The sequence below is a fragment of the Ranitomeya variabilis genome, chromosome 1 (genome assembly GCF_051348905.1).
Source record: "Ranitomeya variabilis isolate aRanVar5 chromosome 1, aRanVar5.hap1, whole genome shotgun sequence".
In the NCBI taxonomy this organism is placed as follows: domain Eukaryota; kingdom Metazoa; phylum Chordata; class Amphibia; order Anura; family Dendrobatidae; genus Ranitomeya; species Ranitomeya variabilis.
In genome coordinates, this window is record NC_135232.1 from 1,004,741,835 (window position 1) to 1,004,813,923 (window position 72,089).

General features: G+C 46.1%; 2 protein-coding genes across 2 annotated transcripts; one reads left to right on the plus strand and one right to left on the minus strand.

The window, feature by feature from the left end:
- The first annotated feature begins 5,341 nt into the window (after positions 1–5,341).
- Positions 5,342–32,620, plus strand: SAP30 (Sin3A associated protein 30). The gene is made up of 4 exons (XM_077279511.1): positions 5,342–5,683; positions 20,068–20,193; positions 28,026–28,124; positions 29,915–32,620. The coding sequence occupies exons 1-4, from the start codon at positions 5,447–5,449 to the stop codon at positions 30,035–30,037; spliced, it is 585 nt and encodes a 194-aa protein (XP_077135626.1). The 5' UTR covers positions 5,342–5,446; the 3' UTR covers positions 30,038–32,620.
- A 9,773-nt stretch (positions 32,621–42,393) lies between these two features.
- Positions 42,394–44,707, minus strand: LOC143792974 (uncharacterized). Its single transcript, XM_077279508.1, has 3 exons — positions 44,538–44,707; positions 44,285–44,444; positions 42,394–44,173 (listed from the first exon to the last, which is right to left on the minus strand). Exons 1-3 carry the CDS (start codon positions 44,650–44,652, stop codon positions 43,165–43,167), a joined length of 1,284 nt encoding a protein of 427 aa, XP_077135623.1. The 5' UTR covers positions 44,653–44,707; the 3' UTR covers positions 42,394–43,164.
- Between the last annotated feature and the right edge of the window lie 27,382 nt (positions 44,708–72,089).

Sequence of the window (72,089 nt, forward strand, 5' to 3'; positions counted from 1 at the left end):
TACCTCAGACCTACGGCAGGGCAGTTAGCTTTAGGCGGACTGTCTCACGCATCACCCAGGAAGGCAAAGGGGGGTACCAACAGGAGAGGGGCGCAGATAGAGTCCCGGAAGATCTCCGAGCCTCCCCGTCATACGGGTGCGTTCCTACCATAGTATCTGGAGGGACGAGGAAGATCATTGCGAATTAAGTTGTTGTGAGGGAACACGAGAAACAGACACAACAGTTGTGGGGTACTTTCCGTAAGCACAGCAGGGAAGGACTGCAACACATAGCGCTAGAAGGAAGGCACCGATTTCCACCTGCAAGGAGAGCTCTGGAAGTGCCATTGGACCGGCCGGACTTGCGCAGCCTGGTGAGCCGTATTCTGGACTGAGGACCCAGAGAGCTTCAGTAAAGAGGTAAAGAGTCTGCAACCTGGTGTCCTCGTTATTTACCGCGACCTGCACCCCACAACTGCACCGCTACACCGTTACTATACCACTTATTGCACCGGACGTCCCCCACTGACAGACAGGGCCACGGACCGGGTCTAGCCACCGTGACAACCCCAGGACTGAGACCTAGAGGCCCGGCTCCGGGTACCCCTCGGCCCTGCGGCGGTGTGGGGGCGCTCCACGTGCTGATAAGGAAAAATTGAGGACTCTTTCCAACAGGCAATTGCGTAAGGTTAAAAGAGCAGCTGTAAAAATGCCTTGTCATAGCAGCAGACAAGTTTTTGAAGCTGCTGGTGCCTCCAACGTCCCCAGAAAAACAAGATGCAGGGTCCTTCAGAGGTTTGCAGCCGTGCGTAAGCCATCCTGTCGACCACCTCTATCCACTGCAACAAGCAGAAACGGCTCCAGTGGGCCAAACGATACATGAAGACTGACTTCCAAACTGTTTTGTTCACCAATGAGTGCCGTGCAACGCTCGATGGTCCAGATGGATGGAGTGGAGGATGGCTGGTTGATGGACACCCCATGAAAACACGGCTAAGATGCCAACAAGGAGGAGGTGGAGTAATGTTTTGGGCTGGAATCATGGGGAGAGAGATTGTCGGCCCTTTTATGATCCCCGAAGGGGTAAAGATGAACTCCATAATGTATGTGGAGTTTCTAAAACAACACTTCCTGCCATGGTTCAAGAGGAAGAACTGTGCTTTCCGCAGCAAGATCATTTTCATGCATGATAATGCACCGTCTCATGCTGCAAAAAACACATCTGCATCTCTGGCTGCTATGGGCATAAAAGAGGACAAACTTATGGTTTGGCCACCATCTTCCCCTGACCTCAACCCCATTGAGAACCTCTGGAGCATCATCAAAAGGAGTGTCTATGATGGCGGGAGGCAGTTCACATCTAAGCAACAGCTCTGGGAGGGTATTCTGTCCACATGCAAAACAATTGAAGCAGAAACCATCCAAAAACTGACAAATTCAATGGACGAGAGAGTTCAGAAGCTTCTTTTGAACAAGGGGTCCTATGTGCAAATGTAACATCACCTAGAATAAAGTTTTCACTTGAAAACTGTTTGATTTCATTTTGTAATAAGCTGATAATGCTTATAACTTCACAACTGACCATTTTTTTGTTCAAAATAAAAAAAAAAGGTTGAAAACTCTGCTGTGCATAATAATTTGGAACATGTATTTTGAGTGTTTATTTTTTTTTAAAAGATACTGTATTCATAGGCAGTTTTTTCCAAAACATTGCAATTATACTAGAATAGTAGATGACTGGAAAATAACAATGACTGCAATTCAGATAGATAGAGAAAATGAGGAAATATTATTTGCATAATAATTTGGAACACAGTGTATACTGCATGGGCTGTGTTATATAGTATGTGGGCTGTGTTATATACTGTTTGGGCTGTTATATACTGCGTGGCCTGTATTAACGTATAGGCTATTCTACAATATGTCGGGGCCTGTGCTATATACTGTTTGGGCTGTGTTATATACTGCGTGGCCTGTATTAACGCATTGGCTATTCTACAATATGTATGTATGTATGTATGTATATAGCAGCCACATAGTATATAGCACAGGCCACGTAGTATTTGTCTGCTATATACTACATGGCTCCTATATACTACGTGGCATGTGCTATATACTATGTGGCTGCCATATACATACATACATATTCTAGAATACCCGATGCGTTCGAATCGGGCCACCATCTAGTCTGTAGATAAATTCCCAACAGGTTATAATTTCCGATATGCAGGGCCGTATTTGCCACTAGGCACTTGAGGGCATGTGCCTAGGGCGGGGCGACGCGGGGGGGGGCGGCACCTGAGCAGGTATTTTTTTTTTTTTTTTTTTTAATAGAGTCCGGTCCGGCCGGGGTCACCACCACCCCCCCCCCCCTCCGCCCGCCCGCCGCTGCCTCCTTGCCCCCTTGAAGACATCATGATACAATCATACTCACCTCACCTGCTCCAGCGATGCCTGGTCTGCTCTCAGTGACTGCACGCCCTTGCCTGGTCCTGTGTGAGCGGTCACATGGTACCGCTGATTAAGGTTCATGAATATGCATGCATATTCATGAACTTAATGAGCGGTACCACGTGACCGCGGCGCTCATACAGGACGAGGGTGCTGCGCCGCCGCTGGGAGTCGGGACAGAGGTGGAGCCGGCCGGGATTCCGTTCTTCTGCGCGGTGTGAGGTATGATGATAACAGCCGTCAGCCAGGGAGGACGGGGGGAGCCGGGGAGGATGAAGCAGGACCGTGGATGGGGGGCGGCGGGGCAGCCGATGAGCCACGCATTGGGGGGGCGGGGGGGGGGGATGGGAGATGACGAGTCTGAGCCGCCCGCACCCATGCATACAGAGGGAGGGGGAGATGAGCCACGCATGGGGGGGGGGGATGGGAGATGAGCCAGCCACCCATGCATACAGGGAGGGAGGGGGAGATGAGCCACGCATACAGCCAGGGAGGGGGAGAAGAGCCACGCATACAGGGGGGGATGGGAGATGACCCTGAGCCACCCATGCATACAGGGAGGGGGAGATGAGCCATGCATACAGGGGGGGATGGGAGATGAGCCAGAGCCACCCATGCATACAGGGAGGGAGGGGGAGATGAGCCACGCATACAGGGGGGATGGGAGATGAGCCTGAGCCACCCATGCATACAGGGAGGGGGAGATGAGCCACGCATACAGGGGGGATGGGAGATGAGCCAGAGCCACCCATGCATACAGGGAGGGAGGGGGAGATGAGCCACGCATACAGGGGGGGATGGGATATGAGCCTGAGCCACCCATGCATACAGGGAGGGGGAGATGAGCCACGCATACAGGATGGGAGGGGGGGTGGGCCATTATACAGTATGCATGTAGCATCATATGTGGCCCTTATAAAGTATGGAGCATCATGTGTGGCCATTATAAAGTATGGAGCATCATGTGGGGCCATTATACAGTATTGAACATCATGTGGGGTCATTATACAGTATGGAGCATCATGTGTGGTCATTATACAGTATGGAGCACTGTGTGGCCATTATACAGTATGGCGCATCATGTGTGGCCATTATACAGTATGGAGCATCATGTGTGGCTATTATACAGTATTGAGCATCATGTACAGTCATTATACAGTATGGAGCGCTGTGTGGTCATTATACAGTATGGAGCATCATGTGTGGCTATTATACAGTATTGAGCATCATGTACAGTCATTATACAGTATGGAGCGCTGTGTGGTCATTATACAGTATGGAGCATCATGTGTGGCCATTATAAAGTATGGAGCATCGTGTGTGGCCATTATACAGTATTGAGCATCATGTGTGGCAATTATACAGTATTGAGCATCATGTGGGGTCATTATACAGTATGGAGCATCATGTGCAGTCATTATACAGTATGGAGCATCATGTGGGGCCATTATACAGTATTGAACATCATGAGGGGTCATTATACAGTATGGAGCATTGTGTGGCCATATTTTTGTTTGGTTATAATTATTGTATATGAAACAGTGTGATCAACAGTGCTAAATGGGTGTGGTTGGGACTTGGATATAGGTGTGACTAGTTGTGAAATGGGTGTGGTCAGAGGCGTGGCCTAAAATTTGCCGCGGCGCACGTAGTTGGGAGGTATGGTACCGCATTTGCCAGATCACAGCAAGTGCCGCAAATTCCATAGGGAATGAATGAAGCCAAACGCAGTGTTGCCGTAAGTGATCCGTTACGCGGCAGATGCAAAAAAACTGCCCAATCTGCTGCAAAAGGCTATTTTCACAACAGCGATTCTTGTCAAAGTCACTGCCGATAGTGTCATACTCACCAATGGGGGAGGCAGCGCTAAAAGTGCCTAGGGCAGCAGAAACTCTAAATACGGCCCTGCCAATATGGGGTCACTTGATGGGGGCTTCTGCTTTTCCGGAACTTATTAGCGCTGTATAAGGAGTCCGCAAACTATTCCATGAATATTTGTTCTCCAAAAGTAAAATAGCACTCCGTCCCTCCCGAGTCGCATTGTGTGAGCAAACAGTACTGTACAGCCAGTGTCGGACTGGCGTGCCAAGGGCCCACCAGTAACATTGACTTTGAGGGGACACTTTTCACCTACATGCAAATATTACCTTAGCCTTGCTAGCAAATTTACCTAGACCTGTATATAATAATAAACTGGATAGTTTGGTAAATGAATGATGAGATGTGGCTTTTTTCTGTACCTCCTGAATTATGCCAAGTCCTGCCTATACAGTGGGGTTGGGGGCCATGTCTGCACGGGGGCCCACCGGGGGATTCCCGGTCCCCTATGGGCCAGGCAGAGCCTGTGTACAGCGACATATAAATGTAATTATTCTTTCTTCACTGCACAATGGTATAAAGGTCTGTGACCCACCTGTGGCATGACTATGATCACTGCACCCCTAGGTGACTCCACTGAGAGGCGTAGTTTGGGTAATGGGGTCACTTATGGGGGTTCTGCTACCTCAGGGGCTCTGCCAATGAGACATGGCTCCTGCAAACCAGAACAGTAAAGTCTGCCAGTTTTCTGGCCGCAGACAGGAGCTATGACGAGTGGCTGACCCTGTGTTACCACATAGCGGACAAGTGAGCCCTGGTGTGACAGCTTCTGCCATAAATTAGCATGGCACCATGTTGTGAAAAGAACAGGAATGAAAGCAATGAGAGCATTGTGTGACTAGAGCCCTGTGTGGTCCCGCATGTCTGAGGCCATGGGCCGCCTGTGGCAGTGAGGTGGCCGCCCGGTGGAGGGCTGGGTCCGGTGCGGACGGCTCCCGCACTCACCGAGCACACAGCCGCAGGACAGCCGGGCACAAGTTTGTTATTCAGTGCGAGCAATGTTGCAGTTTGTAAGGGGCGGGGCCTGCACGGCCAGGGGGCGGGGCCTGTGTAACCTTGCGCTGAATGTAATGCACCGGAGCGCAGCACTGTACACATGCCAGGTACGCGGTGACTGGGCTCTGCCGCACTGCACACCATGAACGGCTTCCCCTCCGAGGACTTACACCGGGATAGTGGCGGGGAGGTAACCTCCCCTGCAGCTGCCGCAACCCCCCCGGTCCCGTCCGTGGCGCTGGGTCCCCTGAACGGGCAGCTGTGCTGTCTGCGGGACGAGGGCGAGAGGTGCACCCGGCCCGCGGGCAATGCCAGCTTCAGCAAGAGGATCCAGAAGAGCATTTCCCAAAAGAAAGTCAAGATCGACCTGGACAAGACAGTAAGTGCTGCTGGTTGTTTACATGTGGTACCGGCTGCCCATTGTGTGCCCGCATGGGGGCGCTGCACGGAGAGCCGGTGCTGTGCGGGAGTATAGTCCGGAGTTTGGGATTAGTGCAGCGCTCGTCTCCTGCCTGCAATGGAGACGTGGGGCCGGGAGTGGGGAGGAACAACAACAATCACTGCGCTGCAGGACTGACGGGAGCACCCACAGTACCGGGGCACCCACAGTGCGGGAGTGAGGGGAGTACCCACAGTACAGAGGCACCCACAGAGCGGGAGTGAGGGGAGTACCCACAGTACAGAGGCACCCACAGAGCGGGAGTGAGGGGAGTACCCACAGTACAGAGGCACCCACAGAGCGGGAGTGAGGGGAGTACCCACAGTACAGAGGCACCCACAGAGCGGGAGTGAGGGGAGCACCCACAGTACAGAGGCACCCACAGTACCGGGGCACCCACAGTGCGGGAGTGAGGGGAGTACCCACAGTACCGGGGCACCCACAGTGCGGGATTGATGGGAGCACCCACAGTGCAGGAGTATGGGGAGTACCCACAGTACCGGGGCACCCACAGTGCGGGAGTGAGGGGAGCACCCACAGTACAGAGGCACCCACAGAGCGGGAGTGAGGGGAGCACCCACAGTGCAGGAGTATGGGGAGTACCCACAGTACCGGGGCACCCACAGTGCGGGAGTGAGGGGAGCACCCACAGTACAGAGGCACCCACAGAGCGGGAGTGAGGGGAGCACCCACAGTACAGAGGCACCCACAGTGTGTGAGTGAGGGGACCACCCACAGTGTGTGAGTGAGGGGACCACCCACAGTGTGTGAGTGAGGGGAGCACCCACAGTACAGGGGCACCCACAGTGCGGGAGTGAGGGGAGCACCCACAGTACAGAGGCACCCACAGAGCGGGAGTGAGGGGAGTACCCACAGTACAGAGGCACCCACAGAGCGGGATTGAGGGGAGCACCCACAGTACCGGGGCACCCACAGTGCGGGATTGAGGGGAGCACCCACAGTACAGAGGCACCCACAGAGCGGGAGTGAGGGGAGCACCCACAGTGCAGGAGTATGGGGAGTACCCACAGTACAGAGGCACCCACAGAGCGGGAGTGAGGGGAGTACCCACAGTGCAGGAGTATGGGAGTACCCACAGTACAGGAGTACGAACAGTGCGGGAGTGAGGGGTGCACCCACAGTACAAGAGTACCCACAGTTCTGGAGTGACGGGAGCACCCACAGTGCAGGTGTGACAGGAGTTAGAGTTGCCCATTATCCAGAAATTCCAGGACAGACTGTAAAAATAGGGCACTTTTTCCCAATGCCTGTAAGTTTTTGGAAGCTAGAAAAGATTTTGTTGACTGTAATTATCCTCGTACAATTCGCAGTGCAGGCAGCTCATGTTTATATAAGAACTAGATGGAGGCCCGATGCTATCGAGGTAATGTCACAATGGGGGCAGGCTTTGCAGCGTTGAGAATCTCTCCCCCCATGTGCTCACCCACCTATCCACCATCTTTCCCTATGTGCTGACTTCTCCCGTCTGTGCTCTCTTCTTTGACCTGTCTACCCCATGTGCTATCCCCACTGTCTGCTGTCTATCTCCTTCCAGTGCTGTGTTCTCCCCTCAAAGACAATTCTGACATTACAGCAGGAGATCGCAGAGGATACATTTTGTGAGGTAAAATATAAAATTTTTTAAAAACAGTGAAATATTTCACCTCACAAAATGAGTCCCCTGCTGTAATGTCAGTATTGTCTTGTGCTTCCTCCCCTGCCCAGGAGATGTGGTATGCTCTGTACACAGTCAATTTTTAAAATGAACTTTCGTTCGTGGGAAAACCCCTTTAATGTGACCGGCTTCCTCTGCCTGTAGACTCGTCACGCATCTGCTGCCGGGATCAGCCGAATGATTCACTGCGCCTGGGCGGAATTCGCACAGGTGCAGTAAATCAGACGACCACCATCTTTGTGCAAACAGACAGCGGCGGTCACATTAAAACTGCGCATGCGCTCCTCCTGTACAAAGATGGCGGCAGTCAGTGAATCATTTGGCTGATCCCGGTGGCGTGTGTGTGTGTGAATGTGAGTGTGGTGCGACGGTGTTCTGCTGGTGGTACAGCGCAATAGGTTGGTACCAGCATCAGTTTCCATATTGAGACACACATCACTTGGGTGTCCCAATATGGTGGTCGGAGAACTTCCTCCGCTTGGAATTCTGGGATATGGTGACATCTGGACAGAACAGAACAGGAAATGAAAACATTAGGGTATGTGCACACGTTGCGGATTTTGCAGTGCAGTTTTTGTGTGGATTTCACCTGCGTTTTTACACCTGCAGATTCCAATTATGGAGCAGGTGTAAAACGCTGCGGATTCCTCACAAAGAATTGACATGCTGCAGAAAACAAGCCGCTGCGTTTCTGCGTGGAATTTTCCGCAGCATGTGCACTGCGGATTTGGTTTTCCATAAGTTTACATGGTACTGTACACCGCATGGAAAACTGCTGCAGATCCGCAGGGCCAAACCTGCAAAGTGTGCACAGACCCTTACAAGGCAATTATATAAGCAATCTCCTATAGACACATATCACATAATCTTTAATGATTCATTATTGCTGAGCAATGTGTCTATTTTTTCTGGACTTGTCAAAAAAATTCACGGACAGCCAACATTTTTTATAATCAAGTTGTCAACCTTTATGGGAGTATTCATGCTCAGTACATGTCTACACTAGGAAACACAAAGTGCATGTATGAGAACATGTCCACTGCTTGTATCCGTATGTGGGAACACAATGCATGTACTCACCTGTATACATACTGCACGTGTATACTGTACATACACATGACATATACTGTGCTCGTACTGCACGTGTATACTGTACATACACATGACATATACCGTGCTCGTGCTGCACATGTATACTGTACATACACATGACATATACTGTGCTCGTGCTGCACATGTATACTGTACATACACATGACATATACTGTGCTCGTGCTGCACGTGTATACTGTACATACACATGACATATACTGTGCTCGTGCTGCACGTGTATACTGTACATACACATGACATATACTGTGCTCGTGCTGCACGTGTATACTGTACAAACACCTGACATATACCGTGCTCGTGCTGCATGTGTATACTGTACATACACCTGACATATACCGTGCTCGTGCTGCACGTGTATACTGTACATACACATGACATATACTGTGCTCGTGCTGCACGTGTATACTGTACATACACATGACATATACTGTGCTCGTGCTGCACGTGTATACTGTACATACACATGACATATACCGTGCTCGTGCTGCACGTGTATACTGTACATACACCTGACATATACCGTGCTCGTGCTGCACGTGTATACTGTACATACACATGACATATACCGTGCTCGTGCTGCACGTGTATACTGTACATACACATGACATATACTGTGCTCGTGCTGCACGTGTATACTGTACATACACATGACATATACTGTGCTCGTGCTGCACGTGTATACTGTACATACACATGACATATACTGTGCTCGTGCTGCACGTGTATACTGTACATACACATGACATACTGTGCTCGTGCTGCACGTGTATACTGTACATACACATGACATACTGTGCTCGTGCTGCACGTGTATACTGTACATACACCTGACATATACCGTGCTCGTGCTGCACGTGTATACTGTACATACACCTGACATATACTGTGCTCATGCTGCACGTGTATACTGTACATACACATGACATATACTGTGCTCGTGCTGCACGTGTATACTGTACATGCAGCACGAGCACAGTATGTCATGTGTATGTGTATACTGTACATACACATGACATATACTGTGCTCGTGCTACACGTGTATACTGTACATACACATGACATATACTGTGCTCGTGCTGCACGTGTATACTGTACATACACCTGACATATACCGTGCTCGTGCTGCACGTGTATACTGTACATACACCTGACATATACCGTGCTCGTGCTGCACGTGTATACTGTACATACACCTGACATATACCGTGCTCGTGCTGCACGTGTATACTGTACATACACCTGACATATACCGTGCTCGTGCTGCACGTGTATACTGTACATACACATGACATATACTGTGCTCGTGCTGCACGTGTATACTGTACATACACACGACATATACTGTGCTCGTGCTGCACGTGTATACTGTACATACACCTGATATATATATATATATATATATATATATATATATATATATATATATATATACTGTGCTCATACTACACATGTATACTGTCTGCACATGACATATACACTGTACTCATGCTGCACGTGTATACCGTACATGCACACACATATATTCTAAGCTCATACTACACATGTATACTGGTGTAGCCTCCGTATACACTACATACAGTATATTGTTCTCATGCTAGGTGTATACTGGTATCACCTGAGTGTGTGTGTATACACATACATATCATGTATATAGTCTTCCATACACATTACATACATATACTGGGCTCATGCTAGGTATATACTGGTGTAGCCCCTGTATACACTATATAGCCATACTAGGGTGTGGACACACACACTTCTGCAGACACCATTGCTGTACATTGCATGTGGTTCGTTTCGGTCACTGCCGCCGTCCGTGAGCCCTGGTGCCATCTCGCCCAGCGGCGGGTGCTGGGTGCTGCCCCGTGTGTGGCCGGTGCCGTTCCATGGCTCTGTGGACCAGGTGGCGGCAGCTGTCTCTGCTCACTAGCATCACACACGTGTTGTGTCCGGGGGATGGCGCAGGCGGCCCGGCGTGCAGCCGAGCTCTGACCCCGAGGTGTGACGTGCGGCCCCCCATCATCGCACAGGTGACCGGACGCTATTGTTCCCTGTGAGCAGCCAGCGCAGCGGTTCCTGCGCACAGGAGACTGCGGCACAAGCAGTGTGTGCTGGGGCTCAGCAGGGCAGACATGCACGGCCGTGTGTCGCATTATTCCCACACTCCTGGGAGTTGTAGTCCTTGTCAGTGTGGCAGAAGTTAGTTTTTTGTGCTGTTGTAAGATCATGGCCGCTGTGACCGCTGAAGGACTTGGTGCTAGTATTATGGCGTGTGCAGAATGAAGTTGTTGTCCAGCTGCACTGCTCCCAGGGGGCTGCCACTAGCCCAGCTTGTTCCCAGACTGCGCCCACAACAGTCTCACGGCCGCTGATTTGTGGCATCCTGTGGGCTCTATGTGGATACGCTCTGAATTCCCTGGTGGTTGTGCGGGATGCTCCTCTGCCCGCTGCAGTACATGCCACATAAATACCCAGCCTTGTAATAAAAGCCCCACATACGATGCCGTCTGATGTGTATGGGGTACAGGTCACTAGGCCAGTCCTCTGGGAAGATCCGCCGCCGTCAGGTGATTGTAGCAGGTGCTAAGGGCCACAGTGCCCCTCCGATGCCCGGCTGCCCGCCCTCCCCTACATAGGTGTGCTCATCCTGCAATCACTCCTGTGTGCTCCATGAGAAAGCCATCGGCCGACGTGTCTGGTGGCGACGTATCTCTGGGGACAATGAGAGCGGCAGCCTGAAATCGGAGCTGTCGCTGTGATATTGCCCAGACACGACTGTCGGCCGGGCCTGTCCATCACCCAGATGTCCGTATTGCCCGTAGTTACAGGTCCTTCTCAAAAAATTAGCATATAGTGTTAAATTTCATTATTTACCATAATGTAATGATTACAATTAAACTTTCATATATTATAGATTCATTATCCACCAACTGAAATTTGTTAGGTCTTTTATTGTTTTAATACTGATGATTTGGGCATACAACTCCTGATAACCCAAAAAACCTGTCTCAATAAATTAGCATATCAAGAAAAGGTTCTCTAAACGACCTATTACCCTAATCTTATGAATCAACTAATTAACTCTAAACACATGCAAAAGATACCTGAGGCTTTTAAAAACTCCCTGCATGGTTCATTACTCAAAACCCCCATCATGGGTAAGACTAGCGACCTGACAGATGTCAAGAAGGCCATCATTGACACCCTCAAGCAAGAGGGTAAGACCCAGAAAGAAATTTCTCAACAAATAGGCTGTTCCCAGAGTGCTGTATCAAGGCACCTCAATGGTAAGTCTGTTGGAAGGAAACAATGTGGCAGAAAACGCTGTACAACGAGAAGAGGTGACCGGACCCTGAGGAAGATTGTGGAGAAGGACCGATTCCAGACCTTGGGGAACCTGAGGAAGCAGTGGACTGAGTCTGGTGTGGAAACATCCAGAGCCACCGTGCACAGGCGTGTGCAGGAAATGGGCTACAGGTGCCGCATTCCCCAGGTAAAGCCACTTTTGAACCATAAACAGCGGCAGAAGCGCCTGACCTGGGCTACAGAGAAGCAGCACTGGACTGTTGCTAAGTGGTCCCAAGTACTTTTTTCTGATGAAAGCAAATTTTGCATGTCATTCGGAAATCAAGGTGCCAGAGTCTGGAGGAAGACTGGGGAGAAGGAAATGCCAAAATGCCTGAAGTCCAGTGTCAAGTACCCACAGTCAGTGATGGTGTGGGGTGCCATGTCAGCTGCTGGTGTTGGTCCACTGTGTTTCATCAAGGGCAGGGTCAATGCAGCTAGCTATCAGGAGATTTTGGAGCACTTCATGCTTCCATCGGCTGAAATGCTTTATGGAGATGAAGATTTCATTTTTCAGCACGACCTGGCACCTGCTCACAGTGCCAAAACCACTGGTAAATGGTTTACTGACCATGGTATTACTGTGCTCAATTGGCCTGCCAACTCTCCTGACCTGAACCCCATAGAGAATCTGTGGGATATTGTGAAGAGAAAGTTGAGAGACGCAAGACCCAACACTCTGGATGAGCTTAAGGCCGCTATTGAAGCATCCTGGGCCTCCATAACATCTCAGCAGTGTCACAGGCTGATTGCCTCCATGCCACGCCGCATTGAAGCAGTCATTTCTGCCAAAGGATTCCCGACCAAGTATTGAGTGCATAACTGAACATTATTATTTGATGGTTTTTTTGTTTGTTATTAAAAAACACTTTTATTTGATTGGCCAGGTGAAATATGCTAATTTATTGAGACAGGTTTTTTGGGTTATCAGGAGTTGTAGGCCAAAATCATCAGTATTAAAACAATAAAAGACCTGACAAATTTCAGTTGGTGGATAATGAATCTATAGTATATGAAAGTTTAATTGTAATCATTACATTATGGTAAATAATGAAATTTAACACTATATGCTAATTTTTTGAGAAGGACCTGTATATGGCTGTGTTTTTTCTGATAGAAATATTCATTACGGTCAAATAGAAAGAAACAAATGTCACTTGTATTATGCCAGCCATGTGCCATCTGAGTGCTGTCCGTGCTTTACTGGGTACGATAACCGTGGATTTTTTTTTTTTTTTTTAAATCAGATTCCATGCTGATGATGGACACGTAGACAAAAAATACTTAAAATTAGATCCCGCACTCTGATTAAAAATGATCTGTTTTTTTTTCTCATATAAGAAAAGATAATGGAAAGAGGCTGGGGGTGGACGTACTATTGGTGCAGGCACCCAGGGGCCCGATAGGTGAGGGGCCACTTCCTCCAAAGCAGCACATTGGCCTGTAATGGGCCTGGCTGGGATTCCTAGAAATCTCATATACTCGAGGTTTGTTTTTTTTACTCAGCGTAAACTGACCCATGCTTGAAATCTGCGTCAATATCTCGTGATTACACCGAGTTTTATGTGCAGATTTCCTCCTTAGGATTACATTAGATGCAGAAAATCTGCAGGTAAAAAACCCACGTGTCTTTTTAGTGCGTTTCAGCATGTACTATATCAAAAATGCACATGGCTGTATCAGTAGTTTTGTGAAAGCCAAATACCCGGAAGTATCAAAAGCAAAGCAGCTTTATTTAAAACATGACATAACAAAAAGAGACAAAAACTGTAGCCTAAAAGACGCAGTGACCCTAATTTACCTACGGTAATAGGTGCAGAAAGTCTTCATCATCAGTTACTAACCGTAGGAACGTGTCTTCACACAATGTATATGCAATATGTTTTTGGCCGTGATTCTCCGAAAAGGTGGTAACATGGGAGGATTTTTACCAAACTTTTTAAAATAGCAGCAAAAAACCGCTTTGCATCATGTGAACTGTGTTGACACCTTATTTTTGTAGTCAGACTGTTACGTTTCTTTGGATCTCCTAAGTGTCAGTGTATGGAGGCTTCCAGACTGTTTTGCGGGGATGGGGGGGGGTTCTCTACTTCCAGTAAGGGCCTTCCTCCCCCATGTCAGCAGGACAGTGACAATCGCACTTGCCTAAATGCTAATAATACACATTATATTCACAAGGCCGTCTTATCCCGAGGCCATTGGGGCCCCTTACAAGTTGTAGGAGCTACGCCGCTGGTGCCACCAGAATGGCCTTAATTTGTCCTTAATTAATACTGATCCCTTTGTAGTCTTTTTCCTAAATGATTTTGATTGCACGGCTTTGCATTTACTTCCCCCGTGTTGCTCTGTAGACAAGCATAATAATTGCTTTGTTTGGGAGCTGTATGGTAACAATACACTCCCCTTACACATACTTGTACCCGGTGTGTTGTGTGATCGCAGGGCTGGCTTATACAATAGTATTTGGGACACCCACCCATTGAATTCAGGGTTTTCATTCAGTCCCATTGTCACAGATGCATAAAATCCAGCCCCTAACATGCGACTGCCTCTACTGACATTTGTATAAGAATGGCTCCTGGAGAGCTCCCTGAATTTCAATGTGCTACTGTAGAAGGAGGCCCCCCTTGTAACAAGTCAGTCCATGGAACCTTCCTACCTCCTAAATATTCTACTTTCAACTAGCCCGGCCCCTCTTCTCCAGCATCAGCATCTGACCGCACTAATCCTCTCCTCAATGAATGGTCGAAAATTCCCCCACTCCAAATTCCTGCAGAAATCCTTCCCTGAAGGCTGGAAGTGTTATAGCTGCAACTCGGTGACCAATTCTATGATAAACCTTTTTTATCAGGTTATCAGAGCATGGCCAGATTTATTTTTGAGTCCTACTAAGGGTTCACGATTTACAGTGTAATCATGATTGGTAAAACACTGCAATTAACGGGGTTATCCAATCTAGACGGGCTCTGCCCAGGAGTATGCATAACGCATATGGGCCCTGCCCGGGAGTATGCATAACGCATATGGGCCCTGCCTGGGGGTATGCATAACACATATGGGCCCTGCCCGGGAGTATGCATAACACATATGGGCCCTGCCCGGGAGTATGCATAACACATATGGGCCCTGCCCGGGAGTATGCATAACACATATGGGCCCTGCCTGGGAGTATGCATAACACATATGGGCCCTGCCTGGGAGTATGCATAACGCATATGGGCCCTGCCCGGGAGTATGCATAACGCATATGGGCCCTGCCTGGGGGTATGCATAACACATATGGGCTCTACCCGGGAGTATGCATAACACATATGGGCCCTGCCCGGGAGTATGCATAACACATATGGGCCCTGCCCGGGAGTATACATAGCACATGTGGGCCCTGCCCGGGAGTATGCATAATGCATATGGGCCCTGCCCGGGAGTATGCATAACACATATGGGCCCTGCCCGGGAGTATGCATAACACACATGGGCCCTGCCCAGGAGTATGCATAACGCATATGGGCCCTGCCCGGGAGTATGCATATCACATACGAGCTTCCTTAGATTTCAGGATATAAAAACCATATGCATAAAATAAACCACTTTGTAAGAAAAGGTGGAAGAGGTGGGATAAGCCCATAATACGTATTGCTGGTGCCTATGTAACCATAAGACAGCAGCGCAGGTACAAATAAACCTTACTCCTAGTAGGCTGGTGACATAGGAGTGGAGGCAGAATGTGTCCGGGACGTGCACCTAATTCCTCATTCAGAATTTATGGATTTTTCTTGTGTGCAGAGAAAATGACTGTTGTTCACCGCTGTTTGGTCAGTGTGTCGGTTTTTACCATCAGTTTTTCCAGCATGCAAAAAAAAAAAACTGTTGGAGGCATCTCAAGTTCTTATCAAAAAATAAAAATACGGGCAGCACACAGATAGTGTTCAGGTGTTGTCCAATCTTTTTTAACTTTTTCTTACAAATCTAAAGACTTACATTGGCGAGTTTGATCTGTGATTTGAATCAAAATCTGACACATCTCCGTGATTTGGTCTGGACCACTCTACAAAAATAGAGTATAACACTGTGGTCTGAATGAGGCCTAAGAGAAGGAAAAAGCCTCATTCTAAAAAATAATGCAATAACCAAAAGGAATAGGATTGGGTATAAAGCAAAATGCCAAGTAAGCAGGGGGTCTGTCTGCCCACCTCACTGACGCGCGTTTTCACAACCTGCTTCGTCAGGTGGCTATACTTTTATTTTCCGTACCTGTTTTTGTGCTCCATTCTTTTTCATGACTTAGATGAAGGAAGGATTTGATCCAGCCTGGCCGTCCAGGTAAAATAAGTGTTTGTTGGAACATGATAGAAAACAGAATTAAAGAAACCTTGAGCATGAGAGCATGATTTGGTAATGTGCCTTTTAATTTATTTTTTTCTTTTGGGAACGCAGTTCTGAAAATCCTAACTTTAAATATAGCTAAAAACCGAGCACACGTAGGTTGCACCTCCTTGTTAGTATCTATACATTATAGCTTGCCGTACATTAAAGGGCCACTGTACAGCAAATAGCTGTAGGACCTGCGATGACGTCACTGCCATGTTATTAGGGCAATCACATGGCAGTGACGTCATCGCAGGTCCTACAGCTATTTGCTGTGCAGCGATCCATCCTGGTGTTCTGTGGATGTCTTTTGTTCTCTGGTATCAGCTATTACACGGAATATTCTGTATAGGTGGAACCTTTGGAATCCCCGCCCCGCACTGTGCATAATGCATAACACAGTGCGGGGCTGGGATTCCAAAGGTGGCTGGCCGCAATGCCCGCGCAGGCGCAGTGTGCAAGCCTGGCTGGGACATCAGACGGCCAGAGCTTACTGCGTCTGCGCAGGACACCAGTACACAGCGCAGGCGCCGGTTTTGAAACGATAACAGCGCTGAGGGTGCGGCGCCGAAAGTGCAGGAAGATGTGAGTGACGGCAGAGGAGCTGGTCAAGCTGGGGAGTGAGGACCCGCCTACCTGGCTAGAGACAAGAATTGTGGCTAAGTATCAAAACGCTTTATTTGGGGTATACTTGAACCTAAAACTAAAAGAGCCACCTTGTTAGAATGCAGCATTACTGCTGCACAAGGTGGCTCTTTTAGTTTATAACGGCTGGAGGGGGGTGACAGTGGCCCTTTAATGCTAGCAGGATGGCGATTTATGGTGTATAAAATATGAGCAAAAACGTTCTACTTTTGACCTGATGACAGGTAGTCTTTAAAGGGATATTTCGGTAAAAGCAAGTTATGGACTCTTTGCAGGATAGGTGATAACTTTGTAATCTCTTGGGGTCTGGCTGCGGGGACCCGCTCTGATCAGCAGAATGGGATACTTTTATCCCCATTAGAATGGAGCAGCCGTGCACATGCCTGATCATCGCTCCATTCATTTCTTACGAGGGGAAAAGAGAATGAATGGAGCGGTGGTCGGGCATTCCAATTGCCTATTATTTTTGTAACTGGTATATTTGGTCCTTCTTGTGGATGTAAACTCCCCTGATTGCTGGGGGTCAGACCTCTAGTCCCCGCACCAGTCAGCACATTATGATAACTTATTTTCACCAGACAACCCCTTTAAACTGTATATTGTGCAATAATCTATGTTCAGCCCTAGGCGGGGAGGCTCTAGATGCAGATGGATATCAATCTCTTTATCTGAAAACTCAGTATTTTCTATAATGATATCTACTCCCTATAAATATATACTAAGAACTGCAGGCAGGAAAACGTAACCTATTTTAATCGAACTAAACAATAGTATTAATTAGTGGACGTATATAATACACTATGTAAACATTTGACACCCGTCCATATTACACATAGCGTCGCTGCATTTCATACATCTACAGGTAACTAAATTGCTTTGACAACAGTGATGATACATGTGACAGATCCTGGCTTCTGCTTGCAGGAGGACACTGTATCAGCAGGGACTGTTCCGAAAACAAAGGTAGTTTGTAGTTTGTAGTCTTCCTCCGTAGAATGAGAAATGCTCAGGGAAGCTCATGCAGTTGCCTGTTGTGAGTGGGATTGTATGGCTCTGCCTGTGGGAAAGACCAGAAGTGTAGATAAGGGCCTTCTCTCACTGTTGTAGATGTAGCAGTGGTCAGAATGCTGAGCTCTGTATAACTGTGCCCACCCCAATGATTGGCAGCTTCCTGTGTACATTGTGCATTGTCAGCGAGCTGCCAATTATTAGAGGGGGTGGGGCCAGTTAACACAGATTAGCTTGACTGGCCTGCAATGATGATCTCCTGCTGATAAAATACTGATTGTAGTGAAATTACAGCAAGCTGCTGAGCAATTGAAATATCCCTGGAATCAGGGACTCTGCCCCTATGTTTTGCTGATCTCGGATTAAATTGCAAATATTTGACAACAGATTCCCTTTAGTGGACAACCCCTATTTTATCAGTTCAGGATCACAATTAAAATAAAAATAAGAGAGACTCACATTGTCACAGAGATGTTGGCGCCTCTGTTCCCAGAGGGTGACGTTGTGTCACATGTCCGCTACAGCCAATGAGTGGCAGCTGTAACCCAACAATGTCACGTTAACCTCTGGGAACAGCGGTGCCAACATCACTGGAGTGGTTCGTCTGTGGGAGACAAGTATCCATTGTTTTTACTTTCATTGGGGACTTGAATTAATTGCTGTTGCCGACCACTTTAAAGGGAGCCTGTCATGTTGAAAATGGTGTGTGATCTGCAGGCGGGATGGCAGAGAACTGGAGGAGCCGATCAGATTGATGTGAATTTTTGTAGGAAAAGTTTCAGTGAACCTAGCATTTTAGTCACTGAAATCCCCGGTGTTTGTATGTGTAAGTCCAGTGGGCGGTTCTAGTCACGATTGACAGCCATTTCTCCATGCACAATCACTGAATAGGACTGCCCACTGGACGCTCGTGTGTGTGTGTGTGTGTGTGTGTGTGTGCACGCGTGTATATACAGTGGGAAAAATAAGTATTTGGTACGTCCAATTCTGCAAGTTTTCCCACCTACAAAGAATGGAGACGTCTGTAATTTTTATCATAGGTACACTTCGACTGTGAGAGACAGAATCTAAAAATAAAATCCAGAAAATCACATTGTATGCTTTTTACATAATTCATTTGCATTTTATTGCATGAAATAAGTATTTAATACAATAGGAAAAACAGAACTTAAAGGAACCTGTCGCCTCGTTTCTAGCTATTAAACTGGTCCCAGTGTGCTGGTAGTGATGCAGTGTGCATCCCGAACATGTTTTTGTCAAAGAAAATCTTCAAGTATTAGGTTTAAAAACACTTTATATCATTCGAGGATTTCCTCACAGACCTTTTCTTTCAGTCATGGGGCGGTGACTATCTTTTCAGTCACGGATCAGTTAGTGCAGGGTCGTCAAACTTCCTGAGTCCAGAAGTCCTTTCACATGGACATCGTTCAGTCACGTGGCATTCGTGAGGCCCCTCGCCAGGATGATTAACAGCGCTGCAGTCAAGGTAGTCTAACTAAGAGTAGTGCCGGCCTACATTGCAGTCCATTGTCTCAGAGTTCAAGGGATAAATGGCTGAGATATGACCCGGGACACAACCGCTCCAAAAGACAATGGTATGAGATGTACTCATTGAAGCCAACTCTGACTCCTCCTGAGCCTTTGTGTGCACCTCAGACATAGACTTGGACCCCTTCGTTGGGTCTCCCGGAAATGTGACCTCAGGCTCGCTTGGTTGCGTAGGGCATTATCCATAGCCAAGTATCTTTCCACAAGGCCCACAAAGTGCTCTGCATTATCTCTTTGGGAAACCCAGCTTCGTACTGATTTCGGTAGTGAATGGCTAAATCGTCCACTACAACTCTTTCCTCCGTCTGTACTGGAGAGCAGGTCTCAGTCTGTGGCCATTTTTACACCAGGTATAACAAGTCGAACATCTGGGACCGCGGATTTGTCCCTTTTAATAGTGTCGGATGTGTGACCGGCTCCATAGATTATAATGGCTGCATGTTCCATAAGTGTAAACCATGCCTAGAACACGTTTGTGAAAAATGGACATCTGAACGAGGCCTAAATGTGAACCTAGCATAGGTTAAAAAAGACCTTCTAACCAGGGCATGTGTGATGTATTTTTATGTATTCTGTGGATTTTCCTCTTGTTCTACTGTTTATTGTTCCTGTTTTCTTTTCTTAGGCAAGACACCTTTATATCTGTGACTTCCACAAGAACCTAATTCAGAGTGTGAGAAACAGACGGAAAAGAAAAGGTAGCGATGACGACGATGCAGATTCTCCGGTTCACGACGCTGATACCCCAGAGGTAAATGTTCTGATAGACGTGTTTTTATTAAGGTACCAGTTGCAGTTACACTTTATTAGCTTTCACTCTGTCCATTGTTCCTTAAGAGTTTCAGTTGAATGCATAGTGTCACTTCTCTTTAGATGTGTGTAGAGCAAGATTTAATGACACTGCCCCATGGCCTTCATTTCTTCATATGTGAAGGATGGCCTTTATGTGTCTTTACTTTAAAACTCTGGGACTAAGATGAAAATGTCTTTCTTGTAAAGAAAGACTTAGGAAGATGGTGTTTGATGTGTGACTTCTGAGGCACTGCCTGTACAATGGAGTCCGGAGAAGACCTTTTATGTGTGAATGTACATGACGTTAGTGCTAAGTCGGCAGCCGGTTTCAGTTTTACTAATAATACAGCTGAGAAACAAAACCATCATCTCTAATTGATAGAAATCGAATTGATTCTCAATATTGTGATTGGATAGAATGGATATTTGATCACTTCACTCATCGACAGATGATGGCAGTCTCTAAGGAGGCTTTTTCATTTTCTGTATTCATAGTAGTGTTTCATGGCAGCGTTATCCACCCCTGTATCTGTCCAGAACTCATCTTGGGGTAAAAAATTGTTTCAGAATAGGAGAAAAGCCTTTGTTTATTTGGTCAGGTTCATGTTCAGAAGAAACCAGAACAAGGAGTATTCATCTCAGTTTTGTTTTTTACTTGTTGCTTGCTAAAGTCTATGTAACCAGGTGCATCCAGCTTATGAAAAAATGAGGGACAGCCAACATTTTTACCGACATATTGGAATACCATAATAAATCATTACGATTCTAATGGACTGCAGCTCATAATCCTGATATCTTCATTCACTGCGACCTGTGAAATTATGATAATTTCAGTCATAACAATCTGTACAAGTTTCGCATACACTTCACTGAATATTTTTTAGGGATAGGGAAAAAGTGTTTTTTTATGGACTACTCAGGAATTATTGGGTGGTTGACAGCCCTTCCTTAAAGGATGTCAAAAATTAAATTTCTACTAAGGGCACGTGTTACACATTGATTCTATGGTGAGTTTTGTATCTCAGTATGGGTAAGCCAAAATCAGGAGTGGGTGAACAATACAGAAGTGGTGCATGGGTTTCTATTCTATTTTTCCTTTGATTGTTCCACGTCTGGTTTTAGCTCACAAATACTGATGTGAAAGGGCACACGCTGCGGATTTTGCTGCGGGTCCGCAGCGGATTTGACGCTGCGGATCCGCAGCAGTTTTCCATGAGGTGTACAGTACCATGTAAACCTATGGAAAACAAAATCCGCAGTGCACATGCTGCAGAAAAAAACGCACGGAAATGCAGCGGTTTATTTTCCGCAGCATGTCAATTCTTTGTGCGGATTCCGCAGAGGTTTACACCTGCTCCTCTATAGGAATCCGCAGGTGTAAAACCGCAGGTGGAATCCGCGCAAAAACCGCGGGTAACCCGCAGTGCGGTTTACCTGCGGATTTACCAAAAAACAGTGTGGAAAAATCTGCACACCATTCCTCAGCGTGTGCACATAGCCAAATACTGAACGTGTGCACGTGGCCTAAGCAAGCAATTAGTAGGTGATGAAGATGGAAGAATGGCTGCCTTAGCTGAAATATAGATAGCTGAAAAGCTGTTGTTTAGTATTTATACTGACGATTGACCAGAGTATTCAGGGTATGTGCACACGATGCGGAAAGGTGTGCAGATTTTTCCGCACTGATTTTGGTAAATCCGCAGGAAATCCACTGCGGATTTACTGCGGAATTCCCTTTTTTTTGCGGTTTTTGTAGGGATTCCACATGCAGTTTTACACCTGTGGATTACTATTATGGAGCAGGTGTAAACTGCTGCAGAATCCGCACAAAGAATTGACATGCTGCGGAATAAACAACGCAACGTTTCCGCACATTTTTTTACCGCAGCACGTGCTCTGCAGATTTTGTTTTCCATAGGTTTACATGGTACTATAAACTCATGGAAAACTGCTGCGAATCCGCAGCGGACAATCCTCGGCGGATCCGCAGCAAAATCCGCAACGTGTGCACATAGCCTCAGGATCTTGAATATCACCACGCAGGTGCCTGTCAACTATTATGTGTTATGCAATGTCAGTATCCCAGCATACGGGGTAGATTTCTAAAAGTGTCTAAAAAGACACTCTTTGCAAGTAGCAAGAAATCACAGCACAATTTTCATTTTTCAAAAGCAGAATACAAAATTAAAACCATGTTGTGATTGATTGTTATGGACAATAAAGGCTGTTGTTTCTTGTTTGTTTTTTTTTTTTTTTTTGCAGGGGACATTGGTGGGGGTTATGTAATGTCATAAAATACAACACTCCAAAACTCCATACCTTAAAAAGTGAAAGTGTTCTGTGGTTTTAACTTTAAAGACCCCTTTTAGTTTGAAGGACCACCCTGATAATAGTTCGCAACTTTTAAGAATTGACTTCAGGGAGCCTTTTGTTGACCTTTACATGTCTTTTCCTCACTCATAATATATAGGCAATGGTAACCAAAATGAAAGTCACCCTTCCTCCTGCAGTCCTGTGTGGTGATGGGGTGGGGAAGCGGGATTATGTGTGTGTTGGGGGCGTGGGATTATGTGTGGTAATGCGGTGGGGGGGCAGGATTATGTGTAGTAATGGGGTGGGGGGCGGGATTATGTGTGGTGATGTGTTGGGGGGGGGTGGGATTATGTGTGGTGATGTGGTGGGGGGCCAAGATTATGTGTGGTGATGTGGTGGGGGGCGGTATTATGTGTGGTGATGTGGTAGGGGGGCAAGATTATGTGGTAATGTGGGGAGGCGGGATTGTGTGGTGATGGGGTGGGGGGGCGGGATTATGTGTGGTGATGGGGTGGTGGGGCGGGATTATGTGTGGTGATGGGGTGGGGGGGCGGGATTATGTGTGTGTTGGGGGCGTGGGATTATGTGTGGTAATGCGGTGGGGGGGCGGGATTATGTGTAGTAATGGGGTGGGGGGCGGGATTATGTGTGGTGATGTGTTGGGGGGGGGGATTATGTGTGGTGATGTGGTGGGGGGCCAAGATTATGTGGTGATGTGTTGGGGGGCGGGATTATGTGTGTGTTGGGGGCGTGGGATTATGTGTGGTAATGTGGTGGGGGGCTGGATTATATTTGGTGGGGGGTGGGATTATGTGTGGTAATGGCGGGCGGGATCATGTGTGGTAATGTGGTGGGGGCGGGATTATGTGGTAATGTGCTGGGGGGCGGGATTATGTGTGGTAATGTGGTGGGGGGCAGGATTATCTGTAGTAATGTGGTGGGGGGCAGGATTATCTGTAGTAATGGGGGGGGGGATTATGTGTGGTAATGTGGTGGGGGGGCGGGATTATATGTGTTAATGCGGTGGGGGGCGGGATTGTGTGGTAATGTGGGGGGGCGGGATTATGTGTGGTAATGTGGTGGGGGCGGGATTATGTGTAGTAGTGTGGTGGGGGCGGGATTATGTGTAGTAGTGTGGTGGGGGCGGGATTATGTGTAGTAGTGTGGTGGGGGCGGGATTATGTGTGGTGATGTGGGGGGCGGGATTATGTGTGGTGATGTGGGGGGCGGGATTATCTGTGGTAATGTGGTGGGGGGCGGGATTATCTGTGGTAATGTGGTGGGGTGGGATTATGTGTAGTAATGTGGTGGGGTGGGATTATGTGTAGTAATGTGGTGGGGGGCGGGATTATGTGTGGTAATGTGGTGGGGGGCGGGATTATGTGTGGTAATGGGGTGGGGGGCGGGAATATGTGTGGTGATGTGTTGGGGGGCGGGGTTGTGTGGTGATGTGTTGGGGCGGGAATATGTGTGGTGATGTGGTGGGGGGCGGGATTGTGTGTGGTGATGTGGTGGGGGGCGGGATTGTGTGTGGTGATGTGGTGGAGGGCAGGATTGTGTGTGGTGATGTGGGGGGCGGAGCTACTGTGCAGGAGGCGGGAGTAATCACGATGCTATATATATATATATATATATATATATATATATATATATATATATATATATATATATATATATATATATATATATATATATATATATATAATTACAGATAATGTAGTAGATGCTCTTTGTAGTAATATATTGCGCTAGTATTACCACCATGGAGTACCAAATACAGTGGGGAAAATAAGTATTTGATACACAGACTTTATGAGTTTTCCCACCTACAAAGTATGGAGATGTCTGTCATTTTTATAGTAGGTACACTTCAACTGTGAGACACAGAATCTGAAAATAAAATCAGAAAATCACACTGTATAATTTTTAAATAATTAAATTGCACTTTATTGCATGAAATAAATATTTGATCTCCTACCAACCAGTAAGAATTCTGGCTCTCGCAGACCTGCTAGTTTTTCTTTAAGAAGTCCTCCTACTCTGCACTCATTGCCTGTATTAATTGCACCTGTTTGAACTCATTACCTGTGTAAAAGACACCTGTCCACACACTCAGTCAATCACAGTCCAACCTCTCTGCCATGGCCAAGACCAAAGAGCTGTCTAGGGACACAAAGGACGAAACTGTAGACCTGCCCAAGGCTGAGATGGACTACAGGACAATAGGAAAGCGCCTTAGTGGGGAGGCAACAGCTGTTGGCACAATTATTAGAAAATGGAAGAAACACAAGATGATTGTCAGTCTTCCTTACCTGGGGCTCCATGCAAGATCTTGCCTCGTGGGGTAAGGATGTTTTTGAGAAAGGTCAGGAATCAGCCCAGAACTACACGGGACATCCTGGTCAATGGCCTGAAGAGAGATGGGACCACAGTCTCAAGCACTACTGTTAGTAATACACAACACCATCACCAAAAGGGAAAGTACAACTGCACCGTATTGAAGGGAGGATGGATTGGGTCATGTATCGTGAGATTTTCGCCAACAACTTCCTTCCCTCAGTAGGAGCATTGAAGATGGGTCATGGCTGGGTCTAGCAGCATGACAATGACCCGAAACAGATAGCCAGGGCAAGGAGAGGCTCCGTAAGAAGCATTTCAAGGTCCTGGAGTGGCCTAAGCAGTCTCCTGACCTGCTGAACTCCGTAGAAAATCTTTGGAGGGAGCTGAAACTGAATGTTGACCAGTGACAGTCTCAAAACCTGAAAGATCTGGAGAAGATCTGTATGGAGGAGTAGGCCAAAATCCCTGTTGCAGCGTATACAAACTTGGTCAAAAACTACATGAAACTTCTGACCTCTGAAATTAGAAATAATGGTTTCTGTACCAAATATTAACCCTTACTGACATCAGACTTACTAATACGCCCATGTCAGTATCCCCCACTTTGATGTGGGCTCTGGCGGTGAGCCCACCTCAAAGCCGAGACATATCCACTGTTTTGAACAGCTGACATGTGTCCGTAATAGCTGTGGGCAGAATCGCGATCTGCCCGCGGCTATTAACTAGTTAATTGCCACTGTCAAACTCTGACAGCAGCATTTAAATCGCTCTTCCGTCCATCGGGCCGTAAATACGCGCATCGGTGACCCCCCCTTCGATTCGTTGACAATCAGAGGTCTCCTTGACCTCTATGGCTGTCAGTGCCGGATTGCTGTGACTGCCACTCAGTGGTCGGCGCTCATAGCAAGTCTGTAATTCTGCTACATAGAGGCGATCTGAACATCACCTCTACGTAGCAGAGCCAGTCGAGCTATGGCAACTTCTAGCCTCCCATGGAGACTATTGAAGGATGCCAAAAGTTAAAGAAAAATAGTTTTAAAAATATAAAAGAAAATAAAAGTTCAAATCACCCCCCTTTCGCCACATTCAAAGCCAAAAAAAAAAATCAAACATACACATATTTGGTGTTGCAGCTTTTATAATCGCCCGATCTATCAATAAAACAAGGATTAACCTGATCGCTAAACTGCGTAGGAATAAAAAAAAAAAAAAAGTCAAAACGCCAGAATTACTTTTTGTTGGTCGCCACGACATTGCATTAAAATTCAATAATGGGCAATCAAAAGAACGTATCTGCATTAAAATGGTATCATTAAAAACGTCAGCTCGGCATGCAAAAAATAAGCCCTCACCTAACCCGAGATCACGAAAAATGGAGACGCTACGGGTCTCGGAAAATGGCGCAATTTTTTTTTCACCACTTGGATAAAAAAGAACCTAGACATGTTTGGTGTCTGTGAACTCGAAATGACCTGGAGAATCATAATGGCAGGACAGTTTTAGCATTTAGTGAACCTAGCAAAAAAGCCAAACAAAAACCAACTGTGGAATTGCACTTTGTTTGCAGTTTCACCACACTTGGAATTTTTTCCCCGTTTTCTAGTACACGACATGGTAAAACCAATGGTGTCGTTCAAAAGTACAACTTGTCCCGCAAAAAATAAGCCCTAACATGACCATATTGATGGAAAAGTAAAAAAAAGTTATGGCTCTGGGAATGAGGGGAGCGAAAAAAACGATAACGCAAAACCAAAAAAGCTCCGTTCATGAAGGGGTTAAGTTCTGTTTTTCTATTGTATCAAATACTTATTTCATGCAATAAAACGCAAATTAATTATGTAAAAATCATACAATGTGATTTCCTGGATTTATTTTAAGATACCTATGATAAAAATGACAGACCTCTCCATTCTTTGTAGGTGGGAAAACTTGCAAAATCAGCAGTGTATCAAATACTTATTTTTCCCCATTGTAGTTGCAGAAACCAGTTCTGCACAGGCGCTCTGCAGACGTATATTTGTACACAATGCAGATAAAACCCAGTGTCTAACTAGTAATGTTCTCTGTAATCGTAGTTGTGCATTTGGTCTGGTCCTGACCAACTTTGTCAGCAGCTCCTCTCTGCAGAATGTTACATACAGACATCTCTGTTCAATCTCCTTTCCATCAAAACTGAACAAATCCTCACAGCACCATCCGTCCTTAGGATAGGTCATCAATATCAGATCATGGGGTTGTGACACCTGTAACCCCTATCATTCTGCTGTTCCAGGTGCCAGCGGAGGACAAATGTGCTCAGTTGTGAAGTGCAGCTACACAGCTCCGTGAACTCTATAGTGGCCACAGCGGGGTACTGCAGATCCACGCCTGTTTATTTGAATAGGGCTGGATCTGCAGTACCCTCCTGCAGCCACTATACAGTGGATGGCGCTGTGCTCTTCTGCTCCTCAACTAATCACTTCCTGCTGGCACAGAACACCTGATCGCCGGGGTGGCCATGTTTCGCACCCCCACCAATCTGATATTGATGACCTTTCCTAAGGATAAGCCATCATAAAAAATAAAATAAAAAGTCCCGGGTAACCCCTGTGACAATGTTTGTCCATGAGCTCTCTTCACCATCAGTTTCCAGCCATAAGAAGTTGAGGAGATAACATCTCTAAGTGAACGTCCACACAGGAGAACATTTTTTTTTTTTCTAGAAATTCATCATAAAGATTTGCTACAGATTTCAGATAGATTTATATTAGAAGGATGAAATCTGTTGAAAATCTGTAGTGGAAACTGGCATGCTGCGGATATTGACATGTGAAATGTAAATCAATTTTTTTTGCTAAAGAATTCTTCAGCGTGTGGATAAGATTTGCTAATCTGCAGCATTTCTATCCATGTCAGTGTGCCCTAAAGCTGTATTTTCAGATGCATATTAAGAAAAAACGAAATGTTGTGCTGAATAATTAATCAGACGACTTTTGTACAAGTGTCTAGGGTAAAGGAAGCCCATTTCCTGTGCACTGTTCTGAAGGCCACTTCCAGCATTAACTTTCAGGATAGCGGAAGCGATATAAAAACAATCCTTGCCATAACCTTGGTCTTTCTGACGTCTTTCTGATTTTCCTTTTTGCTTCCCTCTCCTAGGTGGACCTATTCCAGTTGCAAGTGAACACCCTGAGAAGATATAAGAGACACTTCAAACTGCAAGCGAGGCCTGGTCTAAATAAAGCGCAGCTCGTTGAGGTAAGAAGTAGTGTCATTATGGAAACCGGAGCATTAATTCTCATAATGTGTCTAGATGTATATGAGGTTCCATGTTGTTGTATAAACCCTTACTTGGGACATGCATGATCGTTACACATCGGGTGTAGGGAGCAGGCTCAGGAGCTGAGCCCACCCAAACACAGAGGGTGTTGGCTGTGTTATACATACATAATGCAACTGTTCTGGAGTCAGCTGTTTTTGATTCCCAACACTCCAAAACGCAATTATCGGGTGCCGTCACTTTGTGTTTCCACTGGCTGGACTTAATAGGAAGTTGCCATTTCTGCTATATACTACAGTATTGCAATATATAGTACGAGCTATCAAATGTTTTTAAAATTAATATAAAAAAAAAATCCAATTTCAAAATTAAACTGGTATTGCCAAAATCCCATCTATAATGTAAATGCGGTAAAGGGGAAAGAAATTGAAATGCCAGAATTGCTGTTTTTTGGTCACCTCGCCAAAAAATGTGCAATACATAGCAAGGAAAATATCTTGTTTACCCTAAGATGGTATCAATAAAAAAACATCAGACCATAACACAAAAAAACAAGTCCTCACAGTTTTAATTTCCAGAAAAATAAAAATGGGTCTCAGAAAAAGGCAACACGAGCCAATATTTTATTGTATTTATTTTATTTTTTACAAAGTTCTGCCTTTTTTTTTTCCAAGCACCAAAATGTAATTAAAAACTATACAAATGTGGTATTGCTGTAATCATACTGGAAAATTATACCGTATTTTTTTGGATTATAAAACGCACTTTTTTCCCAAAACATTTTTTGGGGAAAATGGGGGTGCGTCTTATAATTCGAATATACTTTACCGGCTGCGGTGGAGGAAAGTCCCTGGGTCGCTGCTGGAGGAGGCAAGAGTGGCTCGTTGCTGCAGGCTGGGATGAGGGTTTTTTGGCAGTGCGACACTGCGGGCATTCGGTAGTGCAGGGTCCCCGCCGATATTTTGTGAAAGCTGGGACCCCCGCACTTCCATGGTTTACATTGCGGTGGGACTCTGGGAAAATGGCTGCCGGGGGCAGCGGTGCATGCATAGATGGAGATCTTGGGAGATGAAATCTCAGTATCTAGATCTCCATCTGCGCATGCGTCGCCCCCGGCAGCCATTTTCCCGGAGTCCCACCGCAAAGTAAACCATGGAAGTACAGGGGTTCCGGGCTTTCACAAAATGTCGGCGGAGCCCCCCGCAACACTGAACACCTGCAGCGTCGCACATCCGAACATTCCTTTCTTCCAGTCTGGGATCCACAGCATCTCACCGCTCCTGCCTCCGCCAGCAGCAACCCTGGGACCCCGTTTCACCGCAGCCACCACCCTGGTAAGCAATAAGACGCATGGATTGTAAGAAGCACCACCATTTTATTAAAAAAAAAAGTTTTTATCCTATTTTTTTTTTCTCGAAATATGGGGTGCGTCTTTTAATATCGGTAGCTCATTTTTACTGCAAAGTTTACGCCAATAAAAATAAAACATATAAACCAATTGCAAAAATTGAGTTTTATTTCTATTTCAACCCTTTTGTGAATTTTTATTTTCGGCTGGAGCTTTAATATAGTAACATGTCCTTGTATGGCTATGTCAATCCATGGAAAAAAAATATGGCTCTAGGAGGAAAAAAGTAAAAAACGAAATTGCAAAAAATAAAAATCGCTGCCATTTTGGGGTTAGATGCATCCAGCTGTCACTTTTTCCTGCAATACAAAGTCTTGATAAACCTATAATGCTAGTGATTGTTGATTTTATTCTCCCTAGATCATTGGTGGTCATTTCAGAACGCTCCCAGTGAATGAAAAGGACACACTGACATATTTCATTTGCTCAGTCAAGAATGAAAAAAACAAATCGGATCACAAGTCTGACGGAGGTCTCCATTAGAGATAGAAAATTCATGTTTTATGGACATTTGCGGTTCAGGAGATCAATACAAGCCTTGGAAAAGAAGGACACTTGTAAATAAAGTTCAATGGTCTTTTAGTGAAGTCTGTGGAAACCATAGTTTCTGTAACATCAGAGATTTGCCTTTGCTTCCCAATCCTAATCTGTAGGGATGTGTATTTTGTGCATGGCATTGACTAGTAAGATCTGACACTGCAATAATTTCGAATTCATGTTATAAAACCTTTGCCCATTTTCATGTTTGATTTGTATTTAAGAAATTGTATTTAGTGAATTAGAGACGTTGCTGCTTGACATATATTTAATGTGGTTTTATAGTGGTTTTTTTTTTTTATATATAAATGTGGCTAAAGTAGCAGATCACATAGTTGACAATGCACTCTGTGTTATAATATAATCCCAACAATTTGGGTATGGGGCCCGGTGAGGAGAAGTATTTACTTCTCAGTAAGTGTATATGAACATATCCCTATTCATATGGAAATACTATAAATGGACAGTGCCCCCACACCGCTCTGCAGACATCTAAAGTACTATACTTGCTCTGATCTTTAAAGAAGACCTTTTACCACCTTACTGGCTACCCTGTCTTAGAGGGACTGAAGAGCTGAGTTAACATCATTTTTTATTTCTTGGCTCCACTGTGGAGACATTGGCTTCTAAACTTAAGGGATCCTCATATGCTAATATCCCATTCAACCAAGCAGAGATTCTTATTTGGGGGAGTTTTCTTTTTCCCCTGTATAATATTTTCCAGTCATAAGAAGGCAGCATCATACATGGGGAAAATAAAGCAAACCCATAGGAGGTCAGAACCTGTTAAGCCTGACGACTAGCCTCATCCCACTGCGGTCTCCTCACTCCTGGTTCCTACTGACCTTACAAGCACTGGGACAGGAGTAGAGCAGAGTTGTCAGGTCACTGTATGATGACTTACATGAGAGCGTGGGCAGAGGGGAGCTGGACTGTAATGAGGTACCATACTCGGGACCTGTCCCAGGTACTGAGCATTATTTGCTGATACCTAGGATAGATCCAGTGCATTTTATGTCCACCTATCCTGGCTATGTAATGTCAGTATGCTCCGGGAGTGCAGAGATCTTGGTGTGATAAGATTAGACTCATCAGTTTTACCAGATCACAGTGAAAATTTCAGTTCTGACTTTCTCTGGGACAATTGCTTTTTTTCCTAAAAATACTGCCCTCTTATGATTGGGCAACATTATACCAAAAATGGAAATGTCCTTAGAGGAGAATCTTCTCCTTGGTTGAAGGGGAAATTGACATATAAGCAGCGGTAACGTTTTATTCAGCTCATCAGCCCCTTTATTGTGAGGTAGCCAGTTTAACATACTAAAACTTGTAAAGTTCTTCTATAAAGAAAAGTGCCATCTTGATATATCTTATAGTTCTGATGCATTTCACATGAAGCAACTTTCCAAACTACCTTAAAGTGAACCTGTCCGCTGATGCATGCTGCCCAAGCAGTGGGCAGCAGGTATCGGCTATTGGCTGTGCGATCACGGCCATGTATTTGGTAGGTTCCAGTAATTGGGAACAGATAGAAGGTACCGTAACTAGAAATAGAGAACACCGGCTTTGTTTTTTATCTGGGTACAAAAAGCCCTGAGTAATAGCTGTAGACACAAAACTATTTGAGAGTTTTGTTTGGAAAAAAATGGCTTCCTTTTTCAATTGGGATGCATTAAAACAGTATAAACATTGACTGGAAGGCAAAAAGAGCCTGTATCTCTTTTACATAGAATAGCTTTAAAGTTACCCTCCACCCAGGCTCTGAAAAGTGACTATACATTTGTCACGTGCAGTCAGTCTACCTGGTGCTCTTTGAAGGCATCTCACTGTCTCCTCTGCTAAGATCTACGTTCCTGTTGTGCCTCCTGGATGGCTGATGCAGTGGTCAGCCTGAGCCATGCACCGATAACACAGGTGAGGCATTGAAAGTAAGGCCCAGACTTTCCGCTACGCTCCTTAGGTCACTGCCACGGTCACCTTGGATGCAGGAGGAGCTGGACCATGGTGTCGGCAGACAAAGAAAAGGGAAGGCACCAGGTCGGTACAATTGTATGGTCAATTTTCAGTGCCAGGGTGGAGGAGGGCTGCTGTAAAATTCGTTTGTCACACAATAGTCAATTCCTATTGATATTTCTGTTGTGATGATATTGTCTTTCGATTTCTGGTGTCTGATTTCTGTAACCAAATCTGCACTACAACAATATTGGATAAGACCTGATTGCAATCGCGGTTGTTTCAGTTCATGTTCAATCTCCATTTCGTAAGTTGTGATGCGGGGTAACTATACCTTGTGCTTTATTTAAAGTGGCTCTTCGGTCTGCACAAATCCAGCCGACTAAAGTGAGTGCATACCCACACACTCTTTGGGATAAATTATTTGTAGAGAATCATTGCATACGATGCATTACTAAGTATGAGATCACTTTAGGGTATGCGCACATAACGCCTGGAATCCTGAAAAACCGCTGCAGTAAGGTTCATAACGCACAGCTAAGTAAAAACAACATTGCTGTACACGTGTCGTGTCTTAAAAAAAAAAAAAAAAAAAACTGTGGCAGCACTGACATCTGAATTTAGACATCGGTCCCAATTCATCAAGACCAGCTTTTTTCGTGCCAGGTGTGATAAAGGGGGCAGGATGGAGTCCCGGGCTCCTTATTCATTAAAAGGTGAATGCCTCTCTATGAATTAGGCGGGGGCGCGAAGTGGCGTACACCTCCGTGTGCACATGTCAGTCTTACTCCTGTTGTTGCATAGTGAACCCCATCTGCCCCCACGGTCCCAAGCCGTTCCGTTGTCCTACTCGGCCTCTGCCCATTTTGGCGAAGCTGGGCAAAACTATGCTGTAAGGCACAAACTTGTTTACACAATTCTGCATTGGGCGAAAATGTAACTTTTCAAACCTTTTTATGCCAGAATTGTGGCATGAAAACTTTGATGAATCGGGGCCATTGTGTGCCATATGCTTTCTAAACCTTTTTTTTTTTTTTAATTCTGCAATCTGATTTTAGAAAAAGATGTTGGGACAGAATATTGGACTACCGCTATTTTTTCTGTCATTTTATTACACAATCTTACTGCACTTTCCTGTGCAAAAAAATCCTAAAATGTGTTTTTGTGATTCTGAATTCTTTGTTAATTTATTTCTCTAGGAGAATACAGTGTGGGAAGCTTAGTGTTCACCCACACCTGCTACTGAGGAAGCTATCCCGTAAAGACTTTTGCTGTCAAAGCTGCACTAGAGCAGATCGTTTTACTACCTTTAGGGCGCAGTCAGACGGCCGTATAACGCGGACAACGATCCCATCACAAGGCTCGGACTGGCCGGCGGCTCTCCTTCCCGAGCGTAACGGCTTGTGTCTCTGTGCCGGCCAGTCCGAGCATTGTGATGGGATGGTTGTCCGTGTTATACGGCCGTCTGACTGCGCCCTTATCCCAAGACTCGGCAAGTCAGTCCTGACTAAATATGCGTTCAGTAGTTTAGCGTTACATTTCCTGTGTAGCATGTGTTAATGCTATCGGTTGCACAGACTCCTATCTTTGTATAGCCATTAGAAGTTGCACTTTCCTTTCCTGGGGTTTTTTGTCCTATAAATATTGTTGGCATGTACTGATTAATGTTAGTGACCTAAAATCTCTGGATCATCCTGAATGTATAATACTAAGATGGCTTTAATAAACATATAAAATACTTGCTCCCGATGAATATTTCACCGCTACGGTTGAGTGCATTGACATTTTTTTTCTTAGTTCACTCTTTCCACACATTACAATACCTGTCATGTTACAGTGATACCATTGTGGTATTATGGGTACAATCTACAAGGAAAGAAAACAGTATTGCCTATATTATACTGACATCCCTGCTAATATTACCGTTATCAACCCCTTAGTGACCGGGCAACATTTTTCAAATCTGACCAGTATCACTTTATGTTGTAATAACGCTGGAATGCTTCAACAGATCTCATTGATTTTGAGTTTGGTTTTTTCGTGACATATTGTACTTTATGTTAATGGTAAATTTGTGTCAATATTTTCTGCATTTATTTTTAAACATACCAGAAGTTATTCAAAAGATTAGCAATTTTCAAACTTTGAATGATTATCCCTTTAATCCAGACAGTCAAACCACATAAAGTAGTCATTGAATAACATTTCCCTCATGTCTGCTATACATCAGCATCATTTTTACAATATCCTTTTATTTTGTTAGGATGTTAAAAGGTTAAAAATTGTAGCAGCAATTTTTCATTTTTTTCAAGTAAAATTACAAAACTTACTTATTTTGGAATCCTATTCAGTTTTGTAGTGACTTTGGCAGACCTACCGTATATGCCGTAAACCCCAAAAGTGAGATCATTTTAAAAACTGCACCCTCAACGTATTCAGAACTGCTGTCAGGTAGTTTACCATTAATTCTCTTGCTTTTCGGGAATGAATGCAAAGTGACATGACAAGAAGGAAAAATGTTATATTTATCACCTAAATGTTGCTAACTTGTGAACATGCCGCTATAGCTGGCTGACTTCAACATCGTTACTTGGCCTTGAATTGCCATAGCAAACATCAGGACCACACAATCAAGATCTCAGGGTGCTGATGGGGTTAAGAGGGAGCCCCCCACATTCTGTTAACCATTTAGATGCCAGTCAATATTGACAGCAGCATCTAAGGGGTTAAAAATCCATGGTTGGTGGTCAAACCATTCAAGGTTGATGCAACAAATTGTCAGCTATAGTGTACAGTGGACAACTGCTGCATTTTCATCAGTCGGGTGATGCTATTGTCCGATATGTGAGGTCAGTAAACAGATGTATTGGTGGTCACTAAGGGGTTAATGATATAGGCAATGGCACTGTCTGTTTGTACTATTCATAATATCATACACCTTTAACTTGGATAGTAATGTCACCCTTAAAGAGAACCTGTCACCCCAAAATCGAAGGTGAGCTAAGCCCACTGACATCAGGGCCTTATCTACAGCATTCTGGAATGCTGTAGATAAGCCCCCGATGTATCCTGAAAGATGAGAAAAAGAGGTTAGATTATACTCACCCAGGGGCGGTCCCACTGTGGTCCGGTCCGGGGCCTCCCATCTTCTTACGATGACGTCCTCTTCTGGTCTTCACGCCGCGGCTCCGGCGTACTTTGTTTGCCCTGCTGAGGGCAGAGCAAAGTACTGCAGTGCGCAGGCGCTGGGCCTCTCTGACCTTTCCCGGCACCTGCGTACTGCAGTACTTTGCTCTGCCCTCAACAGGGCAAACAAAGTACGCCTGCGCCGGAGCCGCAGCGTGAATACAAGAAGAGGACGTCATCGGAAGAAGATGGGAGGCCCCAGACCGGACCGCAGCGGGACCGCCCCTGGGTGAGTATAATCTAACCTTTTTCTCATCTTTCAGGATACATCAGGGGCTTATCTACAGCATTACCATTACAGAATGCTGTAGATAAGCCCCTGATGCCGGTGGGCTTAGCTCACCTTCAATTTTGGGGGTGACAGGTTCCCTTTAAGGCTACGTTCCCACTTTGAGCTTTTGGTGAGTTTTTGATGTTGCAGATTTTCTGTACCTATTAAATTTGGTTGAACGTGACTTTTTTTTCATTGTGTTTTTTTATCTTCTTTTATTCAGTCGCCATGACAGCACAACGAGAGAGGGGATCCGCCCTTCAGGGACAGGAAACCTACAGACATAAAAGGGCGGTACCTCTCCCTCGCATCAGTTGGTTTCCTGTCCCTGACAGCGGAACCTCTTCAGGCAGGCCTTAAGAAGGTCGAAGACTAGGAAGGAATCCCACTCCTGACAGGCCGATCCAGGTGGCGGGGGTCCCCCACCTCGGCTTAGTCAGGAGGCTGGAAGCACCACACGGCAGGGGAACTGTTAGTGTTGGTGTCGGCAGGAGGAAGCAGCCTGCATGTCGGGGGGCTGGCTTCTATTGTGGTCTACAGAGTCGCCTACCTGGTAAGTATGGGGGCTCCTCCTGGGTAGCCGCGTCTGCTGGGCCTCTGCGATCTGTCCGCTTCTCCCGGGAGGCGTGTGTGACGGTCTGGGGGCCGCTGGCATCCTCGGCCGCGTCTCGCTGTGTTAGCTGCAGCCGCGACCGGAAGTGACGCGGCTGGGCGGCGCGGCCTGATGACGCGACGAGGCATGCGCAGTTACGTCCTTCCGGCCGATGGCGGCTCTCCGGCGTTTCTGCCGGCTAGATCCCGGGAGGGGCGGCGGTTGCAGCGGTCGGCGGCGGGGGCAGAGCCCGGGGGTAGAGTGGACCCTATTGGAGGTACCGGTCTTGCCACCTCTTCACCCTGCTGACCCCCATCCGAGGGCGGTACCTTTTGGGGGCATTATTTAAGTGCTGCATGTGGGCCACATAGTGTTCCTGGCCATTTCCCCTTCATGATGGAATCGCCAGAAGGAACTTCACAGCAGCGGCAACAGCAGCAGCAGGAATCGGAGGAGCCTGTGGAGATCTCCCAGCGTCGATCCAGTGGCAGCAGTCGGGCTGGTGGAGCTAAAAGGGCTCAAAAATCGAAGCCAGATAAGTCCTCACGCCGTAAAGAAACCCTGGCCAGAAAGGACCCCCCATCTACGGTACCATTCACTGCAGGGCTGGGTAAGTGATCTACGTGAAAGTTTGCTTACTGATTATTGTCCCTCCTTGTATTCCCTCTCTCCTTACTAGGGGAGGAAATGCTTTACTACATCCAAGCATAGGCAGTGTGCCGAGTGTGCTGAACCACTCCCTGATGGCCATAAAAAAACATTGTGTAGATCCTGCATACAACACCTTATTGAGGAGGAGGCCCCTGACCTTACTTCTACGCTAAGACAGATGGTTAGGCAATAAGTGAGGGGTTCCATGAGATCGCATAAAGTGGAGGCCAAAAAGAAAAAAGAAGTGGCATCCCCAGTCTCTGTGGTGGATTCGGACTCGGATGAACTGAGTTCTGACTCTCTCCCATCGTCGGCCTCATCAGAGGACATAGTCTAGTCGAGCCTGTTTGTCGCTCGACAGAATCAACAACTTAGTCAAAGCAGTCAACAACACGATGGGGATTGAGGAGCCCCAATCAGAATGTTCCATTCAGGATATTATGTTCAGAGGTCTGGATCGGAAGTCCCGGAGGTCCTTTCCTGTAGTGGATAAGATCAAATCATTAATTTCAAGGGAATGGAAGAAACCAGAAAGGAAAGGGTCACTTCCTCCAGCCTTTAAAAGGAGGTATCCCTTCGAGGAAGAAGCATCATCCTCGTGGGACAAAGTTCCGAAGCTGGATGCGGCAGTAGCCAAGGCATGCAAGAAAACATCTCTTCCGATTGAGGATTTGGGAAATCTGAAGGATTCTCTGTATAGGAAAGCTGACGTTTTCCTTAAGGGTGCTTGGGAAACATCAGCAGGTTCCCTAAGACCAGCAGTCGCAGCCACTTGCACAGCTCGGTCGTTGATGGTGTGGCTCGGCCACTTGGAGGATCAGTTCAAAGACAAGGTTCCCAGAAATGAGATCTTAGCTTCTATGCCTATTATACAGGACGCTGCTGCGACGCTGCTGCTTTCCTTTCAGATGCGTCGGCGGATTCCGTTAAACTTGCCGCCAGATCTTCTGCGTTGTCTAACGCAGCCCGAAGAGCGCTGTGGATTAAATGCTGGCCAGGAGACTTACAGGCCAGGTCGAAGCTGTGTAGCATTCCCTGCGAAGGATCTCATTTGTTTGGGCCAGTACTGGACGATCTACTGGATAAGGCCGGAGATAATAAGAAATGTTTTCCTTTCCTAAAGAGACCCTTCTTTAGACGGGACTATAATAGAGGGTGGTCTAACCGCAGGAGATCTAACAGAGAATCAAATAGAGAAACTACCAGATTTGACAACACCAGGAGAAGAGGTAGAGGATACATGTTTAATTCCTCCCGAGACTATAAAAAGCCCCAATGACTGGCGGACCAGGTGGAGGGTAGGTTTTTGGCCTTCTACCCTACCTGGATACAAATCACTAATAGTCCTTGGATTCTGAGCATCATTGCAGCAGGTCTAAGATTCGAATTCCATCAGGTCCCTCGGGACAAATTCAAGCTGACACCCATCCGTTCTTCCCCTGCAGAACAATTGGCTTTGGAATCAGAAGTTCAGGAACTTCTGCAGAAAAAGGTTCTAGTCAAGGTGCCCGTAGAAGAAAGAGGTAAGGGGTTCTATTCCCCTTTGTTCCTGGTCAAAAAACCTGACGGATCCTTTCGCACCATTATCAACTTGAAAGGCCTCAACAAATTTTTGTTTGTTCCGTCCTTCAAGATGGAATCTGTGAAGACGGCAATAAAGCTTCTTTTTGAAAACTGCTTCATGGTTGTCTTGGACCTTAAAGACGCCTACTACCATGTCCCAATACACGTAGATCATCAAAAATTCCTTGTGGCGGTTTCACTTGCTGGCACAGTAGAACATTTTCAATATCGGGCACTTCCCTTTGGTGTCGCAGTCGCACCCCGTGTATTTACTAAAATCATGATAGAGGTTCGCAAGCCATAAGTCCACCATCAGGTGTAATAAAGTCTGGCTCCCCCTTCCTGATCATTTTACGAAGGCGAGACACACAGTGGCCCAACTTAAATTCCAGGTCTTGGAGCGGGTACCTCGCCCCAGACGGGGAGGTAATCACATTAAACTATTGAGGTCCAGGGAAACATATTAGATATACACACTTGATACTCTCGCACCAAGGGGCCTCAATAGAGAAATTGACTGGCTGCTTTAAACATCATTGTAGCCTACTAACACTTTCCTCTTCCCTTACAGATCCGTTGAATATCTGGGTGAGTGTCTCCAGTTGTATGATGATACCTTTGCCCAAATTTGCTCTCTAAAAAATATACATGACTTCCAGCCTGTCTCCGTAGTAGTGTATAACTATGGGACGTTCCCCTCCATAACACCATATGTACCTTTGCCCATATCTGCCCCTTATTATTTTTTATATATATATATATATATATATACATATATATATATATTTACCATTTTTCTACAGCCAGTCTTCACATTAGTGTATTAATTTGGGGCATTTCCCCTCTATAATACCACAAGTACCTTTGTCCATATCTGCGCCTTATTATATTATACACATTGTTAGGTGTATATATATATATATATTCTATTTTCACACCTAGTGCATTACTCTGGGGTTCCACCCTTAACACCGCGCACATACCCATTTAGGCCACCACTACCAACATCCATACATCAGTTTATTAGGCCATACATTATTCCTCTTATATACCGCAGCAATTGCGCACTACCCGCACGGGCGCTACATCTTTATCCAGCCGCTGACATCTTGCCAGCGACTAGGTTCCCTGGCAACCAGGCACGCATAGGATCGCCGACAGCGCATGCGCAGTGACACTCCTTAGCCACCCGCGTCACTTCCGGTACCGCAGGTCCTACTTCCGGTCCGCGCATTTAAGGCACAACAACGCCGGCCACGCTACATACCGGCAGCAGGGCGCGGGAGCGCCGCTTATCTACCTTGATTATAAGGTATTTACTCCTCCACCACCTCTCCTCATGTATTCTGCCATCGCCATTCCAGCGCATTTATGGCCGTATATGTTACATACTTCTTACCTCCCCATGTCTTACTTCCCTGCAGACCCCACAAAAGGGCAGCCTCAGCGTGATCTCACGCATTACCACCTGGCACTTAAGGTACACTACACCTGATACAACTCCACCAGCTATACTTTATTTTCTATGTACCTTCTGTATCTTACGTATTTCTACCATCCTATCTACAGTGTTAAACTCCATCTCCTAGGACTATTATCCTCTCCTCTGTGCACATATAAGGTAAATTGTTTGTATTATACTATATAGGCCAAGTGCAATGTCGTGGGGTCTGGCTTACCAAGCCTTAGTCCACCCCTGTTATCATGCTTGTATATATTTTCTTTTTACTGATATACGTGGTGTTACATGTAACAAGCATATTATGTTGCGACGCAGTTACTATTTTTTACCCGTTCCTTTGTTTTCTCCATCCAGGTTGGGAACTTTATTTGTATCTCCACCCTATCCTTTTACTTTGAATATTGTTTATTGTATATATTGTATGTTTACGTATTTTTGTTTTTTGTTTTTCCATAGCGATTATATGATTAAGGCTACTTTCACACTAGCGTTAACTGCATTACGTCGCAAATCCGTTTTTTTGCCGAAAAAACGGATGCGTCAAAAAAGTGAAAAACGGTGACAAACGTATGCCACGCATCCAGCATTTCGACGGATCCATCGCAAATCCGCTAAACGTTTCCGTCGAAAATACTGGATGCGTTGCATACGTTGCATACGTTTTACCATCCGTTGTATCCGTTTTTCCGACGGATCCGTTTTTAAAAGGGGAGGCTCCCAAAATTTGATTGGCTACTGGAAAATTTGAAAAACTATATAGTACTGTATTTACAGCCCATCTTTGTGGGTTTTAGTTTTGTGGCAGCGATGGAAGGTGTTCTTGGGAGGATTGCTAGTTTGGTTACCGACGTTATCTTTGAGACAAATCGCCTGGATATCATAGTGCGGGAGAAGGAGGCGGCAGCGGAAAGGCGTCAGATGCTTCTGCAGCAACGGAGACGAAGACGACTCTGGATTCATCCGATTAATCAACTACGGATGACCCGGGGTGTCCAGTCCACTCTGTACCTGGAGTTGCGGCACAATCCACACAAATTCCACAACTACGTGCGGATGAGGATTGAACATTTCGATTTTTTGCTTGCAAAAATGGAGGATGTCATCCGAAGACAGGATACAAGGATGAGGCTTGCCATCACACCGGCGGAGCGGCTGATGGTGACCCTGCGGTAAGCCTCTTTTTTTTATTTCATTGCTGATATTGAATGTTATATTACATGCTGCAGACAATACTGCGCTGCCATATTGCGCACTATTTTCTGCAGCATGTAGTTTTGGTTTTCTTGGCGGACATTCCACTGCTTTATTTAAATGTCATTGCTGATATTGAATGTTTTTCTGCATTTTTTTTTTGGGGGGGGGGTTTTTGGGTTTGATGACATGCAACTGCTTTTTTTCTGTCATTGGTCATTTTGAATGTTATATTACACGCTGCAGACAATACTGCGCTGCCATATTGCGCACTATTTTCTGCAGCATGTAGTTTTGGTTTTCTTGGCGGACATTCCACTGCTTTATTTAAATGTCATTGCTGATATTGAATGTTAGATAACAGACTGCAGAAAATACTGCGCTGAAATATTGCGTTGCATTTTCTGCATTTTTTTTTTTGTTGTTTTGTTTTTTGGGTTTGATGACATGCAACTGCTTTTTTTCTCTCATTGGTCATTTTGAATGTTATATTACACGCTGCAGACAATACTGCGCTGCCATATTGCGCACTATTTTCTGCAGCATGTAGTTTTGGTTTTCTTGGCGGACATTCCACTGCTTTATTTAAATGTCATTGCTGATATTGAATGTTAGATAACAGACTGCAGAAAATACTGCGCTGAAATATTGCGTTGCATTTTCTGCATTTTTTTTTTTTGTTTTGTTTTTTGGGTTTGATGACATGCAACTGCTTTTTTTCTCTCATTGCTCATTTTGAATGTTATATTACACGCTGCAGACAATACTGCGCTGCCATATTGCGCACTATTTTCTGCAGCATGTAATTTGGGTTTTCTTGGCGGACATTCCACTGTTTTTTTACACTGGTTTCATGCTGGTTTTATTGGGTGTCCCGTCCTTAAAAAAAAAATAACAGTGCCATATTAAAACTTGTTGGTCTGTGCAATTTTTTCTAACATTTTTTATTTTTTTTTTTTTAAAGTTTCCTAGCTACGGGTGAATCTATGACTTCGCTCCATTATCAGTTCAGGCTGGGCATTTCAACTATCTCTGGAATAGTGAAGGACACATGTCGGGCTGTTTGGACCACTTTGCAACCAGAGTATATCCCCCAACCATCCATGGAAATCTGGTTGCGAAGTGCTGAAGAGTTTCTGCAAATTTGCAATTTCCCTAATTGTGTGGGTGCAGTTGACGGGAAACATATAAGGATTGCGAAACCGGCAGGAACAGGATCGGAGTATTATAATTATAAGAAGTATTTCTCCATCGTCCTTATGGCTATTGCAGACGCCAACTGCAGGTTCCTTGCCGTGGACATCGGAGCATATGGACGGTCCAACGATTCGCAAGTTCTTAAAAACTCTCCGATGGGTCGTTGCCTTTATGGAGAGACCTACGATTTCCCGCCAGCCAGACCACTGCCAGGAACAAATGACCCAGCCCTGGAATATGTTTTTGTAGGTGATGAAGCCTTTCAACTGTCGCCGCACCTACTGAAACCGTACAGTAGCCGGAACTTAAACCATACCAAGCGGGTCTTTAATTACCGGCTTACTAGAGCACGAAGAGTAGTGGAGTGTTCCTTTGGCATATTGACGGCGAAGTGGCGAGTTCTGCTGACGGCTATCAAGCTGAAAACAACAACTATAGACGAGGTAGTTAAAGCCTGTGTGGTGCTCCACAACTTTGTCCTGTCAAAGGAGCCCGTTTCTTTGGATGATGAAGAGTTGGAGACCACCTTGTGGGACTACCGCAGCAGCTCGGTTCGCTCTACAAGTTCAGTTACAAGGATGAGGGACCAGTTTGCCGATTATTTTGTCTCACCTGTCGGGCGGATCCCGTGGCAAGACATGATTGTGTAACCTGTTTCCCATGTGTAACCTGTTTCCCATGTGTAACCTGTTTCCCATGTGTTTTTTTTATGTAAAAAAAGTGTTTCAGCCCCCCCCCCCAAAAAAAGGCCCAAAAGCGTGGTTTTCTTGCTAGTAAAACCATTATGTTATACCTTTTACATGTCTGGTGTTTGTTTTTATTAAACCTTTTTTTATTATATTACCTTATTAAATCCACACACACACAAAGAGTAGAATTGTAATCAGAAATTTATTTTATCTCTTTTTTTTTTTTTTTGTTTTGCAAAAAAAATATATTTTTATTTTCCAACTTTTTTTTTGAAAAATTTGAACATTTTTTATAATATTATTTACATTAATAACACTTTACAAATTTTCAAAGTGTTGGGTGGAGATATGAGAGGAGGAGGGGCAGGAAGGTTGGACCACGTCGATAGGTGGGGAAACCCTACTTGTTTGGGGTGCAGTGGAAGGGGGGGTTAAACCAAGAGGCTGACCAGAGGGGGGTGGTGTTGGGGTAGGGGGAAGAGAAAAGTTGAGTAAGGAAAACATTGGGGAAGTAATTTGGTCTGGGGGCCGGGATTGTTGTGGGGACTGGGTCGGGTATTGTGACTGGGTAGGGTAGTGGGACTGGCGTGGGGTTTGGTAATGGTGCTGGTGTGGGGATTGGAGCTGGGTTTGGTAATGGTGCTGGTGTGGGTATTGGGGCTGGGTTTGGTAATGGGGGGTATGGTGTGGAAATGGGGCCTGGGGTGGAATTGGAGTGGAGGTGTGGGGAGGTGTGTGGGTCAATTCATTAATGGCCTGCAGTGCAGCATTATGGCAGGTATTCATTACCCGCATCTGTTGCTCAAAAGAAAGCTTCTCCATGCTCATGAGCATGGATTGGAAAAAAAGATTGGCCGGATCGGGACTTACAGCTGAATGCAGCCTATCCAAGCGACTGCTGGTTTCACGGCTTGTTTCACTGATGCGTGACTGCACCATGTTGAAACCAGCAGTCACTTGCTCTCCCAAAATTTTGAAAGAGCCTTGGAAGGATGCATTCAGGTGTAAGAACTCAGGAGCATAACTCCTTTCCTGACCCCTCTGTCGCTGCCGCCACGAACCTAATGGTGGTGTCGAGGTGGCAGGATCAGAGGGGTGGGGTAAAGGGAACGCTAACTGTTCAGCATCAGATGCGAGCAATGAAGCCTGCAATAATGCTCCACTGCTTGGGGCGGATGAAGTAGAGGGGTCAGAGGAGGGGACAGAGGGGTCAGAGGAGGGGACAGAGGTGTGGGGCCTACCGACGTGGCCCTCAGTGGCGGACTCAGGAGGGATCGCTCCAGAGGGCGCAGAGGAAGATGCAGGCGCCCGGTGGCTGGAGAAGGTGCTGTGAAAGAAAAAAAAATAAAAATTAATACATTGGAATGAAAAAGCCCTGACTGAAAGCAAACTAAGTAGACAGGTTAACATGGTTATTAGTGGGCTGTAGAATACTTACACTCTGCTTAGCATGGTTCGCCTCAGGAAGGAGAGGGCCTGGCCATATTTATATTTGCTCCTCTTCCTTCCTGCAGAGCCACTCGGGGCCTTCATCTCATCGTTGAATTCCCTCTTAAAGCGATCCCTCAGTGACCGCCACCGCTTCCTAATCTTTCCAACTGTGAAGACAAGAATCAAAAGAAAAAACAAAAAATTGGTAAATGCAATACATTACAGTCAGCTCAAAACATCACTGGAAAGTGAATACTTACCTAGTTTGCTCTGCTGCTGAGGATGAAGGCTCTCCCGCCTTGGAAACAGGTTGCGACACACTTCGTCCCAGAGCCGACGGGTGACACCGGTATCAGCATGCCTGCGGTCAGCCATGTTCCACAGCGGCTCCCGCTCGCGAACCTCCTCGATGAGATTCTCAATATCAATGTCGTCATCATCATCATCCTCTTCTGCGGGAGCACGCTGTGAAGCCTGTGCCAAAAAAAAAAAAGGAAAACAAACAAATTAGTACACTGAAACACTAAAGTACCAATAGAATACCCCTCCCAAAAAAAAAAAAACTCACTGATGGCCGACCGCGGCGACGAGTCCGCCGACTCTGAGAGTGTCTGGGAGAACCTTCAGCGGCAGCAGCAGGAGCAGCAGCAGCAGCAGCCTGAAATAAAGGAAACAAATTCTCAGTAATGTAGGCATATATTTTCTGTGTTTAGTTATGTATGAAAATTTGTTTTGTGTATGGTGCAGTGTGATGTGCGAAAAAACTGTTTCACCACTACTTACACTTGGTTCCTCCTCCACTAGCATCTCTCCACCCGTCTCGCCCCCTTCTGACAGCTCCTCATCTGATTCAGCTTCCTGTTGAAACATAATTTATGCATGTGGTTAGACATCAAAATGTAATTTTAAAAAACCAAAAAAAAATAAACCCATTTTTTGCGTTAACTTTTACCGATACACGCTGTTGCTGTGGAGGAGGGCTGTCAGAAGAGGACATTGTTTTGTGGTCCTGGTGGGCAGCGGCTGTGGTCCTGGTGGGCAGCGGCTGTGGTCCTGGTGTTTCTGTAAGTTAAAGAGACACTTGCAATCTGCTCGACACATTGAAGTAGCAGATTGTGGGTCTTCAAAACTTACTTCTAACACTTAGCTGTGGTCCTGGTGGGCAGCGGCTGTGGTCCTGGTGGGCAGCGGCTGTGGTCCTGGTGTTTCTGTAAGTTAAAGAGACACTTGCAATCTGCTCGACACATTGAAGTAGCAGATTGTGGGTCTTCAAAACTTACTTCTAACACTTAGCTGTGGTCCTGGTGGGCAGCGGCTGTGGTCCTGGTGGGCAGCGGCTGTGGTCCTGGTGGGCAGCGGCTGTGGTCCTGGTGTTTCTGTAAGTTAAAGAGACACTTGCAATCTGCTCGACACATTGAAGTAGCAGATTGTGGGTCTTCAAAACTTACTTCTAACACTTAGCTGTGGTCCTGGTGGGCAGCGGCTGTGGTCCTGGTGGGCAGCGGCTGTGGTCCTGGTGGGCAGCGGCTGTGGTCCTGGTGTTTCTGTAAGTTAAAGAGACACTTGCAATCTGCTCGACACATTGAAGTAGCAGATTGTGGGTCTTCAAAACTTACTTCTAACACTTAGCTGTGGTCCTGGTGGGCAGCGGCTGTGGTCCTGGTGGGCAGCGGCTGTGGTCCTGGTGGGCAGCGGCTGTGGCTGCGGTCCTGGTTTATCTGTTAATATGTATAATGGATCTATAGTTAGACCACCCCCTGAACTAGGTAATGTTCAATGATAAACACCCTACTGAAATGATGTCAGAAATGTTCATACAGGTGAACAACAAAAACCCCCAAAAAGTTGCACGTTATACCATTCATTTCCATGTCCCAAAAAATACAATTTTAAAATGTTAACACTATGAAAAAATATATTTGACACATTTTATTTTAAAAAAATAACCTCCCCCCCCCAAAAAAAAAAAAAAAAAAACTTTACAAGTTAACCTTTATTAAAAAAATGAGCCCTCAACCAACCCTGTATTGCATGTGTAACCATTGGTACATACACCAGTTTTAAATTTACCTTTATGAAATAATACTACGGACATTTTTTTAAAACACATTTTATTATTATTATTTTTTTTCTCTCTTTTTTTAAAAATCACAATTAGGAGCTGACATGCTCTTTATTTTAAATACAAGTACTTCAACTGCTAATGGTTATAACAGTAATTAAAATAAAATCAACACTTTTATTAAATAGAAAAACCCCACACTCACACATTCAAACCACAAGCTGCAGACCGCTAGACTTTTTTAAAAAACACATCAGATTTAAAAAAAAAAAAAAAAAAAACACATTTAAACCACATGCTGCACAGACCACTATACAGTCCATACATCAGAAAAAGGCAAATAACCAATTACAGCATGGACAAATGCACATGCAATCAACAAGACGTACACAAAAAACATGCATGGTATGTTTCCACATTCCGGATTGCATCAGAATTTGGTCAGGATTTCCCATCAGTATTTGTAAGCCAAAACCAGGAGTGTAAAAATTAGGTAAAGTATAATAGGAAAACAGGCACACTTTTGATTTTATCACCCACTCCTGATTTTGGCGTACAAATACTGATGGAAAATCCTGACCACATCCTGATGCAATCCTGCACATGGACACATACCCTCCCACATGAACAGGCATAAAATTGGCAAAGGCATAATATGGTGCAGGCACATGATACAAAATCACACAGCCGTAAAAAAAATACACACATACACATGCACGCACATAGCTTTATGCAAATACACATATGTACAACAAAGGCAGAAAGGTGAACCCAATCAGAAGACGCATACACACACACACATACAAAAGGCTGACAATCCTTTGGCTGAAGCAGCAGGTCTTCACAGTGGCTGGAATCAGGCTGCATCTGGACTCTAGCATGGCACTGGCTGGTGCAGGACGATGGCAGGCCTCAGGTTCTCTTCAGGTTTTAAGCTCTTTCTGTAGTCAGTACCTCATATACACACACAAATGCACAGGCACACAGATGCACACAAAAATTGCAATACTCACACTGGCTCTATGGTGGCTGGCTCCTGTGGCTGGAGTCCTGTGGCTGGCTCGGGTCTTGTGGCTGGCTGGGGTCCTATGTCTGTCTCCTGTGGCTGGCTCTATGGTGGCTGGCTCCTGTGGCTGGCTGGGGTCTTGTGGCTGGCTGGGGTCCTGTTGCTGGCTGGGCTCTTGCTGGCAGTCTTCTCTCTGGCTCTTGCTGGCAGTCTTCTCTCTGGATCTTGCTGGCATATGTGGGGTTGAAGGCCCAGGCCAGGTTTATATAGATTTGGGGGTGTCTGACCAATTGGCAACAAAATACTTCTTCTGAGCATGCTCAGTGTAAAAAAAACGTATTGCAGCGCTGTATTGCGTCGTACGACGTGTCCCGACGCATCCGTCGCTCATAGGCTTCCATTGCAGCCAACGACGTATGCCGCAGGATGCGTCGCGACACGTTTTTTAGGCGGAGACAAAAAACGTTACAATCTACGTTTTTTTGAGACGACGTGTCGCCAAATTTCGACGCATCCGTCGTAAAACGTACACGACGTATGCCAATCCGTCGCCATACGTCGCCAATACAAGTCTATGGGGAAAAAACGCATCCAGCAAAAAGTTTTGCTGGATGCGTTTTTTCTGAAAAAAGACGTTTTGAAACGTAATGCAGTTAACGCTAGTGTGAAAGTAGCCTAAGGCTCTGGATGAGCCGAAACGTCATAATAATTACCTCTGGTCGCTTTTCATGTCACATAGTCAATTTTGTCAATAAATTCTTCACCATTTTGCAATATCTATACAGAGTGTGCGGTGTACTATCTTCTCTATTTACGTGGGGCTATCACGGCCCACTACACCAGCACCTCGCTCCCATATTATCCTGAGTGCACGCCAATTTTCTTTACTTATGATAGAGGTTATGGCGCACCTGCATGAGCAGAACATATTAATAATTCCTTATCTGGATGACTTATTGATTGTGGGTCATTCAGAATCACATTGTAAAGTCCAACTAGAAAGAGTGATTGCAGTATTGCACAGATTAGGATGGATTATTAACCGTAAAAAATCCCGTTTACAGCCCTTAAAAACGCAGGAATTTCTGCGTCTAGTTATAGATTCTAGTCGGCAGGAATGTCGCCTCCCAGATTCGAAGGTGGATAGTATATATCAGCTTGCCACAAGGGTGATTAATAATCCTTTAGTTTCTGTAAGAAGTGCCATGTCACTCTTAGGTTCTCTTACATCTTGTATTCCGGCAGTTCTTTGGGCCCAATACCACACCAGAACACTGCAGTGGGATGTCCTACATCTTGACAGCAAATTCTCGTTGTCCATTGAATCCATTAATTCACTAAATTGGTGGACTCGCGTTTCAAACTTATGTAGAGGAGTTCCCTGGACTAACCGTGTTACTAGAATAATAACTACTGATGCTAGCCCCAAGGGATGGGGGGCGCACTTGGAAAATAATTGGGCCCAGGGGCTATGGTCCCAATTGGAACAAGACTCGTCTTCCAACCTAAAAGAACTTTTAGCAGTAGAACGTGCTTTAAACAGTTTTCTTATACCCATACAGGGTCGTCACGTCAGGCTGTTCTCGGACAACCAGGTAACCGTGGCCTACATTAATCATCAAGGGGGTACGCGGTCCAGTTCATTAATGGAGGTCGCGGATCGTGTTTTCCAGGTGGCCGAGAATCACCTACTTTCTCTCACGGCACTTCATATAAAAGGAAAGCTCAACACCATGGCCAACTATCTAAGCCGCAACAAGCTCAGACAGGGGGATTGGTCTTTAAACCCGACCATCTTCAATCAGATCGTACACTTATGGGGATGTCCAGAAATAGACCTCTTTGCCAGCCAAGAAAACAAAAAACTACTCCAATTCTGCTCCCTAAATCCAAGAGACAACCCGTATGCAGTGGACGCTCTCCTAATACCATGGCGCTTCAGTCTCGCATATGCTTTTCCCCTTCTAAACTTAATACCAATAGTTCTGAGGAAGATTCGGGAAGACAGGGCCCGGGTAATCTTGATAGCCCCGTTCTGGCCCAGGAGATCATGGTTTCCTTGGTGAGGAAGATGTCTCCCAGAATTACCAAATCTCTCTCCGGGCCCAATACTCCATCCACGAGTAGCCAACTTACACCTAGCAGCGTGGAATTTGAGAGGTCGCTGCTAAGGGGGAAGGGGTTCTCTAGGCATCTGGTAAATACACTTCTTAAAAGTAGGAAAACCTCTACAACAAACATCTATGTCAGGATTTGGAAAAAGTTCTTGTCAGTTTCAGGGGCACAAATTGGCAAAGAACCTTGTATTAATCAAATTCTAAAATTTCTACAAAAAGGTTTAGAATTAGGCTTAGCCACTAGCACTCTTAGAGTCCAAGTATCCGCTCTAGGAGCGCTATACAATTCTAATTTGGCCAGCAATTACTGGATTTCTAGGTTCTTCAAGGCGGTTACTAGATCCAGACCTATTATTAAGCAAAAGATAGTTCCGTGGGATCTAAATCTGGTTCTTTCAGCTTTAACACAAACCCCGTTTGAACCTATTGATATTATTCCAATCAAAATCCTGTCGATTAAAACAGCCCTCTTAGTTGCTCTTACGTCCGCAGGAAGAGTTAGTGATCTGCAAGCGTTATCTAGACAACCGCCATACATGCAATTTAGAGAGGATAGAGTTATTATGAAACCTGATCCCCTTTATCTTCCTAAAGTTGCTACAAAATTTCATAGGTTACAGGAGGTGGTTCTACCGTCATTCTGTTCCAATCCCGCTAATGATAAAGAACATAAATTTCATTCCCTAGATGTGAGAAGATGCCTCCTTAAATACATTTCAGTTACAGATTCCTGGAAAAAAGATAACTCCCTTTTTATATCTTATCAGGGGGTTAGGAAGGGTCTTAGAGTATCTAAAAACACTCTAGCCAGATGGATCAGGGAGGCGATTTCTCTCGCTTATACAGCAGGTGGCGTGGAGATCCCAGAGGGTATAAAAGCTCACTCCACTCGAGCTGTAGCAACATCCTGGGCGGAGAGATCCGAGGTGTCGATTGAAGACATATGTAAGGCGGCCACATGGTCTTCTCCATCTACCTTTCTGAGACACTATAGGCTAGATCTGGGTAGCTCCTCTGACCTCACGTTTGGAAGAAGGGTGCTTGAGGCTGTTATCCCTCCCTAATTTTTTCTTACTTCTCTGAAAGTCTCTCGTGCTGTCATGGCGACTGAATAAATACGTACGCTACTTACCTGGTAGCAGTGTTTTTTCAGGAGCCATGACAGCACCCTTATATTTCCTACCCTATTCTTTCTCGGACAGCTCAAACACTTTCGTTTTTTCCCTTTTAAATGATATGTTCACTTACTTAATAAATTGTATCAAAGTTTATGCTGTTTCTGTGTTACTAACCAAGGGGGTCCTCTCATGCTCTGGAACTAACTGATGCGAGGGAGAGGTACCGCCCTTTTATGTCTGTAGGTTTCCTGTCCCTGAAGGGCGGATCCCCTCTCTCGTTGTGCTGTCATGGCTCCTGAAAAAACACTGCTACCAGGTAAGTAGCGTATGTATTTTTATACTGTTTTTTTCTCATTGGTATGTCATGTTTTAAATAAAGCTGCTTTGTTTTGGTTCCTGCTTCCTGGTTTTGGCTTTGACAAAACCTTATTTATATACTGTAGTTAAGTGCGTTTTACATGTGTTTGTGCTGTGGAGCTGCACTAAAAACGATTGTGTTGTTTACCTGTGTATATTCCATGTCTAATGCAAGTCTATGGGAAAAATCTGCACAGAAAATTCAGCGTACCCACAAGAGAAATTGACATGATAGGATTTGTAACATGCACCACAGGTCCGTTTACGCTGAGTAAAAAAAAAAAAAAAAAGTAGTGGGCTGGAGATTTCCATCCACTTTGTTGGAACTGTAAGTGGAGCGCCCCCACTGCCGCAGGGCCGAGGGGTACCCGGTACCGGGCCTCTGAGTCTCTGTTCTGGGGTTGTCACGGTGGCTAGACCTGGTCCGTGACCCTGCTGAGGGGCGTCCAATGAAAGGTGTGGATGGTGATGATGTTGTGGTGGTGCGGTGCAGGTCACAGTAAATAACGAGGACACCAGGTTGCAGTCTCTTTACCTCTTTACTGAAGGCTTCAGGATCCTCAGTCCGGAATACGGTTAACCGGGCTGCGCAAGTCCGGCCGGTCCGATGGCACCTCCAGGGTTCCCTTTGCAGGTGGAAATCTGTGCCTACCTTCTAGTGCTTGTGTGGTGGTCCTCCCCTGCTGTGCTTACGGGATAGTCCCCACAACTGTTGTGTCTGTTTCTGAAGTTCCCTCACAACTCGATTATGATGTTCTGCTTCGTCCCCCAGATGATATGGCTAGGACGCACCCGTATGACGGGTAGGCTCGGAGGTCTTCCGGAACCCTAGAGTCGCCCCTCTCCAAATGTTGCCCCCTATGTCTTCTTAGGTGATTTGAGTGAGACAGCCCGCCTATAACTGACTGTCCTGCCGTAGGTTTGAAGTAAGGCCTGGAGCTTAATACTTCCTCGGCGTTCCGGCCACTGGCTGCGCGCCTCAGAAGGATGTTGCCTCGACTTACAGCACGACTCCTACTGGTGTTTCTCCTTGTTGCGTTGATCTCGTTTCTCACTCAGCACAATAAACCTCGCTTCTTGTCCTTTCTTGGGGTACCGCCGCAACGAAGTGCAGGCGCGGTCCCATAACGTTCTTTCTGTTCGCTAGGCCTCTGTCAGGATCCCACCCCTGACAGGGACCCCCCTGAATCTTCCCCTGCAACACCCTCTGCCACAGGATGTTGCCTGGTTCCAACCCAGTCAGCTTCTGACTAACTTCCTCTCTAACCCCCAGTTTTACCAGATTGTGAGGAGTGGCCTAATACATAGTGCCCTTAGCACTGGAGGCCAGACTGTGAAGTGTATTGGTGTCTGTGATACCTGGTCAAGTGAACCCCTTCAGTGCCATCAGACGTACCATAGTCCCCCCTTAGCGGCGGATCATCAGTACTGCAACGACCAGGACTCTGGGGCGCTGCATAAGACGTTGCGATTTTGAGTCAGCAAAAATTTGCAGCGTCAAAAACTCTTCAAAACCTCACCGTGTCAATATAGCCTTAAGGCAGTGGTAGGAAACCTCCAGCCCACAGGCTGCTTGTGGACCGCAAAGGTTCTTTCTGCGATCCCTAAGCAGATTCCCGGGGACCACTGCTTTAAAACCTTCTTGCGATGCAAGCATGCACACACAGCGTTTAGTACAGAACACTGCGCTCATATGCATTAAAGGATTACATTTGCCAATGTCAGAGCGCGATATGCTACCGTTCCACAGATGAAGACAAGCAGCAGCCCAAATGTCTACTGTCATTTATTCTCCAGCCCCGATGTCTCCTGTCATACATGCTCAAGCCCCATGTCTCCTGTGATGTGCTGCAATCCAGGCCCGATGTTTCCTGTCATACATACCCCAGCCCCAATGTCTCCTCTGATGTGCTTTGAAGTCTAGGCTCTAGCCCAAGTGTCTTCTGTGATGTATATATACTCCTGCCCTAGCATCTCATATGTGATGTATATACCGCAGTCCCAGTGTTGCCTATGTGATGTATATGCTCCAACCGCAGTGTCACCTATGTGATGTAAATGCTGCAGCCCTAGTGTCTCCTATATGAGGTTTATGCTCCAGCATCTCCTTTGTGTTGTATATGCAGTATCCCCAGCGTCTTCTATGTGATGTATACTGCAGTCCAGGTGTCTATGTGATTTGTGTACTGTAGTTCTCACCCTGGTTGAGTCTTATAGATGTAACGTGAGCATGATCAATTTCCCCCACGGGGAGACCTGCAGTGTAATATACTTCTGTGTTCTTAAAGGGAAGCGGTCACCCCCCCCATGCGTTTGAAACTAAAACAGCCACCTTGTGCAGCAGTAATGCTGCATTCTGACAAGTTGGCTCTTTTAGTTATTGGTGCTGTAACTGCAGAAATAATCCGTTTTGTAATTTGTCCCAAATACCTTTTCTTCAGTCCTGGAGGTAGGCCTTTCCCCCCCCCTGCTGCAAACGCCACACAGCAGTCACTCAAGTCGTCTTGGCGCCGGACGCCGCCTCCTCTGCGCTGTTTTGAAATGAGCCGGCGCCTGCGCTCTTTTCTCCTGCCTTGGGCAGGCGCAGTGAGCGCTGCCCGTCCTCTGTGCTCATATGCAGTCCAGCTGACTGCGCCTGTGCGGCCGCCCTGCCTGTGAATCCCAGCCCCACAGTGTCTTCTGATTTATTCTCACTGCGGGGCTGGGATTCACAGGCAGGGCGGCGCACAGGCGCAGTCAGCTGGACTGCATATGATCACAGAGGACGGGCAGCGCTCACTGTTCTTGCCCAAGACAGGAGAAAAGAGCGCAGGCGCCGACTCATTTCAAAACAGCGCTGAGGAGGAGGCGTCCGGCGCCAAGAAGACTTGCGTGACGGCTATGTGGCGTCTGCAGCAGGGGAAAGGCCTGCCTCCAGGACTGAAGAAAAGGTATTTGGGACAAATTACAAAACGGATTATTTCTGCAGTTACAGCACCAATAACTAAAAGAGTCACCTTGTCAGAATGTTAGCCCCCCCCGCGTAAACCTGAAAGAAATATAGCGGGGGTCTCATGGCCTCATGGACCCTGTCATTTAATATGGCTTTCTGTCAGAAGAAAGGTCAAATAAAGGTCAGGTCAGTCATCTCTGAAAGTGTGAAACTGGTTTTATCCAGTTTTTCTGGTATGTTTGGCGCCTATTGTAACAGTTTTCTATTGGCCGTTAGCAGCTTTGGCGCTCTTTTTTTAGATTATATAAACCCTGGTTTTGTGGTAACTGGTCATTCTGTCAACGGAAGAAGATAAAGAAGACACATACCCCAGGATGGAGAATCTCCTTCAACAGCTTCTGACTAGAGCCGGCGGCGAGGATGGAGCGGACTGGCTGAAGCAGTGCCTGGCTATGAAACCTATCTCAGTGCCTGCCGAGGCTGTCCCTCCTCCTCCAGAAGATACCCTTCGGTCGCCGTGTCAAGCCCCCCTGGTCCCGCCGACACCCACCGCTTCAGGGAGGCGCAGGAGGCAAATGACCCCATACTCTCCTTCGGCGTCGCCGCCTGCTTCCAGCCGCAGTGTCCAAGAAGGAAGAGGGAAGTCGCGGCGCTGCCCTCCTCAGAAGTCTCGCAGCCCAGCGCGAGACTTCCACCGCCAGCGTCATGACAGAGCGCCGACCGCCTCATCCGAAGCGGCCGGGATGTCTTCAACACAATGCAGCCGTAAAAGCGCTGCGGTGTCATTGGATACTACTACAGCGGTGGCTTCTGCAGCTGCGGTACGGATCACCGGTTCGGTTTGGGAGGACCCCCTGTCATCACATTCAGAAGAGGATGAAGAAACGCCGCTTACAGCAGCTTCCCATATGAGCTTGCCCAACATGGAGGGCTCGAGCTCCAGCTGCTGTAGGGAGCAGAGAAACGACCAGTATTCATCGAGGGGTGAGACTTTCAATGTTCCTTTGTCTGTCCCACACTCACATTTAAAAGACATCATAAAGAAAGTGTTAGCTGAAACTTTAAAAGAAGCTATTCCCCCCCTGGCTGTCACATCAGCTGTACACAGTGCTGCAATTTCTGACAATTCATCAGCTAACACTGCCCCTGTTAATCCATTTAAAGAAGCTCTGACATGGGAGCTGTTAACTGGGTGCAAGCTTTTTCTATTTTTGCTGCAGTTTTCTCCCCATCTCTGCAGCAAGTTATTTCAGCACTTGGACATAATCCTGGAAGCTTATTGGAATTTTGGCGGGTTCGCTTGGCTGAATTCCGATGAAGCTTTCAGGCACAAATTATCCGTTCACCCTGAGCTCCATTGGGGAATTAAGGACATTGGTTTATGGATTAACCTTATGCTTCCTCAGAGACATAGTAATACTAAACAAACCCCTTCTAGTTCAAGTAAACGCGGTGTTTGTTTCGCTTTCAACGATTCCTTTTGTAAGTGGAACAACAACTGTAGATTCCGCCATGAATGCTCGTTCTGTGGTAACTCACACCCTATGTCTAAATGTTTTAAAAAACAAGCAGCTCAACAGTCCTCGGGTAAGGAGCCTAATTCAAAAAGCACAGACGCCAGTGATTCTGGCAAACATGTCAGTATGGCTAAGCAAATATCCCGACCAGGAGACCAGTGAGCTGCTTTTTAATGGCTTTTCTGAAAGATTTTTTATCCCACAATTTAAAGGGGCGGGCTGTTCTGTTGTTCCTAATTTACCCTCTTTAAAGGCTCACCCTGAGGTAGCTAGGGATAAAATTAGTAATGAAATTCAGCTAGGCAGAGTTTCAGCCCCTTTTTTAACCCCGCCGTTTATTAATTTCCATGTATCACCATTGATTATTGTGCCAAAAAAAGATGAGGGCTCTTTCCGGCTAATTCACCACTTATCATATCCGCTGGGTTCATCCTTGAACGATGAAGTCAGGGCCGTATTTAGAGTTTCTGCTGCCCTAGGCACTTTTAGTGCTGCCCCCCCCCCCATTGGTGAGTATGACACTATCGGCAGTGACTTTAGCAAGAATCGCTGATGTGAAAGTCGCCTTTTGCAGCAGATCGGGAATTTTTTCTGCATGTGCCGCGTAACGGATCACTTACGGCAACACTGTGTTCGGCCTCATTCATTCCTTATGGTATTTGCGGCACTTGCCATGATCTGGCAAATGTGGTACCATACCTCCCAACTTTCGAAGAAGGGAAGGAGGTATAAAGTGTGCGGCGCGCGTGGCAAATTTTAGGCCACGCCTCTGACCACACCCATTTCACAACTAGTCACACCCATATCCACATCCCAACCACAGCCATTTAGCACTGCTGATCACACTGTTTTATATACAATAATTATAAACGAAAAAATATGGCCACAGTGCTCCATACTGTATAATGGCCACACATGATGCTCCATACTGTATAATGACCGCACATGATGCTCCATACTGTATAATGACCACACATGATGCTCCATACTGTATAATGGCCACACATGATGCTCCATACTGTATAATGGCCACACATGATGCTCCATACTGTATAATGACCACATGATGCTCCATACTGTATAATGGCCACACATGATGCTCAATACTGTATAATGGCCACACATGATGCTCAATACTGTATAACGGCCACACACAGTTCTCCATGATACTGTATAATGGCCACAGTGCTCCATACTGTATAACGGCCATACATGATGCTCAATACTGTACAACGGCCACACATGATGCTCAATACTGTACAACGGCCACACACAGTTCTCCATGATACTGTATAATGACCCCCCCTCCTGTATGCATGGCTCATATTCCCCCCCTGTATGCATGGCTCACACTCCCCCCCCCCCCCCCCTGTATGCATGGCTCACACTCCCCACCCCCCCGTGTGCATGGCTCATATTCACCCCCCCCCGTATACATGGCTCATATTCGCCCCCATGTATGCATGGCTCATATACACCCCCCCTCTGTATGCATGGCTCATATTCACCCCCCCTGTATGCATGGCTCATATTCACCCCCCCTGTATGCATGGCTCATATACTCCCCCCCATATGCATGGCTCATATACACCCCCCCCTGTATGCATGGCTCATATACACCCCCCCCGTATGCATGGCTCATATACACCCCCCTCCTGTATGCATGGGTCATCTCTCCACCCCTCCCTCTGTATGCATGGCTCATATTCCACCCCCCCTGTATGCATGGCTTATGGCCCATCAGCCATGCATACAGGGGGGGTGGAATATGAGTCATGCATATGGCTCATATTCCCCCGTAGGACCAGGTATATACCGTGCCCTGGCATACACAGGGGTGGCAGAGCAGGACTTGGATGGCGTGCGGGGAGTTTGCCAGTCAGCCGGACCGGGACCCGCTCGGCTCTGCTATATCTGCGCAGCACTCACCTTCAGGTCGTGCGGGTCCCGGTCCGGCTGACTGTCATACGATTTCTCCGGCGTCAGCATCGGGGCAGAGGAGCCGTTGAACTCGTCCATGAAGATGCGAGCGTCGGCTTCCTCCTTAGGGGGAGACGGCCGCCCGCGACTGCTCCGAGCTGCGGCGCGAGAAGACACTTCCTGGCTGGATAGTGCACCTGCTCTCCGCTCCCCCCTCCTACCCGCCCGGTGTGAGTTGTGAGTATTGTTTTCAAGGAGGGCGGGTGGGACTCGGAGGCGGGGGGCGGACGGTCGCTTATGACCTGGGACTTAAAAAAAAAAAAAAAAAAAAACCCCTTGCTCAGGTGCCGCCCCCCCGCAATGTCGCCGCCCTAGGCACGTGCCCTCGAGTGCCTAGTGGCAAATACGGCCCTGGATGAAGTGGACAAGGCTTTATGCTCTGTGTCCTATTCATCTTTTGATTCTGCATTAGAAATCCTCAAGAAATTTGGTTTTAATGCTTTAATGTCCAAGTCCGATATTAAGTCTGCTTTTAGACTCCTTCCCGTTCACCCGTGCGGTTTTAATTCTTTAGGTTTTTATTTTGATGACTGCTTTTTTGATAAGTGCCTGCCAATGGGCTTTTCTTTGTCGTGTTCGTATTTCGAAAGTTTTTCTTCATTGGGTTTTACAAACTAATTGTAAGGATGCAGGTATCCTCCATTATTTAGACGATTTTTTGTTTGTCGGTCCTTATGGTTCCTCAATATGCGAAGATACCCTCAATAAATTTATCCAAATGTGTGAGCACTTTGGTGTTCCTATTGCTCACGAAAAAACAGTTGGTCCATCTAGATCTATCGAGTTTCTGGGAATCACTCTTGATTCTCAAAAAATGGAATCTAGACTTCCTGATGAAAAAATTTTTAAATTGCGCATTGCGTTATCAAATTTTTTAGCCAAGAACAAGGTCACTCTTAAGGAAATTCAATCATTGTTAGGTCTATTGAATTTTGCGGTTCGCGTCATTCCTATAGGTCGGGCTTTTTGTAGAAGTTTATGTGATGCCACTAAAGGTGTATCTTCACCTCATTCGCATGTTAGAATCCGTTCTGACCTAAAGGAAGACGCTAGAATTTGGCTCTCCTTTTTGTCAGAGCATAATGGCAGATCTTTGTGGCAGTCATCTTTTGTCTCTGCTGATTCTTTTCCCTTTCTTTTTGCAGCAGATAGCCAGCGTGGCTTCAGTATTTTATTTGACTCTCGTTGGATGTCCATCCAGTGGCCAATAAGTTGGGTATCTAAGAAAGTAACTTCAAACTTAATGGTGTTGGAACTTTTTTCTATTTTTGCAGGAATATTTATTTGGGGATCACTAATGCAGAATTCCAGGATTTTACTCCTTTCCACTAACCAGGCAGTAGTTTTTTCTATCAACACGTTATCTTCTAAAAATACTTTTGCTGCCAGAATTTTGAGACAATTGGTTTTACAATGCCTGAAGTGTAATATATGGCTGAAAGCAAAGTTGGGAAGGAGCAAATTTCTTTTCATAACTGACTCTTTACAAAATCGTCAGTGGTCAAAATTTTTCCTGCAGGTTCCCAATGCCGATTCGGAAGCGACCCTCTTACCCCTTTCAATTTGGGACGCGATTGCACTCTGATACCGTATTTTATAAAAAAATCGTTATCTAATAGATCATGGGCTGACTACTCGGCTGCATGGCGGAATTGGAGTAATTTTTGTAACCTACATTATTTTGACCCAGCAGTTTCTAATCCGGTAGCAGCACTAAAGTTTGCTGAATCTATGGTACAAAAAGGTTTGTCTTACTCTGCAATAGCGAAATGCCTTGCAGGAGTTTCATTTTTCCTTAAACTTTCGGGCAGTATTGCTTTAACTAATCTTTTTCCAGTAAAGCAGTTTTTAAAAGGCTTTAGGAAAACCAATTTTATACCTGACTCGAGACGACCTATTTCCCTATCTTTACTGAAAGAATTGTGCTCCTGTCTCATCCACGTTTGCGTAAATTCTGAGGAAGCCTTATTATTTAGCTCAATTTTTTCCCTGTTCTTTTTGGGAGCACTTCGCATTGGTGAGGTGGTTTCTGATAAGAAATCGGAGCCTTCGGGACTCATGATTTCGGATGTCCAGATTCATGAGTCGTTTTTAATTTTATTTATAAGAAAATCGAAGACAGATCAATTAGGCAGGGGATCTAGGTTGAAAATTAAGGCGATCCATGACTCAATCATTTGCCCTGTTGATAACATGGTAAATTGGATTAAGGTCAGACCTATGGGACAGGGCCCATTATTCATTCATAGAGATTTTTCTCCAGTCACTGTCTTCCAATTTAATTTTGTCCTAAAAAATGTTTAAGCTTTTTGGGTAAAATACACCTTAAAATCACATCTCATTCGTTTAAGAATCGGAGCAGCTACGGAGGCCTCTGGGGCCGGTCTTTCCAATTCAGGGATAAAGGAATTGGGAAGATGGAACTCCAAAAGGTTCAAATTATATGTACGACATGATCTTTATGACTATTAATTATTGGTTTTCTTTCAGGTCCGCTAGTCATTTGGATAGTCAGACATTCTTTTATCTTCTGGGCCAGGAAGAGGGCCAGCCAACGATCTTATACTGAAAATTTATCCTTTAATCCTTCTGATATTCAGGTCTGGTGGCATGGAGTTCGCGGCTTGAAATGGCATTGCCTGGTTGCTGAAATGAAGAAATGGCTAATTAAATTTCCTTCCCCTGATTTAATTATATTTCATGTAGCTAGGAATGATCTCGGAAAAATCAGGACTCTTGACTTATTATCGGCCATGCGATCCGATATTATCTATCTTAAGCAAATTCTGCCTGATTCAAACTTCGTTTTTTCCGAGATTATTCCCAGACTTTTGTGGCACAACAATCAATTTTCTTTTTTTAGATAAAATCCGGAGAAGGGTCAATAAATCCATGGAAAAATTTTTTCTTTTAATTTCAGGGTTTTCATTCCGGCATTCGGATTTGGAGGGTTTTTTACCGGGCTTTTATAGGCCTGATTTGGTTCATTTATCAGATATTGGCCTTGATATTTTTAATTTGGACATACAAACTATCATTGAAAATTGGCTGTGTGGTTTTGGGGGGGGCCATGTCTCGCTGAGTCCTGGCCTTGTGGGAAAATCACCCACGTCTGGGTGGATTGGTTTATTGGAAAAGTTTGGAACTTTGGTTTTATAATTTGAGGAGTTTATTTATTGGTGATTAATTAATTTATGTAACCCTAAATAAACTACACGGCCATTTTTATCCACGATTAAAGTGTTTTGTGTTTTTATTGTATGAATGGGCTCTATGAGGCCATGTTAGCCCCTCCCCCCCTCGTAAACCTGAAAGAAATATAGCGGGGGTCTCATGGCCTCTTGGACCCTGTCATTTAATATGGCTTTCTGTCAGAAGAATGGTCAAATAAAGGTCAGGTCAGTCATCTCTGAAAGTGTGAAACTGGTTTTAGCCAGTTTTTTCTGGTATGTTTGGCGCCTATTGTAACGGTTTTCTATTGGCCGTTAGCAGCTTTGGCACTCTTTTTTTGATTATATAAACCCTGGTTTTGTGGTATCTGGTCATTCTGTCAACGGAAGAAGATAAAGAAGACCCCACCCTCCCTCCCCTGAATTCTTGTAATTTTACTGTCGTGTAGTTTAATTGTGGGAAAATCACCCATGTCTGGGTGGATTGGTTTATTGGAAAAGTTTGGAACTTTGGTTTTATAATTTGAGGAGTTTATTTATTGGTGATTAATTAATTTATGTAACCCTAAATAAACTACACGGCCATTTTTATCCACGATTAAAGTGTTTTGTGTTTTTATTGTATGAATGGGTTCTATGAGGCCATGCAGCATTACTGCTGCACAAGGTGGCTCTTTTAGTTTCAAACGCCTGGGAGGGGTGACAGCTTCCCTTTAACAGCTTTCTGCTGTAAGTTGTTTACAAAACTTATCACAAAGTTTACTGCCCTCCAGACCGACACAAATCCGGAAAAGCAGATGTGAGAAGCAGCATGATTAAATTCCCAGAGGAGCATTGCACGGAGAATAAGCCTCCTTACCTTGACAAGCCAGAGCTGGTATGTCACTCTCCATAAGGAGAAACGTTACCCCTTAGACCCCAGTCCAGAGCCTCTCACCTAGCCAAATCAGTTCTCATGCTTCGCACTGACGAGGGCCAACAGCCCGAAACACCGTGTCTGCGAATTGAGATACTGATTTGGCTTTTATCCTAAGTCATATTGCACGACTCGTTAAAGGGTTGATTGTGACTTGTAGGATCGCTACTTCCAACAGGTGGCGCTATAGAGTGAAGTCCTCTTTTTCTCAGAAGAGGCAATTTGCACACCTAACATCAAACACCTAAGAGAAGCAGATCCAGCCATCACATTATGGGTGAGTTAATTAATTGTTTGACCAAATATACCTGAGTCATTTTCAAGTTAATAATTTAACTTGAGGTAAAAATACCATTCAATTCAGTGCCCCCTATGCATTACACAAGTACTTCTGATACCCCCTGACTCCCCATGAGGTACGGACTGGGACTCAAATTCAACCCTGGCATTTGAAATCACATAGACCTATGCTGTCCCTATCCCCAAGCACCAGATGGGATATATCACTAATATTACCCTGTGTGGAGGAAAGCAAGATTTACTACAAGGCCAATATTTCTAAAGATACCTTCATCACAACTCTTAACAGTATGGGTGTCTTGGTCTTAACACCGATTCTATTAACAATGCAGCAGACAAAGCAGCCCACGACCAGAGAGGCCCTTCTGGCATTTGCCAGATGACCAGACCGGCCCTGCTCCCCACGTATGATCCACACATACCTTTTATATTCCTCCCGTGCTGTATGTTAATATGGTCGGTGGACACTAAGTCCGATGGGCGGGACTTAGTGTTCGTCTCCCCACCTCCTCGTTTGCTTCTACACATTCCTTGCGGTGAATTTTGGCGATTGCGTAGTTTTCGCGCGCGCGTGAATTGAATGGAATTTTTACCTGGTAGCCCAAAAAAGTGGTGACAGATTCCCTTTAAATACTCTACTATTTTTTTATTATGATCTTTATTTTTATTGTTTGCTTTTCTTTGATTCTTCAAGGCTTATACTTGATAGGTGCATCTCACACTTAAATGTATACCCTTTCTTGCAGATGGAAACTTTGTATACTCTTTATAATTGATTATATGATGTAATTGTGCACATTCAATTATATATTTCCCTCTGTATGTGTTGTTTTGGCCATTGGTTCTAAATGACAGAATATGTTGATCATCTTTGGCTAATCCAGTATATAAAGTGATTTACATGCGCATATATTTCTACTATTCCCACATCCCTGTTGATCAGCTCATACTGGGTTGTGACAGTCTCAGATATATGGATGTCAATTCAGAGGTATGCCTTTAGTTGCAATAGACTAGCACACGTGCGCACCCTGTCCCTGGGCTTCCCGGCGACCTTCTGTGCCTCTATGTGCGGACTGACGTTAGATCATATGCTCAGTCAATTGTTTCTGACGTCTCTCGTCACATGATGCGGACGCCCAAGGACATCCCCATTGCCATGGTTGCGCATGTCTCACTTCCGATCCGTGCTGCAACCTGATTGGATAGAGTTCTTTCTTTAAACTTCACAATCACTGATATGTGCTTGCCTCCTGACAAAGACTGGTCTGAAACGCGCGTCGGGGTGGACACACATCCATCCAGGAGTTTGTGCATTTGTTTGTTGTGTGTCCCAGGTAATCTTATTTTACTCCTATTTACATCATCATTATATATACAGCAACATTATCAATCATGAGTACCCCCATATATCATGTACAAATTGCAGAATTGGGCTTTACCATTGCGTATAAATTCTTGTCAAGTTACCACTGATTATGTGATAAATTGAGATTTATACTTACATGTTTATATTCCTGGTCTGTGCGTCCCTGCTCTCCTATATGTGTATAAAATTTTGTACACTGACTATTGGGAACATCTGATCGTCCTTTTTCTTCGTCTTCTGTTTATGGGGCGGACACTGCCAGGAAGATAACTCTGCCTCCAGAGCTTACCTTAAATAAAAGGGGATTTACCAGTGTGAGACAAGTATCTAACACAGAACAGGAGAAATGAAATTTGTCGTCTTGCAAAAATATTTTTTGCTTCTTGCTGAATTTTGCTGTATTGTAACAAAATTACAACCCTGTGAGATGGAAGCTGAAGCTAAGAGAAGCCTGCAAATGCGTCAGGTATAATCACACACAGCTCTGCAGTGAGTTCAGGAGAGCAGAGAGCGGCCATTATACACCACATTCATGTACAGTAATATCTAGAGGCAGAGTTATCTTCCAGGCAGTGCCTTCCCCACAGCCTGTAAGAGGTCATTTATATAAAATGATAAGATGATTTATCAGCAAGGCATCTGATGTGAGACATACAGTCAGGATTTTTATCAACAGTCTATAACCTGTATGTCCATATTACTAATTTAGATAGTTCAATGTGGTGACAGATTCCATTTTATGTGAAGTAATTTATTTATTTTATTTGGAAATGTATGTTTGGTTTTCCGTATTTTCTGATTTTAGATTACTGCATGGAAACATTTAATATGAAGTAGTAAGTAGTATGCTTTCAGTGTTTCTTATCCAAGTATCTTCCTGATATTCAAGTAGGTGAACCCCTGCTTGACCAAACCCTGCTTACACCCTTGGGATCTCAGCTTGCCCGAGTAATACCAGTAACTGTTTTACTATTTGTTTCTGAGCTAAATCAAGCGACTAACAATATGACTACACATCCTGTTCTTAATCTGCAGATGTTATTTGTCGTAAAAATAGTTGCTCATGTAAGTTACCACTGCAATTTTATTACACTGTTTTCTTAAATACAAATTTCCATAATTTTTACAAATTAATTGCCAATTCTAATGAATTGCTCAGGAGACACCCAGAATTGCTGACAGGTCTATTGGTGGTTGTCCCACATTGTAGCCTTTCCCAGATCCTGGACTTCACTCCACTTTTTGGCAGCACAGCAGACAAAATCCTGACATTCAGTGACCACTTGGAACATGGAGTGAAGATCTTGTGGGATAGTTAGTTTTTGATAACTGAAGGCTCCCAAACACATTGGGCTGACATCAGGGCCGGCTCCAGGTTTTTGAGGGCCCCGGGCGAAAGAGTCTCAGTGGCCCCCCTTTTAACACATACCACGATTCATGATCGCACATAACACAGCCCACGTAGTATATAACACAGCCCACGTAGTATATAACACAGCCCACGTAGTATATAACACAGCCCACGTAGTATATAACACAGCCCACATAGTATATAACACAGCCACGTAGCATATAACAGCCACGTAGTATATAACAGCCCATGTAGCATATAACACAGCCATGTAGTATATAACAGCCCATGTAGCATATAACACAGCCACGTAGTATATAACACAGCCCACATAGCATATAACAGCCCATATAGTATATAGCACAGCCACATATTATATAACACAGCCCACGTGGTATATAGAACAGCCATGTAGTATATAGCACAGACATGTAGTATACAGCACAGCCCCCCTCCCCCCAAGAATGGCCCCATAGTCCAGTCCAGCACTCACTGTTATAGTTAAAAAAAAAAAAACAATCCTCACCTTTCAATGTGCCCGCGCTGCTCCCTGCTCTGGTCTCGGCGGCTGCCGCTGCACTGCCTGACACACAGCGACACACACTGCCTGATGACATCATCGCGCACCCGCAGTGTCAGAAGCAGAGCGGGGAATGATGGGAGAGGGAGCGTCAGGAGACGCTCTCTCCTCCATCATTTGCGTTGAACTTTACCGGCAGATGCCGGTATAGTTCAATGCAGCGGGGGAGTCGGTGCTGGCGGCAGGCAGGCCCCCCTGCCTCACAGGGGCCCCATAGCAGCTGCGTGATGTGCCGCTAGCTGAGGGCCCCTGGGGGAGCGGGGGCCCTAGGCACTGAATGGGCCCCCTTGTCTCGCCAGGGCCCCGGCGCTTGCCCGGGTACACCGGGTGCTGACGCCGGCCCTGGCTGACATAGGCCGAACCCAATGATATCGGCTGGATCCTCTAACAGTTTAATGTATTTAGGAGCTCCCAAGTTTCCCGCAACATTGTTTCAGGGGAGAGAAGTATACCACTTGTCCAATTTCCAACAACAGATCCTTTTGTTCTCAAATTTAAGCCGTTGCCAGAATAGTTTGTCCATGACTCTCATAGAGAACACATATGCAAGTTGCCTCTTCACAGCGGATGAAGACTTGAACTCTAGTGCCATCTATTGCAAATAGCAATCCTAAAAGTCAATATCGACCCTTTAAGGAGCCTTGTCACATGAGTTTGGAAAAAAGTTTATGCTATGTCATGTGGCAAGGCACGTTAAAGGGTCTATAATAATCTTTAGGATTGCTACTGCAGCGCCCCAGAGTCCTGGTCGTTGCAGTACTGATGCTCCGCCGCTAAGGGGGGCTATGGTACGTCCGATGGCACTGAAGGAGTTCACCTGACCTGGTATCACAGACACCAATACACTTCACAGTCTGGCCTCCAGGGGGAGCTAAGGGTGCTATGTATTAGGCCACTCCTCACAATCTGGTAAAACTGGGGGTTAGATAGGAAGTTAGGGAGAAAGCTGACTGGGTTGGAACCAGGCAACATCCTGTGGCAGAGGGTGTTGCAGGGGAAGATTCAGGGGGGTTCCTGTCAGGGGTGGGATCCTGACAGAGGCCTAGCGAACAGAAAGAATGTTACGGGACCGCGCCTGCACTCCGTTGCGGCGGTACCCCAAGAAAGGACAAGAAGCGAGGTTTATTGTGCTGAGTGAGAAACGAGATCAACGCAACAAGGAGAAACACCAGTAGGAGTCGTGCTGTAAGTCGAGGCAACATCCTACTGAGGCGCGCAGCCGGTGGCCGGAACGCCGAGGAAGTATTGAGCTCCAGGCCTTACTTCAAACCTACGGCAGGACAGTCAGTTATAGGCGGGCTGTCTCACTCAAATCACCTAAGAAGACATAGGGGGCAACATTTTGAGAGGGGCGACTCTAGGGTCCCGGAAGACCTCCGAGCCTACCCGTCATACGGGTGCGTCCTAGCCATATCATCTGGGGGACGAAGCAGAACATCATAATCAAGTTGTGAGGGAACTTCAGAAACAGACACAACAGTTGTGGGGACTATCCCGTAAGCACAGCAGGGGAGGACCACAACACACAAGCACTAGAAGGTAGGCACAGATTTCCACCTGCAAAGGGAACCCTGGAGGTGCCATCGGACCGGCCGGACTTACGCAGCCCGGTTAACAGTATTCTGGATTAAGGATCCTGAAGCCTTCAGTAAAGAGGTAAAGAGACTGCAACCTGGTGTCCTTGTTATTTACTGCGACCTGCACCGCACCACCACAACATCACCATCCACACCTTTCCTTGGACGCCCCTCAGCAGGGTCACGGACCGGGTCTAGCCACCGTGACAACCCCAGAACAGAGACTGAGGCCCGGTACCGGGTACCCCTCGGCCCTGCGGCAGTGGGGGCGCTCCAACTTGGCGTCAAGAACAGGATCTACTTAAGCCTGAAGAATCAGGTCATGTGTGCCTTGGAACTGTGATTTATTGTACTTGGACTGTGACTTATTGCAAAGGCTGTGTGTTGCCACTTGCCGCCAAAAGTTCCCGCCAAAACCCGCCGCCATTACAGCGCAGAGGAAGAAGAAGGGCGTGTCATGGGAGGAGACTACCAAAGCGGCGCCAAAAGTAGCGACCGCCCCCTCCGACTTCTGCTGCAAGATGACGACCTGCCCAGCAGCAGAGGAGAACCGCCCCCTGATTTGCAGCGGTGGGAACGAGGTGAAGAGGGAGCTCGACCTTGGAGAAATGGCGGAGCCAGGTGCATGCGTTGCCGCCGAATGCCGGACAGCGATGATGATCAGCAAGTGCCCGAGCGACGGCGAAGTGATCCCGGCTTACCCTCATCCGCCAGAGGCGGAACCGCATCCACCGCAGCTGAAGGATCTGAACTCCTTGGAGCCGCCGGCGGAGGATCTGAGCCCGCCTATCCCGACCATGGAGCCATGGCGGGCGGAGCCACATCGGGAGGCCGCCTTGGAGGAGCCGCGGTCCAGGCTGCAGCCGACTCCAGTGTCCTTGTCAACGGAACAGATCGACATCGGTGGAATCACATCAGGCGCAGGTATGGAAGACGCACCTACTCCCCCGACCGATCCTGCTCCCCTGACCGGTCCCGCGACCGCTCCGCACCCCAACAATAACCATTTCCTCTCGGTGGAGCGGGTGATCCTCAGCCCTGACACGATGGGGAAGCTGGTACCTCCACTACCGACCAAGATGGGAGAACCCATAGACGTGAGCTCAGAAGGGGTGATCCTCCAGTGGGACACCCCCTGGATCGGGCCAGATGGATCCAGGGAGGAGGGCCTCACCCTTGCTGTGCTCACTTGGGAGCAATATAAACAATGCCTGATCTTACACTGGAAAAACCGAAAAGAGACAGAACAAACTGACGCGCCAAAAGTGAAACACCCGAAGCCTGCGCATGGCAGGAAAGACGTGGTAAAGCGGGGAACTGTGCTGGCCTTTCACCCAAAGCGGGGTTGGGGCTCCATACAGGAACCGGGACTACCGACTGACGTCTTTGTTACTAGTCATGATGTGAAGACTCCTTTCCGCAACCGATATTGTGACCCACTATTGCAAAGGGGGGACCAGGTGACCTACACCCGCCACCGGAGTGCACAAGGATGGTGCGCTCGGCACGTCCAACGATGTGGGCCTGAGGGGGCATCACCTGTTGCCTCGACCATGATTGAACCAGACTTGACAGATCTTGCTATCGCCACCGTACGCCTTGTTGCGGCTACTGAGCTCGCAGCTAGGGTTAGCCTTCGAATCCAGACACCGGGTGACCTGATTGCACCTGAGAGACCAACCACCGATACTGATACCGCATCAGCCGGAGACCAGGGACCGAAGCCGCCACGGTCAGGAGATGTCCACTACCGGCTGATGTCTTGCAATATACTATGAAGCCCTAATGCTCGACAAGGATGTAAATAGTTAACGGTTTGTCTTTCTAAGTGTCTTTCTGCTGCTACAACCCGTACGGGGTTAGTCGGTGAGTCCTCCTAGGAGCCATACAGAGATGGCTCAGTGATCTTGAACTGAGAGAAGGTTGATAAGTTCTATACTGTGTATAGTAGCAGAAAGGCAGTAGGCCCGGGCGGAAAGGGGCGGTCCTGCAACAGAACGAGAGGCAGTAGGCCTGGGGCAGATAGACAGGCGGTCCTGCAGATGTAAGGATGGAAAGTGAAGAAAAAGTTGATTAGCCTTATAGTGTTTTATAAGAAGGTCTTTAGTGGATTCAGCGTGTACGTCCTTAAAGGCAACGTTAAATTATTGTTCAAATATTTGCACTTAGTAGAATACCCGGTTGGGTAAGAAAAGTTATTTATAGTATGTTATTTAAAGTATTTAACCATGTTTGTAACATTCAAGTGTCCTCACCTCCCATAAAGGGAAGCTCTGTTCAAATTTGCTTATTGTTATTGCATTTCAAAATTGTATGTCTTTTTGCTGACATGTATTGTTGTTTTCTTCCCAGTCCAGGAGTACTGGATTTAACCAGGGGGGAGTGCAGCGCCCCAGAGTCCTGGTCATTGCAGTACTGATGCTCCGCCGCTAAGGGGGGCTATGGTACGTCCGATGGCACTGAAGGAGTTCACCTGACCAGGTATCACAGACACCAATACACTTCACAGTCTGGCCTCCAGGGGGAGCTAAGGGTGCTATGTATTAGGCCACTCCTCACAATCTGGTAAAACTGGGGGTTAGATAGGAAGTTAGGGAGAAAGCTGACTGGGTTGGAACCAGGCAACATCCTGTGGCAGAGGGTGTTGCAGGGGAAGATTCAGGGGGGTCCCTGTCAGGGGTGGGATCCTGACAGAGGCCTAGCGAACAGAAAGAACGTTACGGGACCGCGCCTGCACTCCGTTGCGGCGGTACCCCAAGAAAGGACAAGAAGCGAGGTTTATTGTGCTGAGTGAGAAACGAGATCAACACAACAAGGAGAAACACCAGTAGGAGTCGTGCTGTAAGTCGAGGCAACATCCTATTGAGGCGCGCAGCCAGTGGCCGGAACGCCAAGGAAGTATTGAGCTCCAGGCCTTACTTCAAACCTACGGCAGGACAGTCAGTTATAGGCGGGCTGTCTCACTCAAATCACCTAAGAAGACATAGGGGGCAACATTTTGAGAGGGGCGACTCTAGGGTCCCGGAAGACCTCCGAGCCTACCCGTCATACGGGTGCGTCCTAGCCATATCATCTGGGGGACAAAGCAGAACATCATAATCGAGTTGTGAGGGAACTTCAGAAACAGACACAACAGTTGTGGGGACTATCCCGTAAGCACAGCAGGGGAGGACCACAACACACAAGCGCTAGAAGGTAGGCACAGATTTCCACCTGCAAAGGGAACCCTGGAGGTGCCATCGGACCGGCCGGACTTACGCAGCCCGGTTAACCGTATTCTGGATTGAGGATCCTGAAGCCTTCAGTAAAGAGGTAAAGAGACTGCAACCTGGTGTCCTTGTTATTTACTGCGACCTGCACCGCACCACCACAACATCATCACCATCCACACCTTTCCTTGGACGCCCCTCAGCAGGGTCACGGACTGGGTCTAGCCACCGTGACAACCCCAGAACAGAGACTCAGAGGCCCGGTACCGGGTACCCCTCGGCCCTGCGGCAGTGGGGGCGCTCCACTACTTCCAACAGGTGTCACTAGAGTTCAAGTCCTCTTCCTCTCTGAAGAGGCAACTTGCAATTTCCCAGAGTAGCTTTGCATATATCATATATACTCGAGTATAAGCTGAGTTTTTCAGTACTTTTTTTGGGCTGAAAACGCCCCCCTTGGCTTATACTCAAGTTATTGTCCCAGAAGACGGAGGGGGGGCGGCGAAGCAGTGAGTCACAGGAAGCAGGAGCCGGCTGCTGTGGCTAAAGCCTGTGCCTGCTGCTGAAACGTGTAGGATGGTTGCTCCTCTAGTTTAGCCCTGTGGCTGCAACATGCTGCATTGTATTTTAATATGTATAGAATAAACTGAAAGTTTTGCTTATCTTCTGCTGCCCATAGTCGCTGGATTTATACCACTTTTTTATTCAAATAAAGTATTTTTTGTGTGTGATTTTTTTTTTTTTGATTACTGGGTTAGTAATGGTGGTGTCTGCTGGACAGTTCTCCATTACGAACACTGGGGCTTGATGCCAGCTGTGTTTTTTGACAGTTTAATGGTAACACAGACTTGTGAAGGCAGCCTAAATGGTCGGATAAACTTTGAAAATTGCCACATTCAAACACTGGAAAAAAATGGATGAAAGTCTGATGTAGCACACTGATGAACAATGGTCATTTTTTCTATGCAAAAAAACCCCAAAACATGCAAGAAACAGACGTTTCAGTGAGGCATACATTTTCAGCTGTGGACAAGATTGCATATAGCCACTGTTGTTTAATACTTAAAATCCATTATTCTTACTGTCATTCAGCAATATCCCCCACACTCCATCCACTGATATGCGTACTGTAGCTGCACATTCAGTGGGTACGGAAAGTATTCATACCCCTTTAAATTTTTCACTCTTTGTTTCATTGCAGCCATTTGGTAAATTCAAAAAGTTCCCTTTTTTCTCATTAATGTACACTCTGCACCCCATCTTGACTGAAAAAAAACAGACGTAGTAATTTTTGTAAATTTATTAAAAAAGAAAAACTGAAATATCACATGGTCATAAGTATTCAGACCCTTTGCTCAGTATTGAGTAGAAGCACCTTTTGAGCTAGTACAGCTATGAGTCTTCTTGGGAATAATGCAACAAGTTTTTCACAACTGGATTGGGGGATCTTCTGCCATTCTTCCTTGCAGATCCTCTCCAGTTCCGTCAGGTTGGACGGTGAACGTTGGTGGACAGCAATTTTCAGGTCTCTCCAAAGATGCTCAATTGAGTTTAGGTCAGGGCTCTGGCTGGGCCAGTCAAGAATGGTCACAGAGTTGTTCTGAAGCCACTCCTTTGTTATTTTAGCTGTGTGCTTAGGGTTATTGTCTTGTTAGAAGGTGATCCTTCAGCCAAGTCTGAGGTCCAGAGCACTCTGGAAGAGGTTTTCATCCAGGATATCTCTGTACTTGGACACATTCATGTTTCCTTCAATGACAACCAGTCGTCCTGTCCCTGCAGCTGAAAAACACCCCCATAGCATGATGCTGCCATCACCATGTTTCACTGTTGGGATTGTATTCGGCAGGTGATGAGCAGTGCCTGGTTTTCTCCACACATACCGCTTAGAATTATCACCAAAAAGGTCTATCTTTGTCTCATCAGACCAGAGAATCTTATTTCTCATAGTCTGGGAGTCCTTCATGTGTTTTTTAGCAAACTCTATGCGGGCTTTCATATGTCTTGCACTGAGGCGAAGCTTCCGTCAGGCCACTCTGGCGGTGATAGTTGACTTTGTGGAACATTCTCCCATCTCCCTACTGCATCTCTGGAGCTCAGCCACAGTGATCTTGGGGTTCTTCTTTACCTCTCTCACCAAGGCTCTTCTCCAACGATAGCTCAGTTTGGCTGGACGGCCAGGTCTATGAAGACATCTGGTGGTCCCAGACTTCTTCCATTTAAGGATTATGGAGGCCACTGTGCATTTAGGAACCTT

Coding starts and splice junctions, on each gene's coding strand:
- LOC143792974 (XM_077279508.1), bottom strand. CDS start 44,652: ATGGCTGACCGCAGGCATGCTGATACCGGTGTCACCCGTCGGCTCTGG. Junction 44,445..44,537: donor TCAGCAGCAGAGCAAACTAG/GTAAGTATTCAC, acceptor TTGTCTTCACAG/TTGGAAAGATTAGGAAGCGG. Junction 44,174..44,284: donor CGAACCATGCTAAGCAGAGT/GTAAGTATTCTA, acceptor TTTCTTTCACAG/CACCTTCTCCAGCCACCGGG.
- SAP30 (XM_077279511.1), top strand. CDS start 5,447: ATGAACGGCTTCCCCTCCGAGGACTTACACCGGGATAGTGGCGGGGAG. Junction 5,684..20,067: donor AGATCGACCTGGACAAGACA/GTAAGTGCTGCT, acceptor TTCTTTTCTTAG/GCAAGACACCTTTATATCTG. Junction 20,194..28,025: donor ACGACGCTGATACCCCAGAG/GTAAATGTTCTG, acceptor TCCCTCTCCTAG/GTGGACCTATTCCAGTTGCA.